Below are 72,089 nucleotides of genomic sequence, written 5' to 3'. Positions count from 1 at the left end.
AAGGATAGTTTGTTAATGTAAATATTTTCATAATTTAATGTTTTTTGCACTAAATCAAAGGCAAAAAATGGTGTTGTCATTAGTTTTAGGTTATTATAGTATTATCTTTGAGTTTGATGCCATAACTTGCACTTTGCAAATTCATCTCGAGGGCCAGATTGGAACCTTTGGCGGGCCAGTTTTGGCCCCTGGGCCGCATGTTTGACACCTGTGTTTTAGATGTTTCCCTCTTCCAGCACACCTGACGGTCGTTATCAGGCTTCTGCAGAGTTTGATGATCAGTTTATCATTTGAATCAGGAGTGTTGGAAGAGAGCTACATCTAAAACATGCAGCATAGTGGCTCTCCAGGACCAGGGCTTCCACCCCTGTTTTATACAGTCACAGAATAATGATCAGACCATCCAAAGTCATCAGAAACCATGGTTCTGCAATCCAGTCCTAACTCCTGTGTGTGTCATGTGACTAAAACAGACAGAAAAGAAAACATGGAATGAATAAAAGCACTGTTTTTGTCAGTACAATGACATAGATACTGATGGAAGAACTGAAGTGATTTTGTTTTTTATCAAGAAAACATGTTAAATGGATAGATATCAGCTCTGAAATTAAACTATGAGCTAGTTTTGTTGTTCTCATTATATTTGTCCAAACAAATGCACCTTTAGTTGGACCAGGCATTAAAATGAACAAGAAACTGAAGAAAACAAGGGGTGGGTGAAGAATTTTTTCCGCAACTGTATTCTATATCCCAAATGCACAAAAATGCACTTAACTATACAGAAGGAGACACTGTGCCCTCATGTGTACACAGTTTATTACCTCCGCCAAGGAGGTTCTGTTTTTGCCAGGGTTTGTCTGTTTGTTTGTCTGTCCGTTAGTGTGCAACATAACTCAAAAAGTTATGGACAGATTTGGATGAAATTTTCAGGGTTTGTTGGAAATGGGATAAGGAAGAAATGATTAAATTTTGGTGGTGATCAGGGGTGGGGGGGCCCACGGGGGGGCCCATTTCCAACAAACCCTGAAAATTTCATCAAAATCTGTCCATAACTTTTTGAGTTATGTTGCACACTAACGGACAGACAGACAAACAAACAAACAAACCCTGGCAAAAACATAACCTCCTTGGCGTGGGGGGGCCCACGGGGGGGGGCCACTGATCAGCCTTGGCGGAGGTCTGCGCTCTCCGAGTGCTTTTCTAGTTTTTCTTATTTTACTTTTTTTTACACTTTTTTGTCAAATCTTGTATTTAGAACTTACCAGTCACCACCTACCGGCAAAAAATTCCTTGTATGTGTTTACGTACTTGATGAATAAAGATGATTCTAATATTCTGTTATAGTTTATCCTTTATACCACTTATTTATTCTTATTCTATTTAACTTCTTTTTTTTATTATATGGCATATAAGTAGCAAGGTTCAGATATTCCCGATAGAGTATTTTTAAAAAATTTTTATTGGACTGTTGTCTCTCTGTAGTACTTTGAGATTCTGCTGAATGAAAAGTGCTTTATAAATGCAGTTTATTATTATGATTATTGTTATTATTATTATTATTATTATTATTACTACAAGGTGAGAGAAAAACCGTCTCTTTGTTCTCTGTATGTCCTGTTGTGAATCGTGTGTGTTTACTTAATGAAAAAGTGTGGATGTAGACGAAGGAAACAGAAGAAAAGAAGATGTCCGAACTGATTTTCAAGTGGGGGCTGATGCTCAGTTCATTTTCTTCTTTTATGTGACGATTACTAAGAGGTTTTTGTTTATATCTCCTGTTTAACAGATGTTGTAAAAAGCAACACCCCCTGATGTTGAGGCTTTCTTTAAATACTTATCAATAGTGGAAATTTGTATTGACAAGAGGCTGTCAGGAGGGGGCCTTTGTAGTTGTCAGTTATCTGTGGGGGGGGCCGGGCTGAGGAAGGCCCCTCGGACACCAGCCGGATCGATCGGCACGCACAACACAATTGAGAGGCTTTCTGGGTTTTGGATGTCGGTACGGGAGCATGTGGGCGAAAGGGGCCGGGGCGGGCGGGCGGAGGGGCTAAAGACCTCTTCATCGGGGGAATCGATGGGCCTGGGTGACCTTTGACCCCACGGTGACAGGGGAGAGCGGCCGGCGGGTTCTCTTAAGCCCCGGGATCCCGCTGTGAGACCTGACACTGACTATGACACACTCAGGGCTTAGAGCGACATTGACCCGACTGCAAACACACACAACAATCCCAAAGACACACACACAGAGTCGCTCTGGTTCAGAGATCGGAATTCAAGGAAAGACGAACTTTCAATCTATGCAAATACTGATATGAACTGATACCACTGGTCTACAAGTTTTTAGAAATGATTTGCTTCAGACATTAAATGTGCTAAATGTTACGTATTTTAATAAGATTAATTGGAAAATAAATGACAAAAGTGCCGGTTTGCTGATGTTTTCAGGTATATGATTAAGTGTTATTCCACATATATATTGGTTTATGTACATTTATATAATAGTTTTATAAATCTTCCACTAAATAGAAGCTGTAAAGTGAATGTATTCTAATGTGCAGACAGTGTTTTGAAGTAGATCTTGTAGCTCTGACACAAATATTCCTTTGGAGTCAAACCCATTCTCTCGTTAAATGTTGAATTTCACATTTTGACCCAAGGCTGTATCTTGGAAAGTTCCGCCAACCAGCATTTTTGACTGGATTTTTCTTGATCAGTGACTCTCATGTGGTAAAATTTCATTACTTTTATTCTGGAAGCATTTTCCTTGTAGACCAGTGTATTTTGCTGAACTGTCACCTTCCTCATGCCCTTCACACTCATTCTGTGTATTTGTCCACAGGATTTCCATCTGCATATATTACACCTATTGTACAGAGTGTAAATATTATTAATAGTGTACATTCTGACACTACGTGGACATAAAAATTTTTAAAAATGACAGGTGATAGCACAGATTTCTTAGAAGTATTTAAAAAACCCTGGGTGGAAACACTAACAAGAAAATTATCTCATCATTGTATAATGGTCTGTTGAATCTGAAGTTCCATTATACAGTCACAGGAAAAATTCTTAGACCATCAAAAGTCATGAAAAACAATGGTTCTGCAATCCAGTCCTAACTCCTGTGTGTGTCATGTGACTAAAACAGACAGAAAAGAAAACATGGAATGAATAAAAGCACTGTTTGTGTCAGTACAATGACACAGATACTGATGGAAGAACTGAAGGGATTTGGGTTTTTATCAAGAAAACATGTTAAATGGATAGATATCAGCTCTGAAATTAAACTACTATGAGCTGTTTTTGTTGTTCTCATTATATTTGTCCAAACAAATGCACCTTTAGTCGTACCAGGCATTAAAATGAACAAGAAACTGAAGAAAACAAGGGGTGGTCTGATAATTTTTTCCTCGACTGTGTGTTAAAGCAACATGGGAGAAGGAAGGAGGAACAAACAGATCTGAGGACGAATGGACAGTGATTTGGAGATTCCAGTGGAAATGTACCGGATCATAAAGTTGGGGAGAGTTTGGGTGGAAAACCTTGATATAAAATATTTTATCACACTGTGTCAGAACACACACTAGGACAGAACTCCTGCTGTGTGTTGGAGGAACTGTGGAGACCACCATGGGAGTCATTACCATCTACTGTGGGACTGTGATGCTGTGAAATAACATTCATAACACCTGACAAAACATTTTTAAATCACAAGAGAGGGAGAAGAACAACACATATCGAATTAATGTGTTGCTGACCGCCAGTTAAAAAACAAACAAACAAAAAACAGTGACCAGGAAATGGTTAACTCATGAAAGGCCGTCAGCATGGACGGACAGAACAGACATTTACAAAGTGGAGAACATAACTGCACTGGTCAGGGCACAGGTGACAATAGGCACTGAACACTGTCCTGCTGGTTTTAACTGTTTTCATTTTTTTATAGTTGATTTTATTAGTACTATTGTTTCCCCTGTTCTCATTTATTTTTAATGTGTTATGTTTTTAGGGAGATGAACACAATAAGAATTTCATTGCACAGTAGAACTACCTGTTTTGCTGTGCACATGACAATAAAAACTCTTGAATCTCTCTTGAATCTTGAACAGGTGTCAAACATGCGGCCCGGGGACCAAAACCGGCCCGCCAAAGGTTCCAATCCGGTCCACGGGATGAATGAGCAAAGTGCAAATTATGGCACCAAACTCAAAAATAATATCATAATAAATCATAAATAATGACAACACCATTTTTTCCCCCTTTCATTTAGTGCAAAAAACATTAAATTATGAAAATGTTTACATGAACAAACTATCCTTTAACAATAAAATGTGAATAACCTAAAATGTCTGAAGTGAATTCTGTGCCATTTTAACAATATTCTGCCTGTTACTGAATGTTTTGTGCCTTTGTAAAATGTAATGTACATGTAGAAATGAGAAGTCCAGGCAGAATATTGATACAATTCTAATCACATTTCTTAACAAATGTAATTTTTTTCAGGTTATTCACATCCTTTTTGTTTGGATAGTTTGTAAATGTAAGTATTGGCATAACTGAGTGTTATTTTTAGCACTAAAACAATTTGTAGTTGTGATTATTTATTGGTTTTCATGTTATTATTGTACTGGTCCGGCCCACTGCAGATTAAACTGAGCTGAATGTGGAACCAGAAAGAACAGGAGTTTGACAGCACTGGGTTAGGGTTAGGGTTATAATTAGGGTTATAATTAGGGTTAGTATTATAATTAGGGTTAGTATTATAATTAGGGTTAGGATTATAATTAGGGTGAGGGTTATAATTAGGGTTATAATTAGGGTTAGGATTATAATTAGGGTTAGTATTATAATTAGGGTTAGGGTTATAATTAGGGTGAGGGTTATAATTAGGGTTATAATTAGGGTTAGGATTATAATTAGGGTTAGGGTTATAATTAGGGTGAGGGTTATAATTAGGGTTATAATTAGGGTTAGGATTATAATTCGGGTTAGGGTTATAATTAGGGTTAGGGTTATAATTAGGGTTAGGGTTATAATTAGGGTTAGGGTTATAATTTGGGTTAGGGTTATAATTTGGGTTAGGGTTATAATTTGGGTTAGGGCTATGTGCTGGTACCTACAGTTGAGGAACAGTTCCATCTCTATGTTACTTACCTCAGTAAGTTGACAGGACCAATATTTTGGAAATATTGGTCATTTTGGAATACAGTAGTCTTCCAGTCACACTGCTACGCCCGTGATGGCTGATGGGAAGCAAAGTGCCCCAGTGCATGATGGGAAATGACATTAAAAACAGGGACGATGCATTTCCTAACTGTAGTCGCTGTATATCAGTATTAACATGAGCCGTGGTTCCCCACAGGTCTATAAATAAAAGCCTATAAATCATGAGAACTCCAAATTTTGGCCTTTGTTTTGGTGCAAAAAAAGTTAAATTAGAATTCTAATAAAACTCTATTCTGAAAATGTTCATTTACATTCACAAACAATCCTCAATTTCTTGAGAAAATAAGTGTTCTTTTAACAATATAATGCCTCAAGTTGTCTTTTCTACATGTGCATTACAGCTTAAACATCACAGTGGATCTATAAAGACACAAAACATTTAATAACAGGCACAATACTGGGACAGTTTTTCAGTTTCAGACTAAAATGAGTTTGTTCATATCTTCTGTGTAATTTCTGCACTTCACAAACTCCCCTCATGGGCCGGACTGGACCGTCTGGTGGGCCGGTTTTGGTCCACGAGCCGAATTGAACTGTGCTCTTTTTTTTTTTTTTTTTTTAACCAACGAACAGAAACGAACTGAATTATTTTTTTTCCTTTTTGATAAACTGAAATCTGAAAACCCGAAGTGGAATTTTTTGTTTAAACGGACTGAACTGTTTTTTTTGTTTTTTTTGTTACTTTAATCTTTCAAGAGACTGATAAATGGTGGAAAATCTAAGTTTGGATTTTCACTTGTTTGGTGGATTCTGTTGAGTTTGGACTTTGGGGGGGGGGCAACTGTGGGTTTGAATTTGTGTGTATTTTTTATAATGATTGTTTAATACATGGTTTTGAATTTTACATAGTTTAAAGGTGTGCTTTCTTTTCTTTGTCATTTAATGTGTGGGGTGTGGGTTTAACTAAGACTCCCATCCTTTGTGTGGTTTGAGACTCGAGCAAAAGACTGACTTAAACTGACTCAACGTCTTACATGTCAGGAGACAGACCTGGCTGGCACCCCTAAAAAAAAACAATATAATAAAATAATATAAAATAAATAAATCAAAGCTTCAAACTGTCACAGTATGTTTGACACCTCTGGTCTAGATCCAGATTTGTCCCAACTCTGCATTGGAGGAAATCTGATATTATCAAGTTTTTCAGGTGAGTGAAACTTTAAACATGTACAGCAGTAAAACAACATAAACGCAGCAGTAAAATGAGCCAAAAGTATCTGATGTTAGATTAAAACACAGACATGTTCCATTTCACCACACAATGACCACTCAGATTTTCCACACTTCAGTACATTTGTCTGATATTTACACACTTGTACTGACGCCAGCTTTACAGAACACCAGCATTTACTTCAACCACACTGTTCCCTATGAAGCTGCAATAAAACAGTTTGACCTTGTGTCTGTACAAACCTTATATACAAACTAAACACGACCGTGTATTAGAAATGATCTGCTGAAAGAATATTAGAAGAACAAGTAGAGCAGGACCAGGTGGGACCAGGTGGGACCAGGTGGGACCAGGTGGGACCAGGAGGGACCAGGTGGGACCAGGTGGGACCAGGTGGGACCAGGAGGGACCAGGTGGGACCAGGAGGGATCAGGAGGGACCAGGTGGGACCAGGTGGGACCAGGAGGGATCAGGAGGGACCAGGAGGGATCAGGAGGGACCAGGAGGGACCAGGGCTACTACATCAGTTAAAGTTAAATCCAACTTTAAAGACACTGAGACCAAAACATCTGGATTAACCCTTTCATGCATGAATTATGAGAACCTTAGTCAAGATTTTTTTTTTGGAGTGTTTTTATACCTCCTTAGGCATAAAAAAAAATTGTGTTTTTTTTTCATGGAGTTACAAAAATGTCCATGCATTTAACTTTTTAAGTAAAGAAATATGTATTTAAAATCCAATATCAGAAAGTAAAATGAAAACAATGAAATAAAAACATTTTTAAGGCTGCTAATTTGATGTTTTCTCACATTTGACCATACTCTAATGCTAGTTATTACCTCATATAATGTGCAAAAAACAACTGTTTTTGTCTAACAAATAACAACTGATTTACACTCAGACATGTCACTGCAGATCAGGTTTATCAAGAACAGCAAAGTTATAGTAATGGTATGAATTGCAGTGTATTATGGGATGTTGCATAAGTGTCCACTGTGTTGGCTGATATGGAACTAAAACAACAAAACCTATGAATATACAAGAGAACAGCTGGAGAAGAACTGACCACTGGACTGACCACAATGCATGAAAGGGTTAAACACTAAGGTTTACAGTGTCCAAGGTTCTAACAGTTTAGTTTTATGTAGCTGTGACTTTTTTTTCTCTCATTCAGTTCGTTTTAATTAGTTTTTAGAGCAGGTTTGCTAGTTTTTATTAGTTTTATTTTTTTTTTGTAAATGCTTAGTTTTAGTTTAGTTGTAGTTCAGTTGTAGTTCAGTTGTAGTTCAGTTGTAGTTCAGTTGTAGTTTAGTTGTAGTTCAGTTGTAGTTCAGTTGTAGTTCAGTTGTAGTTTAGTTGTAGTTCAGTTGTAGTTCAGTTGTAGTTCAGTTGTAGTTTAGTTGTAGTTCAGTTGTAGTTCAGTTGTAGTTCAGTGGTCTCTTTTCTCTTCTTCTCTGTGCTCCTATTCAAATCAATCCCAGACAGGACTCTGCTGCTTTAGTCTCCATGTTTCCAGGTAGAGTGGGGACCAGAAGACGACTGGAAACCACAAGTGAACACAAGTGACGGAGCAAAAAGTGTCGTATGGTGCCGCTAGCTAGAGCAAAATAAATCGCTTTCGTATTAATCTGACGTTGACAAAGACGAAAACGAAGGGAATTTTATCCATAATTTTTAGTTAGTTTTATAAACACACAATACAGTTTCAGTTAATGATCGTTTTTTCTTTTAATTATAGTTTTTATTTATTTCAGTTAACGAAAATGTTTTTTCAATTCTAGTTTTCATCATTTCGTTAGTTTTCGTTAACGATAACAACCTTGGGTGGGACCAGCGCTGCTACATCAGTTAAAGTTAAATCCAACTTTACATTCTTTTTTTTGTGTATTGTTCTTTTCGGGGGAGGTGTTCATATCAGTCTTCTTTTTGGCTTCTAACCTCTCCTGCACAATTTTGTTACTTGTTTGAATGTTGTTGTTTTTTTTCTATTGCTGTTTTATTTTGTGCAAATAAACTAACAATTAACAGACACTGAGACCAAAACATCTGGATTAAACACTAAAGTTTACCGTGTGAATGCGACCAAACCGGTTCAAATCTGAACTAAAAACATCATATCCCATGTGATGCTGTTTGTAGAATCAGCTCATATGAGTCGTTTTGAGCCACTTTGTGAACGAGGCCTCCCAGATTTAATACCGTCCAATTATTTCTGTCTAATCCTGGAGGTTCAGGCCAATAAGAGCCGCCGCAAAGATCAATATGAGGACAGATCAGTCACTTAATTGGACTGCAGACCCAGATTACAGACACAGACCAGGCAGCTGCTGGTGTCCTGAGGGTCAAGGGCGCCCACAGTGGACCAGGCAGGGGTGACGGGGTGAACCCAGACCAACACAGACCCCAGACCCCAGACCCCGGATCAGTCAGACCAACACCCTTCCAACACTATTTATTCATGTAAAGCAGCGAGACGAGGGTTTACAGGCAGCACACGTTTCTATTTAATACTTTGAAGGTCGTTTTCGACTAGATTTAAGCTCGAGTTTAGGACAAATCATCATTTTCTTGTGTATTTAAGTGCAGTTGGTGACACAATAAAACCAGCTGTGAGTCCTGACCCTAGGTTTGGGAAAAGCAGCTTTACTTTAATGAATGTTTGCACGTTTCAACAGTAATTTAAGACCGATTTCAGCTGCAGTTTTAGATCTGTGGTGATTACAGCTGCTTCATGTTCTTTGACTTTAAACCTTTTACCAAAAACTTCTTGTTGGAGCCAAAACACATTTTTGTTTGTTTATTCCTCTTTTTTTATTTTGACCTTAATTTAATAATTGTTTAGTGGGTGTGGCTGTGATGATCGCCACATGTGCACTTCATCATGGGTGTTGGAAGGTTACATAAATCTGCTGTGTGTGTGTGTGTGTGTGTGTGTGTGTGTGTGTGTGTGTGTGTGTGTGTGTGTGTGTGTGAGGACAGCCCCAAACAATTTTCTGACTGTGAGACAGAGTAAATTCAGTTGTTCGGCGCTTTCAGTGTTTTTATGTTAAGGAGCCTATTTTGTTTATTTATAGAAAGTATGTGGAACAACGACTGTGACCTATAAGGAACACTTGGACTTCATATCAGTGAATAAATGGACTGGCACATCCACAGACAAAGAAAACCAGCCGGACATTCATTCATGCACGCGTCAAAAAATACAACAGGTTGAACCAGTGGTTTTCAACCTTGGAGTTGGGACCCCACATGGGGTCGCCTGGAATTTCTAGTAATTGATAAAAATCTAAAAAAAACAACAAGTTACAAATAAAAAATCTATGGTGAGTTGACAGAGACAATCCCGATCCATAACAGACATGACAAACTGAAGCTGAAACTGCAGCACTGTGGTTCTGTTTGTGTGTCAAATGTTCACTGTGGTCAGTTTCAGATGCTGCAGCTCTTTCATAATTCATAGTTTCAGTTCTTGTTTGTTCAGTATTAATTGTCCTCCTTGTAAATCTGGACTTGATATCAGTGAATAAATGGACTGGGGTCCCGACTCCAAGATTCTGTTGGGTTTCTGTAAACTGGCTTAGAGTCTGGTTTTGACCAACTCTATGTATAAAGTGTCATGAGAGAACTTTTTTGTTGTGATCTGGTGCTATATAAATAAAATTTGATTGATTGAGTGATTTGATTGGTTTTCCCCTGTAAGTCGCTTTGGAAAAAAGCGTCTGCCAAATGCATAAACATAAACATAAATCAGAGCTGGACTGACTGGACAGATCCTGTCCAAGGAAAATCCCATTCTCCCTTTGTGCAGTAATCTACACCTGGATTTACTGCCCCTGTCCACCGTAATATACTTTATATAGACTAAATGTCTCTAAAATTAACGTTCATTTGTAACATAGTATAGCAAACTATTACAGGATCAAAAACAAATTAATTTTACCAAAAAAAAAAAGTCTCTGTTTTGAATGTTTGGGGTCACCAAAAATGTATGATGTTAAAATGGGGTCAGAAACCCAAAAAGGTTGGAACCACTGGGTTGAACCTTCCACACCATAGTAGTGACTAAAGGTGAAGCCATTACACTTCTGATTTTCTTGCCTTCAAATTCATTCATACATCAAATCCGATAATTCGTTAGGTTTTAGAATAGTTAGGTTTTGTTAGATTTCAGACTCTGAATCAGTTATGGACTCTCTTCTCTGTCCCTCTTTGGAATATTTTACAAAATGCCACTTTGTGCTCGAGTTTCAGCCTCCTGTGTTTTGAGTTACGGCACCAACAAGGCCCTTTTTCATGCCGTGAGTGAAGTGTTTCTTTGCTCTGGCTCTCGCAGAGATAATGCCGCTCTCCATCTCTCAGCATGAGGTCAGTTTTTGGAGCCCCGGCTCGCGGCTTCCCCCTCGTGACCCCCGCTAGTCAAAGGTGAGGGAGAAAGAGAGGCACTGATCGAATTTGATAATGAAGACGACCCCTCTAAGCTGCTTTTCTCCACATGTTCAAATCTCTGAAACACTCAATAAACACTAGGAAGCCCCCCTCCCTGTCACTGGAACATTGTGTAGGTATTGATCCCGGCTAACTGGCTCTTTTAATACCTGGGGTCTGCGGCCCGGCCTGGGGAAATGCATACTGACATGTGACGGGAGGAGCTTAATAGGCAAACACAGTGAAGAAAAGATGGGCCTCTCAGTTTAGCATTTCTCTCCCATTTTTTCCCAATTTACACATCTGCTGAAGAAAGGAGAATTACAGCCTCTGCACCTGCCGTTAAGGAGACATATAGACCCGGACGGACAGACTGCAAGAGGCCCGGCACTGTACCAAAAAAGAGCTGTCACACTGTCAAAAGCTATTTGTGCGCGGACACCGTTCATTTGTGAAGGCAGAAGAGCATCTTCTTTTAACTAATACCTTTTAATAGAAAAAAGATAAACAACCAAAATGAACAAATACAAAAATGAAACAGCTTACAGCTAATTTACAGCACTCACATTGTTAGAATTTTTTCCAGGCGTGTAGAAGCCAATAATGTAATAACAACCGATAACGTAATAAATTTGCCATTTTTAAAACCTAATAGGCCAATAACGTCATATCTGGCCAATAATGTAATAAAAGTCCTGAACTGATAACGTAATAGCTTTTGGCCGATAACGTTTCTCTTATTCCGTTATTGGCTCAGTTATTACATTTGCAAAGATTTTTTTTTTTTTATCAGGCCAATAACGTAATAACTAGCCAATAAGTTATAACGTTATTGGCCAAAAGTTCTTATATTATCGGTTCAGGACTTTTATTACGTTATTGGCCAGATATTACATTATTGGCCTATTAGGTTTTAAAAGTGGAAAATTTATTACATTATCAGCTGTTATTACATTATTAGCTTCTACAAGGCGTTTATGTCATCGAGACACTTTCAACATAAAACAGTGAAAAGGCTAAGCTGAGAAAGTTTACTTGTCTTCAGGCCTAATTAAAACATACCGAGTCTATTTTTTTAAATTTTTTTGTGTGTGTGTTTATAGTGGAAATACTATCACGATGTTTATTGTGGTTTGTGTTTCATGCAGAGCACATGAGGTGGGTTTCAATCGGTATGTTTTCCCCGGACTATAAATAGAGATATATTTCGACGACTACACTGAAACAGGTAGAAGCAGAGATGTGATGGGTTTGTTCACACTGCAGGTTGGGTTTTAATGCTTTTAGTTTGGCTTGAATGACAGATTCTAGCGGTTCAGAAAACACAGAAACACTGGAATCGACATTTCTATTTGATTTATAAGTTGATATGAAGTGGGAGCAAAGAATCTGAGCTGATGATAGTGATAACAAGGATTAAGGATGAATTGTGATCGCACTGAAAAGATTAGATCTGTATCTGATTTAGGAGCGCATATCAGTCAGAGTTGAAAGGATTATATTCAGTGTTATATTTGTTGTTAACACCGTCATGAAGTAAAACCAATCCGAGTCACATACGAGCAAAAAAATGTCAGATTTGGGCCGTTTTTGTCTGCAGTGTGGACGCACCTGTGCATCTGCTGCTGCTGCTGTGATCAAGTATTATAGGATTAGTCAGATTTCAGAGCCAAAAAAAATAGAAAACAAAAACTGGTAACAATCGGCGTATAAACAGAGCATCAGCTGCAGCCACGAGTGCATTTACAGAGCGATGTTAAACATACTAAGACATCAATGCACTTAAGTGTAACTAAGAACAACTAACTCGTTATTTATAATAAGTGTATGTATTCTAACACAGATGAGGTAACTCAGACTTGGGCCCTATACAACAAGAGCATATCTATAGTGCAATTCAGGCTGAAGGTGCAGCCTCGTGTGGATTTTGTATGAATCATCATCGTTCAGCAGACAATGCCCTGGGATTTTAAGTAGCTCTTCGAAAGAAAGGTTTTCTTCTTCAGTTGTTTCGAGAGACCTCAGGCCTTAAAAGACACGGCTCGAAAAAGAACAAAAAAACGTCTTAGCTAACATTATCCCGAACTGAAATACCGAGAAGCGTACGAAAACGGTGTTAATGGTTCCTATTGCTTTGAAGGGCTCCAGAGTTCTCGTGCGGCGCCGACAGGAGGCTCTTTCAGAATGTTTTTTTCCCGTCCGTGCTTCGCCGATCATCCGTCTGAGACCCTGTTGTGAGCGTCTGAAAGTCCAACTCCTGAACTGCGACGTCCGTCCCCGTCGCCGAAGCAAAGGCTGGATGTGGAAGTGACCGAAGCCCAGACCAGCGCTCAGAGGTCATCTCTTCACTTTGGCGTCCTCCTTCATCTTCCAGACCATCAGCTCCATACAGGCGGTGGCATCTTCGCTAGAGTCATGGCCCCCAACTACAAAGCAAGAAAAAAATTTGTTTTCAATGATGCCGTGACAAACCCAACCTTGGATTTTTGGAGCTTCGATGTTTTTTAACTAAAAATAAGACCAATGTATCTCACTGGTATGTTCTATCAAGAGCCAATACCGAGTTGAATGTGTGAGGTTGTCAGGTTCTGTCTCTGTCAGAGTCCAGTGGTCTGGATGCAGATCAGTCTGACAACAGAAGTGGGCGGGACTTTCACTGGAGGAGAACTCAACTCATTCAATCAAAGTCCAGATATGACTTCTATCAGTGATCAGCAGGAACTATTAGGGCTGTGTGATTTAGGCCAAAAAGAAAATCCTGATTTTTTTCCTCTAAAAACTTGATTTTTGATTTGGGCTGGTGGTGGCGTTGGAGTGGGCATGTTGTTCTCATGTGCAGCCCGAAATTCAACGCACTGCTGCCACTCTGGTGTGTAATGAAGTTTGAATGAATGAATGAAAGAATGAATGAAAGAATGAAGAGCCCAACCAATATGGGGTTTTCAGGGCTGATGCCAATACCGATATTGGGGGCTAAAAAAAGCCGATATCCAATATATCGGCCGATATCTGATATTGGCCGATTACCGATATATTGGCCGATATATGAAATAAGAACACTGATCAACACAGGATATAATAATCTGATATTAGATAATTGTGGACAGGTGGAGAAACAGTTGCATAAATCTGTGTTTATCTCACAAATATAATTGACACAACTTTCAAATGCAAACTATGCAATCACAAAAATAATTAGAGCAAAAAATATGACTGAGCACACAATTCTGTTTTCACTCACAAATGTGGATGTGTCTGCCTCACAGCACTACAACTGCACATGTGGACTAAGGACTAAACTGAGCATGTGAAGAGTGAATTAGGTGAGTCCTAAGTTGTTCCTGATTGGAGCAACTCCAAGAGTTACAACTGACCTGTGTTCCAACTGTCCCCAGTCTCCCCTACACTATTAACACCCAGGCCTGTCTGCAGAATGAAACTGTGAGGGAGACAGGAAGAGCACGGACATGTATGTGTGTGTAGGGGGGTGGATACTTCACAAGACGAAGGGGCGGGGGGGTTAATTGGCTGGCCGATTAATCAGTCGGGCTCTAAATGATTGATAAGCAAACAAACATCAAAAAACAAAAACAAAAACTAATAATAATAATAATAATAATAAAACAAATGAAATGAAATTATACATGCTCGAAAAGGACTGGAAGAAGTAAAAACTTATGTACTCCTACCCCCAATTTCTATTCCTTCTGATCATTATATAGCAATTATTATTTTGTATGAATATAATAATAATAATAATAATAATAATAATAATAATAATAATATCACACATCCTTTTACCTATATACACTAATATGATAATACCCATTTACAACTTTTCCTACCAGACATTAATACCAGATTGAGGAGCTGAAACAGTTGGGTGTGCTGCTCTATGACTGGTACTTCCTTCAGGCTGAGTTTGCAGCGAGGAATGGCTTGGTCTTCATCGGAAACTTCGAAGCTGTACCAATTCCACACGACAGACTTGTTCCTGCTATTTTTAGCCACAAACTTCTCACTCTCCTTAGCAAACACCATTTTTGTTTCTGGTGTGTGGAGACCAAAGACTGTGGAGACTGCTCTCACAGTTAGGGGGAGGAGCCTACGATGTCCCAGAGACACAAGAGAGATGAAACTGGATTTGATGATGACCCTTTTTTAAACATCATCCTACTTAAATAATCTGATTTCGATTTAAAACTGATGAATGGTGCAGCCCTAGTAACTGCACTGATATTTCTGACCATTTACATAATATAAGCCATCAAAACATGGACCATTATTAATTTATGAATGAAGAAGTGCAAAATCCTGAAGTGATTTGCCATATTTTTGTTAAACTTCAATGATTAATGTATTGGTTCTTGACAAATAAATTAATCAACAACTACTCTGATTGTAATTACCTGGTTTGAGTCATTTTTTTAAGTCAAAAAAACAGTCAAACTATTAAATTACAGGCTCCTAAATTTTAGTTATTTTCTGGTTTCTTCTCTCCTCTAATGTAATAAATCCATTATCTTGGTGGTGATCATCTTGGACTTTTGGGAAACACTTAAGGTTTAAAGATTATAAAAAAGACTTTTAACGCACCTCTGAAACCTGATTTACAAACCAATAACTCCTGACCAGAACAAATGACACAGAAGAAAGTTCCCCCAACTGGTAACACATCCACAACAGTGACCTCTGCTGGTCAGAAGGTTGAACTGCAGCCAAATAAATGCAACTTTTATCTGATTCAGTGGAAACTTAAGAGTGAAATTGGTAAAATTGATCTGGATAAGTGATTGATTATTATAAATGAACACTGAATTTGTTGTATTTATGTACTTTGAATTGTAGATGGAGGTAAACAAGGAAAAATATAGAAGGACATGTTGTTAAATGTTGTACCTTAGTCACTTTCACACCTGTATATAGTGTATATTTACTCTCATTTTCCTGTTCGTACATATGCAAAGCTTGTCTTTTTTTCTGCTTTATTAGTGTTTTCTATTTATATTATGTATTGCTGTTATCTCTTCAGACTTACTTTCCTTTTTCTGCTTGTGTTTTTGTTTGAAACTGAGCTATTGTGACCAAGTAATTTCCCTTGTGGATCAATAAAGTTAGTCTAAGTTATATTACACATATATTATAATTGATATAATTATTATGAATATAAACATCAGATACACAATAAAATGTAATAAATATTTGTACTTGACATAAAATGCTAAGGTCATAAATGGTGATGCTTATAGAAGTAACTGCAGTTTTTCTTACCGCTGTCCTGGATGATGCGTTTGAGGTGGTCGGCCATCAGGTTCTTCAAGGCACGTTTGTACGGCAAACCGAGGCGGTGAGGGAACACGATGGCTGTGTCGACGACTGAACTGTGAATGACCTGCAAATGGAGGAAAACGTGACCAAACTCAGCAAATAAACACACCCATATATGTCTTTGAAGCAGGAAATATAGAAAACGTCACCAGATTATTTGACGGGTGAAGTCAAGGGAAAGTTAACATCTGGTCAAAAAAATATAATTACAATAATCTACACCAAACTTATATTTTTGGGTAGGTAATTACTTATATTTTCAGGAAAATGTATTTTGAAATGACAAAAAATTTGTGGGGAAAAAAAAAATTTGAGGAGTTTTATGAGTGTGAATGTTTGGAAAGTGAAAAGTTTTGTGTCATTCTGGGTTCATTTTATAAACTCTCATAAATAAACTAAACTTATTCCAAATATATTGATATTTGACTAATATATTATTTATGTCATATTCTAAACATAAAGGGTTTAAAATTAATAAATGCATATATCTATGCAAAATACATTTGAATATAATGTTAATATTATTTGTATGTTGTAAATATTGTTTAAAAAATGCATATGATATTGATAATTGAAATAAAAAATGTGTAATTTGATATTTACTTTTGTTGTCCATCCGTGATGCTGAATTTTTAAAACTGTTGCTATTTAGATATGATCAAATATTTTTTCCTCAAACCACTTATTAGGTTGTACAATAGAGGATTTAAGGTTTACACTGAATACATTTGAGGATGAAAATGTCAGAGGAACTTCACTTTTGAGAACTTCATAATTCTTGCAAAAAATAGATGTTAATTTTTTGTCCATCTGTGACCCAGTAGATTTTGATATTTTTCATTTAAAAATACTTTAAACTAAATTTTGACCTTAGAGTATGTTTAAGATGGCATTTAGACCTTTACAATTATGTGTAGTATTTGTCTTAAACTTATCTGGTTCAAAAGTTATGAATCAAACAGTAGTGGCCTTGACCTCGCCCATACACAAATTACAAGGCCCTCTCTATTTCAGTCACTGACTTTTTTACTATTTACTCATTTATGCATCTTCTCCTTTGGAATTTATTTTATCGCATTCTTGGCATTTATGGAGCTTTACCTGCTTTTTGTCACATCATTTGAATTTAGACCTCCACAACTGTCAATCTTAATGCTGAATATTTTCTGCATTTTAACTCTAGTTTCGTTTGTATTCATCTGCCTTTTGTTTGGTTCATTTTTCCTCATCATAAAGCAAAAGAAAACTGAAGGCCTGCTGCAGTGATTTCAGAAACATTTTCTACAGGAGACTCAAAAGCAAAAGCGGTACAAATCTGTTAATGCCATTCTATCCGACGTCTCATCTGAAGTGTAAAAGTGTGAATGAGGCCCAGATTCAGACCCACCGTACCTTCAGAGCCAATAAGTCGCTCTCCAAACTGTGTCCTACAAGGATGGATTCAGCGCTGAACATACTGAGCAGCACAGCCTGAACGTCCCTCAGAGTGATGGTGGTGTTCTCCAAGTCCTCCTCCGTCACCCCCGAAAATCTGTCCATCACACACGAAATAAACTGTCATTTCAACGCTACATTTCATTAGAACACTGACTGTGGAAAAGGACACAACAGAACGTCTAAAATCATGGCTATTGGACAATCAAACCTGCCTCCACAGTCTCATATAAAGTCCTCTGGCACTCTGAAAATCTTCTGTTTATTTTTCAAAATGTTTCACCTCTGTAAGGAGCTTTGGCTTGAGTTAATATTAAAATAAATAAATAAATCACACCACAGAGTTAGAAGAAGGGGGGTTATAATTTAAGGAAAAATTTAAATCTAAAGGTCAGAAGCGTGCGTACAACATTGAAAAGCTTCTGTATCACAGTTAGGGGAGTTAAACTGCAGAACAGACTGAGTGCAGAACTAAAACTAATTGTCAGCATGATTGTGTTTAGAAAGAGACATAAAGAAATTATTTTCCAGAGGTACACTGATAAATAAACTTCATAAGGTACTTGTTTGTTATTTGGATATGAATTTTGCAATGTGTTGGTAAATGTGTTGTAATATGGATGAGTGACTAAATGTACGTTTCAAAATTGCTGATAAATTTAGGACAGTGTTGTTTTCAGTAAGTATGGAAACATCTGAAGGGGTAGGATTAGATCAGTTTATACTTCTTCCTACTCTTCGCTCATGTAAATTTTGAGGCTGAAGACGCTGCAGTTTTAAGTTACCGTTTTGTTTTGTTCTCATTCTCTTGATTATCATTTATTTGCATTTCTGTTTTTAAATTGTCATTTACATGATCGAAATAAAGATATCAATCAATCAATCAATCAATCAAATAATTGCAAGCACTTCAGCTAAAATCCAAGCACTTGCCAAACCTTGAAAACATTGAAATTCAAGCATTTTTAAGGATTTCAAACAGCCGTACAAAACCTGGTATAAGCACATATTGTGTTTATTAAAATGCGCTGTCCCTTTGAAAAAACAACTCTTCAAACTTCAAACATGGGACCGTTTCAGTAAAATATCCTCTCACCGTGTGTTATAATCCACGACTTTACTTTCAGGTTTGACAAACGTGTCGTAGATGACTTTCAGCTCGGAGTCAATGACCGTCACCCTCGTCAGTTCCAGACCCTGCTTTGTGTAACACTGTGCAAAGAAAAAAAGATTTCACAAAAAAATCTGAATTGTGGTTGAAGACCTGCTGTCTGAGCGTAGCCGTTATCTCTATACCCAGGCTGTTAATAACACTGTTGTTCTGTATCGTTCATCTGAAATGGGATTATCTGAATTCAGTCACTGCAGGTGTGTGTGTGTTTTAGTTTAAGGCAAAAATGTCATGTGCAGAAAGTAAGAGCCAAAATAAGGCAATATTTAGCTACACAGTAAAACCTCTGTTAAGCAGTGAATGGTTTCTATTTATGAAAATGCTCGAGGGCTTTAATACTGAAATAGTTTGGTTGTAGAAAAATGTATGGAAGTGGATCAACACGAGGTCACACACTAAATACAACCATTTCTACTTATTAAACAGATAAAATATCAATGAAGGCCTGATTATAATTCAACTCTCCTTCATATAAAGGCCTGGTACTGTCTGCAGCTGAAGTAAATAAAGACTCTAGACAAGATTGGAGGAAATACTGCATATTTAACCCTAACAATAGGGAGTTAAAGGGGTCATATTTTTTAGTCTGTGCTTCATATATTTCTGTATTTGGACCCTAATAGTTCATACAGTTTGAATTTGAACCCTCCAGGTGCTGCAAAGCTATCTTTATATTCATCTTGGCAAAAATCGAGCGGATTTCTACAACCTGTTTTAATTCCTGCTTAATGTGTTGCATCTATAACTGGTTACATCATGACATTTGCACATATAAGTTCAAGACTTCCAAAGAACATTTCTCCGAGTACGACATAATTGTTTATCAGCAGCAGCAGTTGGAGTAAAAACTGAAAATATGTCCAAACTTTGAGTCGATTACCTAAAATGTTCAGTTGTATTAACAAACACAAGCGGTTGAATGGGACAGAAAGCACAGTCAGTAACCTGGAGGGGGCGGGGTCATGTACATTTAAAGGGCCAGCGCTCAAAATCACCTTTCTGGTGTCAATACTCAGAAATAGTTTTGAAGATGGACCTGTGCAGTTGAATGAATGAAGAATTCAGAGCAAAGCAGAGCATTTACAGTTTATGGAGAACACAGGGAAATGTTTGAGAATGAAGAATTCCATTTTAAAAAAAGCAGAATATCACTCCTTTAAATACAACACAACTCCAGTCAAAACCTGGAAGGATTCAATATCTACTACCAGACCCCTCAGGTCATCTGGATCCAGTTTTTTGTCAGTTCCCAGAGTCAGAACCAGATACGGAGAAGCTGCGTTCAGCTTCTATGCTCCACATGTCTGGAACAAACCCCCAGAAAGCCTCAGATCAGCTGAAACACTCCGTTTATTTAAATCCAGGTTAAAGACCCAGCTGCATTTGAATAGAGTTCTGATTCAGAAGTTCATGTCTGCACTGTTTCTATCAAGCTTAAAGTTTTTATCTGTTTTATTTTTAATGCCTATACTTTTTATTGCTTCCCCTAGACCCTGTTGTAATGCTTTTATGTTTTATGTAAAGCACTTTGAATTGTCTTGTACATGAAATCTGCTATAGAAATAAACCTGGCTTGCCTTGTCTTACTAATATTTTACTAATGCAAAGTTGAAAAAAGGCTTCTTGCATTAACGCACAAAACCAGATTTCATAATAAAATGTGCAAAAACTTGACAATTTTTCTGCGACTCACCATCTCACAGTCGAGTGCAAACACCCCTCCGTTGCCATTTGGTGGTAGAGGTTTACTGAATGTGGTTACGTAACCATCTAAAGACTCCTTACGTCCATCCTGAACATGTTGCTGTGAGGACAAAAAAAATTCTATTCAATCCACAGAAGGTAAGAGCAATGTTTTATTCCTTTGAAGGTGCAGTTTTAATATTTCAGGACCAACACAGAGGTTTAAGCTTATGTATTCAGCTGATATTTGACATCTTAAAATTACAAAAAAGCAGAAAGAATGCTGTAAAATGACGATACCTTGGAAACCTGGCATCCTGCAGTCCCAACAGCCCCAGAGCAGCAGCTGTAGCTGGTCTCCCAACCTCCAGCAACTGAAAAGAAACCAGCAAAAGACCATTTTAAAAAAAAGTTGAAAGAAATGAACAGATTAGACAAGAAAATCAGAACATTCAGATGTATTAGTACTGTTATTAGCCTAAAACAGTGACAAACCCACCTTTATGTCGACGTAATCGACCCCAGTGATAGCTACACTCCTCTTTTCGTACGCAGTTTCCATTTACGTTGATCTTATATTCTGCTCCACACCGACAGCAGATCTTGGTGAATGCTGGAGTCAAATAACAGACATTGTTAAACTCTTACAGTTCCGTTTGAATGGGATGTTCACGGTGTTGTGCTGGTGCTCACGGTCTGTGATCATCTTCTTCTCTGGTTGGTTGTAGATGATGGCTTTTCCCGAGACCTCTGGGTTTGGTCGTGGGTATCCGTGTTCCTGGAGCTGTTCTTCTGTCATCAGGTACAATTTCATCTTCCTGTACAACGTGGCTCCTGTACGGACATAAAACCAAACCCACTGTGTAAGCATTCATGTAATAGATAGACTGAATAGACTGAATTAAATTTCAATTATTTTTAATGATTCCCTAAATCGGTTATTGTAAAAAAATGTTTACATATTGTCAGTTGTGTAAAATACTTAAAGGTAAACTGTATAAAAGACAAAACGTTATACATATTGATAGAAGACATACATCTAAGACCAAAACATGACCAATGGCCCTGTATCTCACTGGCATGTTCTATCAATAATCAATAACAAGTTGAATTTGAGGTTGTCAGGTTCAGCTGCTACATTAGTCTACATTCAGACAGCAGGTTTTAATGCACAATTTGGACTTTTTTGGTGAAATCCGATTTTTTTGTGTGCTCGTTCATATTACACATTAAATGCAACTTCTATCAGTTTTGAGTATGAATGCGACCCTGAAGTGACCCACATGCACAAGAGAGGTCATGACGTAATACGTGACCACGCAGACACGCACTGTGTTTATGGAAGTAACACTCCTGGGATGCAGAATTGTGACGTTTGTCGCATTTCAATGACGTAAAGGTCAGATAAATGTGACATGGCTGTTCATACTGAAGTCGTATTGTAAAGTATCAGATAAGTACCAGATTTAGGACCACATACGAAAGTGGCCTTGGTCAGATTTAACTAAAAATTGGATTTGTGCTGTTAAAACTGTCTTTAACAGATCGGTCACATATGGGCAAAAAAAAAAAAAACAAAACGAATTTGGGCCACATTTGCCTGCAGTCTGAACGTAGCCTTAGAGTCTTGTGGTCTTGATGCAGGAGGTCAATCAAACAATAGAAGTGAGTGGTACTTCCACTGGAGGAGAACTCAACTAATTCAATCAAAGTCCATATATGACTTACGATTAGAGTTCAGTAGTAACTATATTGATTCTCTAACTAATTACATGTTATAAGCCATAAAAATATGGACCATTATAAGGCACATTTTCAATATTTCAAAAATTCAACTGTGAACATACTTTGCACACACTGACCTAAGGACACATCATCAAAAAATTTGAAATGAATCCAACCAGTAGTTTTGGAGATGATTGCTGAAATGTAGACATTGGTGACCTTGAGTTTGACCCTTTAAGGTCAAAGGTCATCGACTCAAATGAAAGTCCATATATGACTTCCCATCAGTGCTCAATAGTAACTATACTGATATCTGTAACCATTTACATGTAATAAGCCATCAAAGTAAGGATCATTATAAATAAAGGCAAATTTTTAATATTTCAAAAATTCGTCACAAATCCAAAAATCTAAATTTCTCAAAACTGTGAACAAACTTTGCGGACATTATCCCAATGAAGCTACATATAATATTTAAAATGAATCTGACCAGTAGTTTTGTCAGAGAAGATGTTTAAAGAAATTGCTAATGACAAACACAGCGTCTGCACAATAGCATCGACCGATGAATCAAGAATAAGAGCAAAACTTTGTACGTATTGACAGATGACATACATATAAGAACAAAAGTCATGCTCCTAAATAAACAATAAAACCCAAATGTTCACTGTCTTTTGCTAAAAACTGGAGAATGGAAATGCATTTCAGCGAGTGATAACCAAATAATATTAGGTGTTCTGAGTGGATTTTCCATCAGCTGCTCAGTTGGTAGATGTTCCCTCAGACGTCTGGTCATGAGGCAGGTAGTTTTCTGTAAACATGACCTGAGGGAAGTCACGCGGCTTTTTGAACTGCGTCACTATTATTTGTTTTTATTTGTTTCTCGATGTGACTCAGCACATCCAAGACCTGTTCCAAGAAGCAGGTTGAGTGTAAACTCTGAGTTTGATAACACTGAAATGAGGGAAAGTCAGCGCTGACAACTTCATTTCCTCTTTCAATCAGACACTATGACAACAAAACGCAGATTCACGATCCACAGTCATTAGAGTTTAGCACATTCACACATTCACTTTTCAGCAGAGCACAAATGGAAAAGTGAAGCTCGCTCTGCGTTTAGAGACACAGGCTGATTTCCCTTTGATGCTGATGGAAAACAGTACATGCCGTTGTAATTAGAGCATGGAAGCAAATCACCAAATTACTGACAGAGCACGATCATAAAAAACAGGTGAGTGATGAAGTAATATTAACCCATAAAGTTCCAAACATCCACCAGCAACCAAAAGCATCTACTGAACTAAAATATTTAATGTTAAAGACTCAGTCCTATCAGTCCATCTAAATAATTGGTGTAAAATGCAATTTGTCGTCTTTTCATGGTCATCAGATATGACCCATTTGGACGTTCAGAGGCTTTGTAGTTACCATGGAAACACTGTCATCTTCTACAACATTGATTCACCAGTAAAACCCATGGAGTTGGATCAATGACAGTGGATGGACACACTGGGGTTATGTTCAGTTAATGAGAGATTTGCTGAAAAAGTTACTTTTCTTCAATTTTCTGTACTGATATAATAACCTTTGAATTAACTCAGTTTTCATGAACACTGAAATTAAATATTGGAAAATACATTGTTTATTCTTCTAAATATAATAAATATTAATATTAATATTAATAAATGGTGATAAGTCACTTAAAAGAGGTTAAATAGAAAGAAAAAATCATGTGGGAACCGCCACAGGAGTAGCACTGGGTCTTTATGAATTAAGCTTTGTAGGGATTTTCTTTAATTGTCCAAAAATGTGATCTGTATATTACGTTAAACTATAGTAAACTTTCAATGAATACACCATGAATCTGCTTAAATAATAATAAAAGAACACTATGTCTACAGATAATGATCAATAAAACATCTCTGTTCAGAAATGCAGAGTCACACTGAGGGAAAATTCAGCTACAGGATGATGTGAATCATAGTAAGCAAGTGTTGAAAATAATATAGTACACAGCATAGTAATATTAACCCTTTAAGCGTCAAAGTTGCAATATAGTGACAAGCGACATAGCTGAATGAAACAGACAGCTTTTAGAAATCTGGATATATATAAAAAAAAAAAAGGGTCAATATGTCCACTAGGCTTCACACATCTGATATATTCTACTTTAATATGACATGTTGGCTCCTGCAGCTTCATGAGTCAGCAGATGATTGTTACTTTAGGAATCATCCTGCATTTGATTCTTACTGGATTATAAAATGAATTCTAATCCATTATGTAAATCTCTGCAAAGAATGAATGAATGACCAGTGTTTAATAAGTCATTAATGTCAATAAAATAATTTTTTATCTAGATTTAGCTCTCGACTCTGTGCAGCTAAAGGTACAGGTTTCTGAGACAAATGCTCAAATAATTCCAACTCATGCCTGTATTTTTGCACATATTTCCACTGAATGAACAGCCTTTTTGTACCAGTTGCCATGGTGAATTGTTATCTCTTACATCTCTTCTCATTCACAGGACACATGCTGAACTCAAAGTTAACTGAAGTAACTGTGAATAACTCAGTTTCACCTCTCAGAGTTCAGTTACTCAGAGTTCAGGGTTAGACTCACAGTTTGTTAATGCTGCTTCTTGGAACACAGCCCTGATTTAACGAAAAGAGGTCGTCTGAGGAAACACTGGAAGGATATTCTATCAGTTTCTGTTGGCTTCCTTCAGAGGTATACGTTCTTATTATCGGGGACATCATTTTGTGAGGAAAAACAGAAAAGAAGCCAGAGCGTCTCCTCCGCTGCTGTGAGTCGGTGTAGAATTAAAGAACAGTGTCTGGAATCTCACCGGTGAGTTTCTCCTCCTGCTGTTTTCCCATCCTGTTCACAGTGAAGCTGGTTGTAGCAGCCAGGCGACCTCCCAGAACTTCTTCATGTGACTGCGCTCTTTTTTTAGCGAGTAACCCTGGCTCCTCTGTAAACAAACACACGCGAAGGGGTTACCATGACAACGGACAGAAATACTTCCCAGTATACCGTATAAAATAATTAATTACAGCCTTGTTTCCACCAAAAGAACTTTCCCAGGAAGCTCTCTGGAAGAACTTCCACCGCAGGGACCAGGGTCTAAATTAGTCGTGGGGATTGAGCAATACTCGCAGCCTTTTACTTCAGACGCTATTTTTACAATCTGCAGCTCAATGTGCAGTTTTTCATTGTGCTTTGACACGTTAAAATGAAGAAGAAAGCACGGATGGCAGATGGCACAGATGGCAGATGAACACAAAGAAACACAAAAACACAAAGAAAACTTCCATGTCAATATGTTCAAAGTTCAGATTTATGAAAAGTTATGCAATCCAATATGGCTGCCATCCTGTGACATCACAATATGCAGATTAAATGTGTACATTTACTCCCATCATAAACTTTGGGTCATACCCAATATTTTTCTCCTTTTATATTCTCCTTCAAAACTCTGCACTGCAACTCTTACTTTAATGTGTGTTTTTATATTTTTGGGTTTTATGTGTTGTTTTCTTGCTTGCTGTTTTTAATCACCTTTTACATGTTTCTTTTATAATGTTTTAAATGTGTTTCTTTTTCCCTTCTCGTTGTATTTCAGTGTCCTGTGTGAAGCACCTTGAACTGCCTTGTTGCTGAAATGTGCGGCACAAATAAACTTGCCTTGCCTTTACAGTATGACTTTATCTCTGACCATTTCCAAACCACAGCTTTTTAAAATCTTGATATCAAATTGAATATAAAAGGGAAACATTTCTGTTTAGACTGATGTAAACATACACACTTTAAAGTGTCTTGTCTTATCAGTGATGTAGTGGAATAAGCCCTCTCCCCCAACCCATTTTTCTTTCTTTCTTTATATATTTTATGTTCTTTATAAGACAAAAAATCGTGGACAAGCATTTTTTCATTTGACATGTAGAAATTGAACTGTGCCTGTAACAGAAGTTTTGTAACATGTGCTTTTCCAAATAAACAAAGAATTAAAAAAAAAAAAAAAAAAAGGAATATAAAAAGTTTCACAGTTCCTAAGGACCCCAAGTTTTTTTTTTTTTTTTTACTGGGACTGCTACTTAGGAAAAGAAGACAAATACCTCTTTAAAATTCTGGCAGATGAACCGACAAATTCCAAGCTGGTCCCACTTGTTTCTTGTTGGAATCATTCCAATGTAACACAAAAATGATCGATTTACTCATCTGTCTCAAACTCATTTTAGTTCAGGGGCCACATTCGGCTTAATTGATCACAAGTCGACCAGACTAAGGTTGCACTGATCTGATATTAGAATCAGATATCGGCCCTGATATCAGCATTTTAGCTGGATCGGGGATCGGTAAAAGTAGCCGATCTGTAAGACCAATCCTTCCCCTTTAAATGTTTGCGACATGGGCTACGTCATGCATGCCGAATGTAATTCTTTTTTTTTTTGTGATTCACTTTTTATTGTTTTTTTCTATCTTTTCACCCATTAAACATTTTACGGTAATTCAACAGGATATAGTTATAAGAAAATATATCAATAAAAATACGAAAATCAAATGGAAAAAAACAAACAAGAAAAAACAGCAACCAAAAAACCCCCAAAAACAACAAAAAAGACAAACAAACAAACAAAAAGAATTACAAAAACCATAGAGTACTGTCAGTTTTGTTATACAGGATATATTGTTACATCATAACTCTTTCCAGGTGGCAAAAGACCAAGGCCAGGACAATAAAACATTTAATGTAACACATTGTCGTATCAGAAGCTAACGTCATGACCCTGCAATGTCATTCACGACCCCCCCACCCCCACCCCCTCATCTGCTGAAAGCTGACAATTAATGGAAAACGTGTCTTAATTCTATCGGTTTTTGACTTTTGCCTGCGTGGGTTCAGTCTACAGTGTGTTTTCAGTACGGCGGTGACTTACTGGTGACAGGTGATGGACAGGAGCTGCTCTTACTGCGGAGCTTTTTCAGAGTGTTGACAGCTACGTTGAGGTAGATGTTCTTACTGCTGCTGCGCTCATACACCAGCTTCTCCTCATCAAGAGCCTGAAACAAGAAGTAAACACCTTCCAGTGTCCAAAACAAACATCTACGCCTTATGACAACAGGTTTTTACACAACTGATGACTATCAGAATGAATGGTACAGGAGATTTCAGTGAGATTTATTAGAGACATGCATTTAAAGGTGCAGGAGACTTTCGTGACCAATTTTTCATCAGATCTGTTAAACCTCAGTCATATCGTCAGTATCATGAATCTATAAGTCTTTCTGTGTTTACTCACCTGAGTCTCTTGCATCATGGTGAACAACTTCTCAGTGCCATCCACCAGAAACAAACCAAGTGTTTACAAATAGAGCCGGGAGGGAACTCGGGCATCTGAGGAATTTTGTCGTGACATGCATTGTGGGAAACGGAGGTTCGCACAGCCACCTGACAGCAGCAGCTGGAACAGACACGACGCAGAAACGGCAGGAGCTCCCTTCCCTCTATGCATATTCTTACAGCCGTTTCCACGTTTCAGCCATTTCCGTATTTCAGCTGTTTCCGCGTTTCAGCCGTTTCCATGTCGTGTTTGTTGCTTTTTCATGCCGCTGTCAGGTGGTTGTGCGAACCTCCGTTTCCCACAATGCATGTCGCGACAAAATTCCTCAGATGCCCGAGTTCCCTCCCAGTTCTGTTTGTAAACACATGGTTTGTCTCTGGTGGATGGAACTAAGAAATTGTTCACCGTGATGCAAGAGATTCAGGTGAGTAATCACAGAAAGACTTATAGATTCATGATACTGAGGATATGACTGAGGTTTGACAGATCTGATGAAAAATTGGTCACAAAAGTCTCCCGCAGCTTTAATGTTAAAAAAAAAAAACTGTGTGTAAAGGGGGAACACATCAAATGGGATAAACTCAAAACAGGTTTATTATGTATTAAGTGATATGCATTCATTCATATTATTATTACTTACATACTTATATTACTTATGTATCATTGTTATGAGTACTATTGCTGTTATCATTGTATTATATTACGCAATTGCTCCCTTATTTCACTGTTTTTTTAATTTATAATTATTGCATTGATATTTACTTGTGGTATTTCTTGTGTGTAAATTCGATGTTGTGCTGCTTTTGGAACCTCAATTTCCTGACGACTCTGCCCACAGGATCAATAAAGTTCAATCTAATCTAATCTAATTAGGCTACATTTATGTATTATAGGCATCCTTTAAACTGTTTGATGTTTAATATATTGTGCAATTACTTTAAAGTCAACCTTAATTGAGCATATATTTATAATTTTATAATTGCTTCCAAAAAGGCCATTACAAGGAACTGGCTAAAACTGATGCACCCTGTGAGGATTAGTGGCTAAAATAGAGGAAATCTAGTTTATGGAAAGACTGACTTATTACCAACGGCTCAAGGAACATATCTACATAAAGCGCTGGAGAACATGGCTGGACTATAAACAAAACAAAGTATAATTACTGCTGTCTGTCATTTCAATATTTTGTGTTCAACCACTGTCCCCTAGTTTGTGTGTTGTATTGTCTGTTGATAAAACAAATAAAAATAAAGCATAAAAAAACACCTAAAGGGTTAATTCAGGTCAAATAATTCAGTTCAAGGTTTTGGTCATACCATCTGAAAAGCAGCTCCTTCCGATCGGCAGAATTTGACACATTCATCGATGAAAGTGTTGAGGTAGCGCTGGCGGATGTTTGTGGGAACTTTGGCCCCGAACTCGGTGGGGATGATGGGTCGCTTCATGGAAGAACTCTGAAACATAGAAAGAATGTTTACAACAGTTCACAGAGCAGACAACATCCCAGAAAACGTGCAGAAAAATGTAATGTGTAATGTGTGTACCTTCATGGTGGGGGTGTGTGCCATTCTCTTATGCATGATGGTAGATGTGGTTTTGGACAAAATACCAGCTGTGGTTTGAGTCTTGACCGGTTGATGCGTCTGACTGGGGGATAATACTCGGCTTCTGTCCAGTTTCACATCTGCACACGTTCAAACGCACACAAGTTATAAACATACACTATATGGACAAAAGTATTGGGACACAGGGTTCTGGGATACAAAACAATATTGACAAATGTCATCATATAGTTTTACATTGGGATAAATATCATTGCATTGGTTAGTTTGATTTAAATTGTTACCTTTGTTTCCAAAATGCCTCAGGGATGGTTTTGACTTAATTTCTCTCGACATTGATTTTTTTTTTTTTTTAATCCATGACTATGATTTTAAATGTTCTACCTCTAAATCTGCAAAATATTTTTTATGCTCTGACAGTAAATAATAATTTTCTACCACGTCTAACCATCTACTTTCTTCACATCTCACTGAGGAAGAAAAGTCGTGTCATGTTCTACCTCTAAATTTCGACAAATATCTTTTAATATATCTCTGAGTGTAAGGAAATATTGATGTTTTTATCTCAAATCATCATGAACAGGACATCTTACAGCTGTAGCCGTGATGTGTCCCAATATTTTTGTCCCTTATAAACATCAATTAATGGGAGATCTTTCTTCCTCAGTGAGATGTCAAGAAATTATATGGTTAGTTTTGGTAGAAAATTATTATTTACAGTCAGAGCATGAAAAATATTTTTTAAATTTAGAGGTCGAGCATTTAAAATCATAGTCACGGATTAAAAAAGAAATAAAAAACTTAATGTTGAGAGAAATTAAGTAAAAGCCATCTGAGGCATTTTGGAAGCAAAGATAACTACTTAAACAACACTAACCAATGCAATGATATTTATCCCAATGTAAAACTATATTATAACATCTGTCATTATTGTTTTGTATCCCAGACCCCTGTTAGCAAAGAAACATCTGAATTCAATGAGTCCACATACTTTTGTCCATATAGTCAGGGTTTGTATACATCTTTCAAAGTCAAATTCAAGCACTTCTCAGAATAATTTAAACATTTTTCCAGCACAGTCCCTTATCACTGGGGTAAAATACATATCTACAGGAATACGTATACTCATGATTGTTTCTTGTCACTTTTTATCATATTGATGTTCTTTGTATTACACTATAAACATCTAAAATGATGATTCATAAAAGCAAAAAGTTTAGAAATCAAAGGAGAACACAAAGTTTTATCCAAAAAAAGCAAAGTCACTTGGTGTTCTTCAGGCACACTCACACAGAGACAAAGATGAAGATAAAAATGTGCCTGGAGTTGACCTGAGAACACCCGCTAATTTTCTTTTTTGACATAAAGTTTTATTTTTCAAGATGTATCACGTCTGTAAGTAGCTTTGGTTTGCCATCTAACCTGGCAGAGTTAATATTAAAATAAATAAATAAATCACATCACAGAGTTAGAATTCCAAGCACTTTCAAGCACTTAAACTAAAATTCAAGCACTTTTCAGACCTTGAAAACACAACACTGAAATTCAAGTAATTTCATGGATTACAAACCCTGTAAAGTGAATAACATGTTTGGCTGAAGCCGTTCAATCTGAGCAGACTTTCCTATATCTGTTAAGTTTAACAGTTTTCTTCCAGTATGTTATGACTTTGAAATCTAAGTGATGTTTGTTATGTTGGTCGTTTGTCCTGGACAACAGATGGAAATGAGCTTCTCTGCTAAATCTGGTGCATGCATCTTGTTCTTTGTAACTAATGCCAATACAGACTGTCCTGGAACTAAATAAATAAATACAAATACAATACAAATCAAAGTCCTGACAGCAGTGACCAGTCAGACCACAGGTGAACCTTTACACCGTTACCTGTTTTGGGTGATGATGTCTGTGAGTTGGGACGGTGTGCTATTCTCTTCTTCTCTCCAGAAAAGCCGGGGCTGGAGCTCTGAGCGACTTTGACGGACGCAGAGAGCTGAGCGGCCTGTTGCTGCGCTATCTGCATGCGCTGGTAGCAGACCTCCTGAGCCGTCAGCCTCTTGTACGGCCGCACCATGGTCTTAGGCGTCGTATCGGCCTGAGAACAGGAACAGACAACCATCAGCTCCATTAGTTGAATATTAACAGAAATCAGGTCATTCGTTGAGTACATACAGTAAACATAACTAAAACAATCAGAAATCTGTCTGTGTCATCTAACTGTCCACAGTAACAATAACACAATTTAATGTGGCTAAATTTATGACTTTGTAAGACATTTTTCAAGGCGTCTTTGGTCAAATTTCAGACCTTCCAGTCACATAAATAACAGTCCAACAGACCTCATAGTTATTATGTTGAACCAGTCTTAACTATGATTCAATCCATTTCCATTTGTCCAGGACTAATGTTTCTGCTACTGACGTTCAAACTGCTGAAGCTCTTACCTGAACCCCTCCACCCATGAACGACTGTTGGAGGCTCCACTCATTTCCATCTCCGTTAAATGATAAAATGATCAACACTAATTACAAATTGGACCAATTCTAAATAAAGATTTATGAAGAAAATACAGCAATATCATTTATTCTGTCTGTTGGATTTTTAAGATTTTAGTGTCAGATATAAGGATAATTAACCCTTTCATGCATAGTGGTCACTACAGTGGACAGCTGTTCAAAGCTGTTCTCTTGTATATTCATGGGTTTTGTTGTTTTAGTTCCATATCAGCCAACACAGTGGACACTCATGCATCATCCCATACACTGAAATTCATACCATTACTGTAACTTTGCTGTTCTAGATAAACCTGATCTGCACTAACATGTTTGAGTGTAAAAAAAAAAAAAAAAAAAAGGCAATTGTTATTAAACTGTAATTAACAGTTTTGTTTTGTTTTGTTTTTTAAACAAAAAGTTTTGTTTTTTTTTGCATATTATCTCCATGCAAGAATGTTAAAATGTGAGAAAACGTCAGATTAGCAGCATTAAAAGTGTTTTTATTTCAGAGTTTTCCCACTGTATATCAGTAAATGCATGTTTCTTTGCTTCTAAAATGAAATGCATGGTGTCCAGCTGAGTGGACATTTTTGTAACTCCATGAAAAATAGGTTCATAAAAAAATCAATCAAATTGTTTGTTTTTTTTCCATGCCTAAAGATGAATAAAAACACTCAGGAAAAAAATCTTGATTAAGGTTCTCATAATTCATGCATGAAAGGGTTAAAGTTTTAATTTAGGACAGTCACATTTAAGATTTTTGAGACTTTGTAAGAATTTGCAGACACCCTGAGTAAATCTTTTACACGATTATTAGCAATAATGATGTAATACTAGTAGTACAAAGTGTGCATCTTTCATAAAAAGGTAAACACTGTTCATTTCAGATCAAATGACAAACACAGACCCAGTCATCATAATCTAAACAGTGAAAAGCATAGAGTTATTCAGAAAGGCCACCTGCATTACAGTAAAGGTCTGATGATCACATAAACATGTCTGGTGGTTTCTGAATCTGTGTCAGCTGACAACATCCTGTCAGATCAGATGGTCTCTGCTGTAACCTGCATGACTGGAAACCCCCTACAGTACTTTCACAGTGTGTTTTTACCCTTTACTTCCTTGAGTTTGCTGTGTGACCATCCTACCGTATCACCTGTACTGAACTAAAACACCACAGTGATGCCATGTTTTTCTTTCATTAGTTTTCCTGATTTGACTCAGTGAACGTTTACAAGAAGCAGCAGTGAGTTTCAAAGCCACTTCTCAGACAAAGGGTTTATAGATTCTTACACTTATCTGATGAAAAACCTGCAAACATGTGTTGTTTATCTCTTGTTCATTAACTCAGGCTTAATTTGTTTTTCTTGAGCTGAATAAAAGTGAATTTCCCTCTGGGGATCAATAAAGATAATAGGAGATGTATATCTTAATGAGAGTGTAGGTTAAGAACTGCTCAAACCATCTGTACTTATTAAGAGTGTGTTTGTTAAAGAAGTGATATTTTGCTTTTTTTTTGTTAAATGGAATTATGCATTTTCAAACATTTCCCTGTGGTCTCCATAAACTGTAAATGCTCTGCTTGGGTCTGAGTTCTTCATTAATTCAACTCCACAGATCCATCTTCAAAAATATTTCTGACTAATGACACCAGAAAGGCTGTTTGGAGCGCTGGCCCTTTAAATGCAAATGAGCCACTTCATGCCCCGCCCCCTCCAGGTTGTTGGCTGTGCTGCTCTGTCCTGTTCAACCAACAACTGAACATTTTAGGTAACTGACTCAAAGTTTGGACATATTTTCAGTTTTTACTACCACCGCTGCTGCTGATAAACAATTATGTCGTACTCAGAGAAATGTTCGTCAGAAATCTGGACCTTATATGTGCAAATGTCGTGACGTAACTAGATATAGATGTAACAAATCAAGAGGGAATTAAAATAGGTTGTAGAAATCCACTCAATTTTTTCCCAAATGAATATAAATATAGCTTTGCAGCACCTGGAGGGTTCAAACTCAAACTTTTTGAACTATTAGGGTCCAAATACACAAATAAATGAACCACAGACCAATAAAAGTGTGTTTAGCTAAATATGAGCCCTTTAAAGAATGATCTAAACAGGGTATAACATGCAGATATACAGTGATGGAGTGCATTTGTGATATGCTGCATTAAGAATCACTCTTAAATCCCTAAACTCTGCCAAGTACTGTCCCATTCTCCAAACCCATATTGCATAAATGTGCAGTAAAACTGCAGGTAAACATTTGCATGATCACTCACATCTTTAGACGGTGAAGTCTTTACAGGAAACAGTCAAACTCCAGTCCAAAGTGAGTTTGTGTTGCTTCTGTTTGGATTTTAAAGGCCAAAATGCAGGACAAACAGATTGAGGAATTCCTTTGTCCCTGCTGCGACTGGGTTTTTAAACAATTCAATATGGTATTTATGTTATTTGTTATTGTTCTGTTAGTTCTGAATATTGGTTGCACTTCCTGAGTGTTGGCTGCACACAATCTGGGATACTAAAGATTTCTTGAGAAGTCATGAAACCTTGTCTTGAACTTTAAAGCTAGAGACAATGTCAATGCACCAACTGTACAGGCACAGTGGAATCTGCATGTTCTCCGGCTTCCTCCCAGCGTCCACAGATATGCACTGAATAAACTGCCCATATGGTTGTTCATCTGTAGATGTCAGCCTGTGATGACCTGAACACACATCCAGGATAACACCCTCCCCTTTGCTCACTGGTAGCTGGGACAGGCTCCAACATCACTGCAACCCTCTCAAGGACTTAGCAGTTCAGAAAATGAACAAAAGCATTGCTCTTAAAAGTAAACTTGATGAGGTATGAGGAAGTTCACAAAGCTGGTTAGATCATCACCACAGTACTCCTTTGTCAAAGCTGAAGTCATTCCATATAACTCATGAGACATGTGCCTCGTGTCTGGCCCATGTATGTTTACATTGTTATAGTTCCAAATTTTTTATACTACTCACACACAAACATATATATATATATATATATATATATATATATATATATATATATATATATATATATATATATTTTTTTTTTTTTTTTTTTTTTTTTTTTTTTTTTACCTTGTTGTACAGTACATGCCTAATTTGCACATATTTGTATTGCACTCTTTTATATATTTTTTTAAGATATGTCTGTATTTTATTGCATTGTTATTAGTTGGAAGTGCACCATCACTGGCAGAGACCAATTTCATTGCACAACCTGTGTAATGACAATAAAGCCTATTCTATTCTATTCTATTCTATTGCCAACTCATCCCTTTCCTCAGTCATTTTCAGGCTGTAATCGAGCTGAATTAGTCTACTTGACCCAGCATGTCACTGTGATGGGACTCTTACAACATCAGAATGTCAACTTTGATATCATATATTCAGCAACTCTAATCTGATAAGAACAATCTGAGAGAAAGAAGTAGAGCAAAGGTGACAAACTCACATTTCCTTTGGCAACAAAATGGGAGACTCTCTTCTTTTGACCAGGAAAGAGAGTGGTTAAAGTGCTCTCTGTGCCTTTCTCTTCATCAGAATCTCTAGAAGGCTGACAGGATGAAACATGGCATATCGATTAAATTTATAAGTAGAATTCCCAAAATGTGACTTGAATAATGCATATCTGTAATGGACTCCAGTACCTGTTTAGTTTGCCTTCCTTTGTCTTCCCTCTTCACATCCTTGGATTCATTGAAGATCCGCAAACACTCCTCCATGGGATCTGAGTCAAAGTCCAGATCATCCTGGAAACTAGAGAGGTCAATATCGATGCTTTCGACTTCATCCCTGACCGTCCTGCCGACACAGTCAGCCTCGTCCTCGGAGGAGGACGGCGTCAGCTCTGACGCCTTCCTCTTGTTCAGGCGTCGCCTGCTCAGAGCGTCAGCAGATTTCCTCACCAGCGCTTCCTCCGGCTCGTCGTCGTCATCCGCCTCCATCGGTTCGGCCTCGTCTGGACTCTCGTCTCCGAACAGATCAGCGTGACTCAGACTTCGCCGTTTATCCTCGGGTCTTTTTGTCGAGCTCATGCTTTGCTTCACCTTGTCTTTACTACTCGCTGATGACCCTTTACTGTTACTACTAGAACCGCTTTTACATATTTTCTTCATGTCTTTGTCTCTTTTACTACTATCAAGTTTACCATTTTTGTGATGGCCATCCTTGTGCTTGTTGTATTCCTTCTCCTTGTCATAAATCTTGGGTTTCTTGCTTTGTCTCGCTCCATTTTCTGTGTCTTTATCTCGTTTGTTTGAGTCACTTTTCAGTTTTTCTACAGTTTTGATTTTACCATCACTTCTCTTCTCTTCCCTCAGAACTTTATCACTTGTCTTCACCTTTACTGTACTCTTCTTATCGTCTCTCTTTCCATGGCTCTTGTTCTCTTTCTTTGCAGAGTCCTGGTGTGAGCTCTTTATTGACCCTTTATTCTTATCAGTGCTGCTACTGCTTTTACTACTAGATGTTTTATTTGATTGTTTTTCAACTTTATGTACTTTCTCAGACTTGCCACTTTTCTCATGACTGGATTGACTACCAGACTTCTTTTTCTCTAGCTTATCTTTATACTGAATATCTACCTGGATGTCTGAATCCATTGTCAAGTCATCAAAATCCTCTTTATTCCTCTGTGTCAGTGCATGTTGGATGCTTTCTGTCCTTCCTTTTTTCTCCTTCCCTACAGCGTCTCCAGTTGACCCACTGTTGCCTTTTTTCAGCTGCAGATTGCTAAGTGAGGTGGGTCGATACTCAGTCCCAGAGCTCTCCCCATCAGAGTCTGAGAAAGTGTACTTCTTTGTGTCCACACTTGTTACTTGTGGCTTTTTCACATCAACAGCGTACTCCTCATCTGACATACGAGCCCCTGGCACTACGGGTGCCTTGTTCGTGTCTGTCTTAACACTTTGTGCACTTTCATCTCTCTTGGATTTCCCTGTAATTCCTGCTGAGAAGTTGGAGAGGGGATCATACTCCATGTCTGTAGAGGGTTTAGAGTTGTCTACAGTGTATTTACATTTAGAGGAGGATGTGCTGTTGGAATACTTCGGACTGGGAGGCGGAGATGGGAGCTGATGCATCTGTGTCTTAACTCCAGACTTTCTCATTGCAGTAGGAACATATTCCATAGAGCTGTTGCCTTTCACATCTGAGTCCAACGTGTACTTGCTGCAGCCAGGGCTAGGATCATACCCCCCTGAAGTCATCTGGTAACTCCCAGGATCATAGGCCGAATGCGAAGCCGGCGGTGCCTGACTTTTACCAGAATCAGACGGAGCCAATTTGGAATTGTCACTGGGATCGTACGGTTCATCACCAATCCGCGAGAGCTTCCGCTTCTCCCTTTCCACCTCACTGCGAACCTCCTCAATGGCTCTGTTGACGAGCTCCAAAGCACCGCTGATGTCGCCTGAAGCATTCGGTTTGCCATTATGCTGCTCCTGTGGCCTCACAACCTCTGGATTGAAAGGATCATAACCTTGTTCTGCAGGGATGGAAAACAAAGATGCTTATGAAATCTATACAAAATAACTCAGGTCCATGTATAATTTCCAGATACAAATGACCTTCACAGTCTTTCTTAGTTGTCACTAGGGGTGTAACAGTACAGAAAAATTTTGGTTCAGTACAGGGGTCTTCGGTTCAATATGTTTCGGTACAGTGAAGGAGAACAATTTCATTTTTAAAAAAAATGTAACCGATCTTCACGAAACAATGCTGACACATGGCTCATTTTGTTGACTTGTCTCTCTCCATTGACATAAATGACAGGGAATCTGAAATGTTCCCAAAGAGACCTTAAAGAAGACAGAGGGTCTTCCAACTCTGGCTTTGTGCCTGTGATGCTGCTCTGAGCTGCCATACTGGTTCACATTCAGCATGTGTATGGTGTATGTACTGCTCAGACGTCCATCTAGGACATCAAAAATATTGCACATGGGTTCAGCTTGCGGCCACCCAGCTCATACTGTATGCATTGAAACAGTTCGGTACAAACAAGCGCACCGTTACACCCCTAGTTGTCACAAATACATTGTAGAGCTTATTTCATAATTGCCCCAAAAGAGGAGGCAAGGGGTATTGTTTAAATACAAAGTTGTTTTAGTCAGTTCTTTTCTAACAATTAGGGGTCATTTTGGGTTCACTCTTTCCCAGGAGTACATGGACATCAGGAGATTGAATCATCAACTCAACAATAAGTGGAAACTGAGTCATTATTTCACATAAACCCTTGTATTATTTATTTCATCATTAATCTACACAACGCTCTGGGTGTAATAATCATAGAATTTTCTGTGCAAATTTTAAAGGAAAGACTGTTGACTTTTACACCTTTTATCCAAACGTACATCTAATACTGTCTACTTCTTTCTCTTTAGTGATTAGTTTCATCTGAGGACTTTTCTTCTGGGACGACTCTGTGTTTTGGCATGTTCTTTGGTTTCCAGCGCTGTCGTGTTACTTATCATTGGCTCTCGTCTTATGAATATGGCTTTGTTTCCTTGTATCAGATCACACAGTTGTACAGCTCAGTTTTACAGCATCAGCAGTGATTCAACCACTCACATTTATTTGCATAGCTCAGCTAACCTTACCCAAAATTTACATTTGTTTTGGTTTCTTTTCTGTGTTCAACACACTGACAACTAAAGCCCGGTTTACATATAGTTTCTAAATATAAATGCCCTTCACAGTCTTATTTGTCACAACTATATTGTAGAGATAATTACATAATTTATAAAGTTCTTCAATGCAAGTCTGTTTTAGTCAGGTCTTTTCTAACAACTGGGAGTCACTTTAGGTTCAGTCTTGCCCAGGAGAGCATCAACACCTGGGAATTGAATCATCAGCTCAACAATAAGGAACCAATAATAAGATATTCAGTATAAATAAACCGACTATTTCATATGTCTCTATGCATTATTTATTTGACCATTAGATCAGATCACTCTGGGTTTTATCCTAATAGCATTTCCTATGTAAATGTTAAGAGAAAATCTATTGATTTTCACACATTTTACCCAAATATACTACCAACACTGTGTACTTTTTTCTCTTTAGTGACCAGTTTTATCTATTTTGTGGGAGTACACTGTGTTTTGGTTTGTTCTTTGGTTTCCAGTGCTGTCTTAACTCATGTAACTTAAAACTGGCTGTCTTCTCATGGTATACCTTTGTTTCATTGTGTCATATCATACTGTTACACATATTAGCTAAAGCTCAGTTTGGTGTAATTCAAGCATTGGCATTTATCTGCAAATCTCAGCTAATGGAGCCCAAATTTTACATGGGTTTTGGTTTCTTTTCCGTTTTCAACACACTATGAAAACTACAGCCCGGTTCACGGAGGGGCTCACTGCCTCCTCTGCCGGCTCAGACATTTTACAACAGTATTCTAGTGGATTATGGACGTGATAAAAGTAATATGATGCACCTTTCTGTGCAGAGTGGACGTCTCTTTGCTTTTTCCCGTCCGCCGGTGCCCCGTAGGACAGCCGTCTCTGCTGGCTGTGCCTGAAGTGACAGTACGGTCTGTTACACCCATTTCTGCCGCCTTTGCCCTCGCTGTAGTCCGTGTAAAACGGGCAGTCAATCCCTCGGAAGAAGCCGGTGGATCTTAGCATTATCTCCAGATGTTCCTCTCATGCCCGCACGGACCCGCTTGGCTTTACAATCCGCGTAATTTAGTCGTACTGCAAAAGCTTGTAAGAGCGACGAAACAATAACAACGTCCCTACGGCGCCATGTTGGATTGTTCGGGGAACTGAAATCTCGCGTTAACTCGGTAGTGTCGCGCTGTTCTACGTCATAGAGGAGAGCTAACGGTATATTAGCCATTTGATTTGTAAACAGAAGAAGATGTGGAGTTTTGTCACAGTAGTTTATAGAGTTATTCAGAGTAGAGAGAAGATAGTTAAGGTTCAACATAGGTTTAGAATTGTCGCTTAAAACACACAATACTTTATCGACCAACTAAAGTGAAAGATAAAGTCGCGGAAACGCTTCAATCTGAATGCTATGCTAACGTCTAGAACTAGCTTTAACTTCTTGCATAAGTTTTTTAAATAAGCTGAATGCTCTTTTTTTTTTTTAGTATTTATTGCTCCTTGCGAAAGAGGCCAAACTGCCAAGAAATGACTCAAGTTTCAACATTTTATTCCACAGGAATCCAGAGCAAGTTTGCCTGAAAGGGGAAAGATGTCTGCACCAAATGGTCATGAAGGCAAGCAAAGTTTGAAGCTTTTTAATGGCAGATGTTTAGGACACACCAGGTCTTTGTAGGTGGAAAAAAAAGGAAAAGGAGGGAAAAACCAACCACATCCACACGGCAACACCCATCTGTAAAGGACATAGGCAACATGCGTGCAGGTTTCTGAACCCCAGAAACCTAAAGCTCACATTGGGGATCAGTTGGTGTTGCACATTCATCATGACAACACATTTTAAGGATGAGTAACTTTAGCATGTTAACTCGCCTTCAGCCTGAAACATGAGCATCTGTGTAGGCTATTCACAGTAACAGGAGCCAAAACAGCTTGTAGATTTCCAAGAATCTTCATACTTGCTCACATTAAAGGCTATGCATTCCATGAAGAGCCTATCCTGTACCACACTGAACAGTTGGGTGTTTTATTTCTATCAGCCAGCCTCTGTTTCAATGTTGACATTTTTAAACGCTTTGAAAGCCATGACCCTTGGCAAATGTTCTTCCAAAATGTCTGTTGATACCTATCTCCAGCTGCCTCTTAAACTAGAGTCAACACGTGCTCAGGATTTTAATGTCCTCTCTTCAGACATGTAGTCCAGTTATCTCAAATTATCATCATCGTTCACAAATGGCATTTCAACATGATCACTGAACAGTGAAACTCAGGTAAAAGCTAAGGGTCCAAGGGTAATCCTGTTAATCCACATCAACAATACTGGCACTGAAATGTTCATTGGTGCAATACAACGATTTCAGTTTCATTCAGATTCATGTTATTGTCCCAAAGGGAAATTTGTTTTGCTCCAAATAACAAACCATACGTACACTGACACATATACACATTCATGACAAATAGAAAAACAGTCTGTGCAATATATACTGTCTATAACAAAAGAGCATGACCTTGCTGGAACAGTACTACACTCCTCAGTACAGTACAGTGCAGATCAGTGGATAACAATAAAAGGACTGATGTGTACCTACGTGCACCTACTTTATTCATAATACTTAATACATAATAGTTTTAAAATGCTTTACAAATAAAGTTGGATTGGATAATACAACTCATAAAACAACACTGAATAAAAGAGAATTTAAGCAAGTCATCTAAAAGGCAAACATTTACCAACGTATATTAAATAAACAGATACACAATAAAATAAGACAAATCATTGCCTAAAATGTCAGTATTGTACCTCTTACCCTACTACTTTTATTTGAGTTTTCGTTTTTACATTAAAACAAAATGTGCTCATTTCAAGAGTTCCCAAACTCAGGTCACTACCCTAGAATCTCATTTGATAAAAAATATATCAAGAATTGCCATAAAGTCTACATTTTACTGACTTCACTTCCAAAAAAATGAAGGATCCAATGCTGTTGTTGAATCTTTTTCATCATCTTGTGTCATTTTAGTGTCGTCTGTGTCTTTTACATGACATCTTGGTCATCTTGTTCAATAAATTTCATCCTATTTTGTCTGCTGTTCCATTTTCCTCAGACTGCATCTTTTTCTTTTTTTTTTATCTTTGTACATCATTCACTGTAGTTTTTGTCTTGTTACATTATTTATTATTTAACAGATTTTGTCTTTTACAACTGAGGTTTCCCCTCTCTTCGTTTCACATGGCCTTGTTGAGGGCAATTTTTATAGACCACTCTGCTCGACTAACCCTCCTACATTTTAATTAGAAACATAAATTCTAATATCATCTGCCTGTTGTACTCTGACAGTTGGCAACCCAATTAAAACAGCTGGGATAGGTTTTGTGTCCTGAACCTGAGTTTGGGAAAAGCAGGCTTAAATATCACAGTACAGTCGCCCATTATAATCCTAATATACCCAGAGGTATGAAAATGTCTAATTTTATATACAACATAAAGATGTCCTTCCCTTTATGGATTATCAGTTATAAAAGCAGAATAGTGTAATAAAAAGAGTTATAGTAAATATCTTGACGCTAATATCTTTGTATTTTTAGGACTGTTACTCGTTGTATTTCTCCTTTTATTGCTGTAAAGGATTTCTTTTTCCATTCAATAATGTGTAAAGACCCCCGAGACACATGAGGTTATTATGTAGCTGCTAAATCTCTAAATCTCTTCATGCATAAAAATTAGTCACCTGATCCTTCACCATCTAAAAATCAAACCTCATGACTTCACATCCCATGATCAGCGGATCATCCAGGGTCCATTTGTCCCTCATTATGTAACGTTTCTATGATTCAATCGGAAACTTACCTTCTGTTCTTATGCTTTATGCAATAGTTCATCATAACTAAATAGGTTACAGGGTCAGTCCATCAGATTAAATCTCGATGTGATGCATCTGGAAACTGTCTCCACTAGAGGGAGACAGATGTTTGCAGTTCTCACAGCTCGTCCCTGTCGATGCTACAGAAAATTCACCGCTATTGCATCATTACATTTTCTCCGCCTTCATGACGTTTGTAATGCTGGAATAGATGTTATGCAAGGCTTTCCTGTTGTTTTGGCTCTGTGTTGAGAACCTCGTGCTTTCTTTTGTCTTAAAGTGCATAACCTTGAAAATTAAACAGAATTGTTCACTTTAAGAAATATGACATAAAACAATTTAATGGGACCAGAGAGGGGTGTAGTCTGTATAAAAGGTTATTATTCACAGGGTTATTATACTGTTCAAACACATTCTGTTCTCTGATGACTGAATGTTTATGGCTTGGATATGATGTTTTATTTTTTCTATTATATGTTTTATTGCTCTTTTTATTTATTTCCTTGCACTTAAAAATCAGTTTATGCACCTGTAACATCTCAATGCAGACATATATGTATGTATATATATATATACATATGTAAGGTATACAGCCTACCTTAAATAGTCATGACCATACACTGTATAAAAGGTTATTATTACATTGTGGAGGGGGTCAGCAAGTACATGCAGCTCTCTGACAACCTAATGGTGCTGTTTCTGTTTCTGATGTGGTTTTGTTTATTATTAGTATCCATGCTTTTTTTATGCTCTTGCACATTTCTACTTAAAGATCAGTCTACATAGTGTAAAATGTTAATATACTGTAAATAGATATTACCATAGACTCTATTAAAGGTTGTATGATGAAGGTTATTACATTAAAATGGGTCAGCGAGTGCACACACTTCACTTAAGATGTACTGTTTATGGTTCTGATGTTTGATTTTTTTTATTTTTTTTTATCAGCATCTCATCATTTAAGATCAAGTCCAAACCCAGATGCTATAGAGCGTTAACATTTGCATTGGCACTAAAGCTGATTTGACTAAACAGCAGCAAATCCTGACTTGCAGAATTGTTGAAATGCTAAACTGTTATTTATTGATTTCAGCAGAAGTGATCGTGTATCTCCAGGGAAATCGTGAGGTGGCAGAGAGAGGCAGCTCTTGCAGCAGGTTGCATCAGTCTTGTTCCAGCAGGCCCGTCTGTCTGTCTGTCTGTCTGTGGAGCGTGAGTGCCACCACAGCAGCCGCTCCCAGCCTGACGAACGCAAGGTGAAACTGCTGTCACATTTTAGTCAGTGTGAGCTCATATTTACCAACAGCCAAGGACACATGTGACAGTCTGCTCAGGTATCAGGGAGTGTTCCTGATAACAGATCTGCATGGCAGCGTCAGATGAAACAACCTCGGCCTTGGACAAAAGATAAGAAATGCTAGTTAATATGAAACTACTGATACAGGAGGGAAGGGCACAAGAGGAAAAGTACAGTATTTAATTAATCTTTTATATCATCATTAGCAGTCATGCTTTTACTGATGTGAATCACAGACCGCAGAGATAAAACTCAGGGACTTTGGAATAAAAATAGAAGTAGTAACTCAGTAAAAGGTAAAAACAAACCAAAAAAATAATATAGCATTGTTTTGTTTGTAACAGCTGCTTGAAAACCTGATTAAATGACACAAGTAAAATAAAGGCAAAGACAGTACGCCGTATGTGGTTCAAAGCATTTTATTGCATTTTTTTTTTTTTAGAAAAACAATACAAAATTCTGTAGCAACTGTCATAAATGTTGCCTTGAGTGAACTGCAATCATTCACATGGTACAGTAAAGTGCTTATTTTAAATCAAAATATTTTTTGTATTTATTAAAGGATGTTATTTATTCCAAATGTCGTCCATTGAACACAATGGAACTGGGGTATTTCAGACAGTGTTGGGTGACAACTCTCCAAACAGTCAGATGGTGTGAGGACTGTTATCAAAGTAGACAGAATTGACATAACCCCACATGTCCATGAAATTAACTTTATGAAACATCGGATCAATGTTTGCTGGATTGTAAATGCTTTGCCTGTGGGCTACATTCAACTCGTGGGGGAGGTTAAACTGTCCATCTGAATGAATGACTTGAATTTTAACACTTCCTTACTTCAGTATGACAGACAATATAAAAACTGAGAGGCTTCGGATCTCATTTTGTCCCCTTTCCCCAGTAAAAGGCAGTCGAAAACTACTGCCATCCGACAAAAGTAGAAATGGTCATGACCAAGAAAACTCTTACACCATTCAGGATATTACAGAGTATGGCCAAAGTCTGTGCGTTTCTGAGAATCCAACCCTATCAAAAAGTAGGGACTAACCTGTCTGATGCTCAAAAGGGAGAAAAAGGCAGAATACTGAACTGTATAGGTATTTTCAAAACCCCACGGATTGCCTTGATCTTCAGCTTAATGCTTTTAGATTACCGATAGCAAAGTAGTTTCCCAAATGGAGAAGAAACAGCTGCATACACAAATTCAAGTAAGTCTTATTATAAGACATAAAACCCATAACGATGCATCTGTAGAAAAGTACTTTAGAACTATTACAGTGTCCTATTATCAGCATAATGGGTCCTCTGCTACCAAGGGATCCATTTCCAGAGTACCGTCACTGCAGTGCTGGCAACAGGACATGGACAATCAGAAGTTCCTCACTTCTCACTGCTAGGTGATGGATCACTCAAACAGTCCAATAAGACCTGAACCCTCTTTGGTGAAATGGCTACAGTGTTGTGAGACCTCATCACCAGTCCATTACCTGTCAGTTTCAGAATGAGTTTTAGCTTAAAATGAACAAAAAAAAAAAGAAGAAAAGATTATTGCCAACTCTTACACATAAAAAAATAAAACTTAGAAACTTGCCTTCCCTGGGCATGAATGCTCCAGATCAACTAAATGAACTTTCTGTCACCTCCTCATACACCACATACTCTGAACTTTTAAAAAACACGAAACATAAAAAAAATTAATTAGGAAAACATCCGGCGTTTCACCTGAACTGAACAGCACCTGCATGAAAAATCACCATATAGAAAATAAAAGCTTATTAACAGCCATAACCAGGAAAAAAAAATAAATCAGTGTGGCACGTTGACATGGAGTTTTCAAACATGAAAAACAAAGTAAACTTATACAGCTACACGTCCATGGAAGACTTTTTTTTTTCTCATTTTGTGGAATGTTTTTCCTTTTTTTTTTATGTTTCTTTTTCTATTTTGAGAAATTTCACCTGCTTCTTATTTGTAATAATTCTCAGGAATTCTTTGTCTTTTGAAAGGGTTGTGTCTCATTACACAGGACAATGAAACCCTGGAACAAAAAAAAAAAAAAAAAAAAAAAAAAAAAGGTCCAAATGCACAAAAGGAAAAAAAACAAAAACAGGTTACAATGGCCAAGATGTGCTTCTTTTCCAACCCCTATAACAGGGATTCTAACTTTTACTGCCAAAATGTCAAATCTAACAAAGAATTTTAATGGAAAAAAAAAAATATGAAAAATGTCAAGTTCTGGTTGTGGTGAGGGGACGTCATGGGCTCTTTACAATGAAAGTAACACTGACCCAGTTTTAGCCATTTAACATAACTAGCCTTACCCACAAACCAGCTGTGCTTAAGAACGGGCTCTGAAGCATTACTTTGAGGCGGCCATGCTTCATCTAGGTTCAGTTCAATACTATCAGATTTGATTGATGGTCTCCAACACTGAATGGTGTTGCCACTAATAATTCGATGTATGTCTGTTAAACAAATTGCATGAACTTGTGCAACAATGAGACATGGCTGATCAGGTACAGGGAAAAAAAAAACAAACAACATTCTCTGCTCTAAAAGCATTTAAGTGCATGGCCACCAAAGCTGGAAGAGTGGGTTTCATCACCAACCATTTTACAGAAGAGGCTCAGTTGTGAGGAATTTCTTGAAAGAAAAAAAAAAACAAAAAACAAAAATAAGGAGTCCCCAGCAATACAATAGACCGCACCAGGCACAGACAGCATTGGCTTACAGCCCTTCCGACCCCTTCGACTGAATCCCATTCCAAACAGAACTGCCTTCATTGTGGCATATTGCATAAGCTTGTACGTATCTGCAGATGGGCCATTCATGCATGTACATACAGGCAAAGAGAACATTCCAGATAACTTAATTCACAGTGGATCCAGTTGTAACGTGGGAGCAGCACATCAGGTTGTCCTTTGGTGTCTGAGCTTAGTTTCGAAGATAAGTGTTCTGACTTCTTCTGAACTGAGTTGTATGAAGAACAACAACAACAAAAAAAAAAAAAAGAAAAAAAAAAGAGCATAACTTAGAAAACACCTCTCTCTCCCAAATCATTAACTGGCCCTCCCCCCCAAAAAACCTGGACGTGCACATGTGTTTGCTATATGCAGGCCGTGGGCTGATGTGCTTCAGAAGTGCTGCAGAAGGGCAGAAGGCATTTAGAGGAAGAGCTGCAAGCAGCGTCTCCCTTTACAGCGAGGCAAGAGCCTGAATGGCAGAGGAACCAAGGCCAGCTAGAGTCAGAGAGAGGGGCCAGAAATGGGGAGGGAGAGTATAAGGGCAGCCTTAGATCTGGACTTTAATCTAACGGGAGGTCAGAGGTCAGGGTTGACAAAGTTCAGGCACAGTCTCCCACAATAACCAGAGGGGCCAGTAGCTGTCGGAGCTCTGCAGCAGAGACGGGCCCTCCTTTGGGTTGGCTGTTTCGCTGCCTGCGTCTCGCCAGCTTGGAGTTGGAAGGAGGGGAGAGACGCATAGAAGAGCCGGTGGCAGTGACAACGAAGGGAACCTCCTGTTGCTGCTGTTCTTCCATGCCGTCCTGTTCAGCCAGCTGCCGGTTCACAGCCATGGCCTTGTCAGCAAAGAATGTCAGATCCCTGGCATTGCTGGTTCTGAAGGACAAGACAGAAGTAGTCAGTCAAACAGTAAACAAATTACAGATAAGGAGCAGATATTTTAGGGTTTAGTCAGAAAATTCAACTCCATTCCTTCTCACCTTTGATGTAAGATGGATGTTGGCAAAGTGTCAGATGCACCCTGAATAAAAAAAAAAAACACATTCACTCATTAGAACCAAAGCCTTATAAGAACATATTTGGACAATACACAAATGATTGAGCGCTTTCACACTTACCCCCTGCACCCAGGGGTGCTGCAGCACCTGGCTGGCACTCATTCTTTTTTTGGCATCCCGAACCAGAAGTCTGGATATTAGGTCTTTGGCACTTGAGGAGATGTGAGCCCAGTCTTTTTCTGGAAACTCATATTTTCCTTCCTGGATACTCTCAAACAAAGTGTTCTGGAAAAAAAACATAAAATGATGTAACTTTACATAAAATGACAGAGACAGAAAAGAGCACAGTAAAAAGTTCAATGTGAGGGTAGAAAGGACTGAATGAAGGTGGCCAGTTCTTACCTGGCAGGTGTGGCAGGGTTCCCCCAGTTCCCAGCCACAGTCACCACCACAGCGGCCAACAAATGGTGGGTAGCCACTCAACATGATGTACAGGATGACTCCAAGGCTCCACAGGTCACAGCGCTTGTCATAAATTGTAGCCTCCTCACTGAAGGCCTCAACCACCTCAGGTGCCATGTATTCTGCAGAGCCACACTAAAAAAAAACAAAACAAACAAGAATGTCAGCCTGAGGGACTACAAGAAACAAGATGTTGGCACTGAAAAAGAAAAAAAACTGCAGCAGAAAAAGAGTGAAGGGGAAGAAAACAACATTCATTTATCTGTCCACATTCCTGGGTTCAGCTGATACCTCGTGGTTCAGACTGGGGCCTTGTTGGGCTGTATGGTGGGAGGGCAGCCATGTGTGATAGTCACATGCTTCACTATAGTGATGGATTCATTTAAAATGCACGACGCAGCTTTTCTAAGTAAGAACACTCTGTACAAATGCGTATCAAGGGTAGAAAAAGGGAGGGCTGGCCTATAATGAGACTGGTTATCGTGGGGCAGTGAGTCACTGCTTTGACCACCCAGCTTTAGAAGAACCAGGCAGGACAGCTTGAGGGCATGGGCAGGTTCAGCTCTGACGATGCCTTGTTATGTAGCTAAGAGAGAATTTAGGCCAAACACTGAGCAGGGAAAGAGGATTGGCTGTCCTACAGAGCCACAGACTGGGCTCAACCTTCAGTGGTTACATAACTTCTAACGCAAACACCAAATGCTGTCTTAATACTTGAGGTACAGAAAAGAAGTGGGTCGTTGGTGCAGCAGGACAGATTTAGGAGGATAAAAGATGTAGCATGTGTTTCACATAAAGACATCTTATGCCAAGAGCTGTACCATGTCCAAGATGTTCTCTATTCTGAGGACCTGTTCTGATATTCTCCGTTTGTTTACAAAACCTTTGACCTTGACTCTGGAAAAGCCCCTGGCCTACATCCTTTGCTCCATCTGTGTATAAGTGGGTTTAGGTTGAGCAGGCATCCATTGTGTCCTGGTGCCATACACCAGCTGTCTCTCAACTCCACCTCCATCCTGCTGCACCCTTATGTAACGAAATTTGCTGCACAGGAATCTCATCTCAGACAAAGCTGCTTCTGTCGGAGAGAAAACCCAACCCCCACGTCTCTACCAACATCATCAAGTCTGGGGCACAGACAAGCCCCCAGGATCCAGGCTAAATGCAATAGCCATAACTGAGACAAAGGAGGGGTTTCCCTACTAAAGGTGTCCTGATGGCTTCGCCTTCAAAAACCAAACTCAAATCTAATCTCATTTCAGACTGACACTCAAAGTCAGGTTTGGTTAAAGATACCACAACTGCAACTGCCAGTGCAAAGAAATGAAATGAGAGTCATGGTTCTCTTGTGTAGCCTGTAATCTCAACTTGCACTTATTCTTCCTCTTCACAGTGCACTTGCATTACTTGCAGCTGCCTTAAACCTCAGATTGCTGCATTCCAGGAAGTGTTACCGCAGGATTTTTTTGAAATCGTAATGTGGGGCTTTCCTGAAGTCATGTGACTAGTCAGACCATAATGACACCACTGTTGACACCTCCGTTGTTTGTAAACAACTGGATTATCTGAAGAGGCTTATGAGACAAAGGTCCGCTTCTTCGTTCTGCAGTTACACCTGCATTTGCAACGGGAACAAACCGTGCCATCCAAGCCGGCTGCATGTCACTTTCCAACTGCTCTACATAAACACTGACATTTGAACAGTCGGATTCATGTCATACTAAGCAGACGGGCAAATATTCATGCACATCTGACTAATCTAAAAATAGCTTTTCCTAGAGAGGTCCCTCTGCCTTTACCTGTATTCCTGCACTTGAGAGAATATACACACTGACAGTTAACTTCTGTTTTGCCTCAGGATAAATTATACATATTGACAGGCTATCAAACAAAAATTCAAAAAACATTACACTAAAACAATGCCACAAGCACTGCAGGAATGAGAATGATAGGGCACTGGTGAGATAAAAATCAGAACATTGTTCCTGTGATCAGGGCAATGAAAACAAGCTAGAGCGCATGAGCAGACAGGGGTATTTGTCCCACCCAACTACCCTCCCCCTCCCACTGCTCTAGCCAATCACATCTCAGTTGCTAGGTATAGGAGGGGGAAGACTAAAATTTCTAGAACAAGCCTTATGCACAGCTTTTGTGTAAAGAACATAAAGAAAGCGCAGAGCAGCACAAGCGAGGCTGGGGCCGGTGGGTGGAGACAAAACAAAGCGGCTGGATGTTTTTCACTCAGCCTCTTCATCACATACCACAGAGAAACGGGAAATGAAAAAGAGTTTGTGTTGTGCTTTCATTGTAACGCTTTCATACCGCAGGACATAGCCTTGGAAAAGTCACAATGTGCTCCCTCTGGTCTTATTACATTCCAAGGCTATCACATTGTGTCCTATCCTCAGGCGCCAACTGTATCTTCTCAACTGTTGGCATTTGATAAAGTAAATCAAATGTTACAAAAAAAAAAAAAAAAAAAAAGAAAAGGAGACCCTCAAATCTTTATTTTAAAGTGACAGGCACTTTTTTAATATCCTGATTAACAAGTGGACCCACAGCACAACAAATACAGTCATGTTAAAATCGCTGCAGACTAAACACATGAGGCCTCTCAACCCTAAAGCATGGCTCGCTCTTCAAATAGTGCAGGGATGGGTTCTCCATCCACGAGTTCTGCTACAGGAAGATGAAGTTACCAGTGTAGAAACCCCCTACCCAATGCCACATTCCTACAGGCTAAACTGCAATCCTTCACCTGCTCGGCTCTGTCAATGCAAACCACCAGACAACCAGCAGACAGTGTGTGTTGACACTAGTTGAGAGGCTGCCAGTTCAGGATTACCATTCCTCTTTGAGGTTGCAAGAGTCCAGCTTTTTTGGGCGCAGCACAAACGTACTGGTCTGAGCTATGACGACAGCAGGGGTGGGTTAAACAATCATGACCCCAAAACTCATGGCCGTGAATATTTACAACTGATAAGCAGCAGGATGTCATTAAACATTCTGACATTAAACAGAGGGTTATCTATCCAAGTTTTGCTTATTCCATAGAATGATACGGGAATATATGAGCTGCTTGAGTAGAGATTATCAGGAAGCAATGCCTAATCATTTCAGAGAACTGCCCACTACTGAACTACCTTAACCTCAAAACACAGCACAGTCTCTTCCAATCAGCAGGCTGTCCTGTAGCTAACACCACCAAGGATTATCCAATCGGCAAGCAGCCAGCTGCACTTGATAAAGACACCGTTTTACAAGGGACTGACAACACCCAGCTTATCAACAAGGAGACAAGACAACAACTGATTTAAATAGCTACACTCACAAACTGTCAGCACTTATTTTCCATCAGTGTGGCACTTCTGTTCTGTAAAATAAACTAGCGCAATAAGCAGATGGAACTTACTGGAGTGAGAAGCTCAGGGGTGGAGATGGGTGAGCTGTCACTGTTTAGTTTGATCCCACTGCCCAAGTCAAAGTCACAGATCTTGACTGGGGAAATCTGGAAAAAAAAAGGAGATAACAATATTGCTTAATTAATTTCAATATATATTTGTTATGCAAGGCTTACATTTGGCCAATTGTGTTTAAATGTGTGCAGAAAACTCACCTTGTCTGCACTCTCACAAAGAATATTTTCAGGTTTCAGGTCTCTATGTGCCATTCCTGGAAATGAAAATGCAAGAAATTATTCACTTTCCACTGTCGATGGGTCTGACAATAGTGACAATAGACAATAACATCTGCCAGTTTAGGTGAGACAGTTTACCGATTCACTATCACATGTTGTAAATTGTACATAAAATAATTCATTGCAAAACAATGCAAATATATTCAGTGCATCCCTGAGGGAAGTTGTGTGCCTGCAATAAAATCTACTCTGTCACTGAACATCTAACAGTTTGTGCTTCACGGTCCAAGAAAAATACTTAAAGGTGTCTTAAAACAGCAAACTTACCCTTGTTATGCAGGAAATCTAAAGCGCTTGCAATGTCCTGCACGACAACACTGGCTTCCTGCTCACTGAAGTGCAGTCTCTTGTGAATGTGTGCCAAGATGGACCCTTAAATGGGGAAAAAAATAAGAGGTGTTGACATAATAGAATAAACTCCTTCCTGCACAAGCAACGCAAGTCTGAATACATGCGCTGGAGGAATGTTTAAAAATAAACATGGGATTAGATGCAGACATCCTGCGGCGACTATAATTCACATACCTCCTCTGAGCTTTTCAAACACCAGGTAGAATTTGTCTTCCTCCTCAAAGAACTCCACCAGTTCCAGGATGTTACTTTGGAAATAGAAAAAAAAACACCATGAATATAAGTGTGAAATGTAGCAGTGTGAGATCTGGCATTATGTAGGTCATCTAATCTCGTGTTCCTCAGGTGACCATATGTCAGCGGACAGAAGGACTTTACCTGTGACCCTGGCACTGGTAGAGCATCTCAACCTCACGGAAGACACGGCTGCGGCTGTGTCCTGGTCTTTTCTCAATGATCTGGAAGAGAAGAGCACTACCGTTAAACCAGAAATTAATTAAAAATAGGGACTCAAGCCTGAGGCACTCAGGCACAGCAGAACAGATTCTGAAAATAACGAGAAAACTCTGAGCCCATGTGTGAGATTTCATATTTGGGTGCAGATCGCCGCCCTCACACACTGAACCACATCACCACCCCACCCATGCCTGTGTTTACCGTGGACCACAAACAATCTCACAGATTATACATTACATTTATGGTGCCCAGTGTCTGGCTCCCTTCCAGACCAGACATGCATTTTTCCCACTTGCTAACGTTTATCCCACCCTCTGACACAGATGCAAAGATAGTTTAACCTACTTTCAATCCTGCCTGCCAAAACAGAGGCAGATCAGAATATAAATGAAGTCACAGCATCACTATATTTAGTACTTCTTGTGACCCACTTTTTCTATCTGAAGTGCTCTTTAGCATTCAAAGTGTTTCTTTTAAGTAACCATGAGCAGAGCCAAAATTGTTTACGATAATGACAGAAAAATGGTGTCTAAATATAACCAGCTGCCTGGAACTAACCACTGAGGGGCCACCAGCTGCATGATGCCCTGCCAATAGACACAGAAACATAGACTGCTGACACCGAGGCAAAAGGCCTGAATTTTCTAGCCCTGGTTGGTTATTGTCTGCTTGGGAGGCTGTGCATGTTTCTCTTCCTGGTAGCTGGATTACAGCTGCTATTGAAGCTCAGTGGGGCCAGAGTTGCAGTGTGTGTCTAGGATTAATGCACAGACAAGAGGACTGTGAGCAGCCCAAAGCCTCTGCACTAGTCCAGTCTGAGTCAGCAAGACAAACAACCACCAATCAGCTAACTTTCTCCTGGTCATAACACAAAAATCCCAACCCCATAATAATGTGCAGACTTAAAAAAACAACCATCAAAACACTGCTCATCACAAAAGGGTGGACAGTTGTTTCAGAAGTGTTGGATTGATGGTCGATCATCAATGATCTGAGCAACACTGCAAACAAGGTTCTAATGGTCTCAAACATCAGCCCCAAGGAGAGGGGGGTGGTTGGGACGTTTCAGATAGGCATGCACTGCTCTGAACACTGCTGGGGCTTTTGTTGCAATAGTAACACAAGGAGCCCACACATGAGACTCACCCCTGTCTGGAGGGGGAGGGGAGAGACAGGACATCTGGCAGGAGCAGTCTGAGCACCCCTGCGACTCCCAATAACTGCCTACTGTTCATGTCTCCTCCCCTGAAACTGCCCAGACTCGAGGGATCAACCACTCCATCACGGGGTAAACAATATTAACTGAGGCACTGCACCATGACAGAATCGGTGCTCTGAACACTCTGAAATATTTATTAATTTGTAACAGACACTTGCTCCCAGGGGAAACCAGCCTTTAAATCAGAAAGTGATTATCGAGTTGAAAAAATAAAAACAAAGTGTAAATGATGAAAGAGAAAATCCTCTCTACATCACAACAATTCATAAAAAACAAACTCCACTTCTACTTTTCCATGTCAGCAAAAACACATTTCACAATATTTTTGTTCCCTCAAATGAGGAAATGAAAATTTTATAAACTAAGCAAAAAAGGAAGTTCCTTATATTCAGGGCATGTACTAACAAGTCCACACCCCATGTGGAAAGGACAAAAAAGTACAGCTGAACTGAGCGAGAAGGAGAACAAAGCAGTGTAAACACCCTGGGTCACAACCCTCACCCAGCCACTCCTCCTTCCTCTCTGTGGGTTTTGTTTTGGCACAGTAACCAGTACACAATGTTCTCCGCAAGAGCGTCCTCTGTAGGCAATAGGAGTAAAGAGAAGGGGTGGGTAGATCCCTCCCAGTGCTCTGATAGGCTGACAAACTATAAAAACAGAGGGGGAAGTCTGTTAACAGCCGCTAGTGTTGCACACTAGAAAAAGAAAAAAAAAGAAAGGCGAAAAAAAAACCCAGCACAGCAGTAACACAATAATGAGCCTGCAGACCCACTTTAGAGAACGGAAGAAGTACCAAGAGGAAAGTAGCAGTAACCTCTGCCTGAGGGTGTGAACTTCTCAAAAGATTTCTTTGAGAGTGACCAATAAAAAGCCGCACCATAAATGCATCACATAACCTTGTTTACCCATTGCTATTCAACAGTATGTAAAGGCACCATGTTCTTCCAAGCAGAAGGAAATTTATTATGCAGTCCACATCTTGGAGTTAATGACGAAGCATCCTAGAAATTTTACATCTCCCTAGTGATCATCCATGTTACTTAACACTGGTAGCATGCAAGTGTTATGTAGCAATGATGGCATTCGCAGACTCTTGAGAGAAGAGGATGGAGTTGGCAAAATCCAAGGAACTTCTGCATTACAGTCACACAAATAGATCAGAGCCATTTAATAAGTGTAACAACATCTTACCTTGACAGCATACTCCTTATTGGTGATGAGGTTGATGCATGTTTGCACCCTGGCATAAGCGCCTTCTCCTAGCACCTCTTCCTGTAATCTGTAGACATCTGTAAAACAGTTACACAATGTAAATATCAACTGCATGACCACAGGTTTCATAAGTTATTACAAAAATATTACAGTGAGTTTAATGAAAGTATCACAATGATGAAAGCTTTTACCCTCGAATCGGCCAGAGAAACTGTCAGTTGCCCGGCAACGCTTTTTCTTCTTGTTTCTCTTCTTGGCATCAGGGATGTCAATAGGCTGACTGGAAGGCATATCTGTGAAAATAGGAGTGCCTTCATTATTGTGTGCACAGGAGAAAAACAGTTTTGAGAGGGAAAAATATTCAAGGCTGTGATAATGTTTTGCTGACAGGGACTGAAGAAAGCATCATAAATTAATTAACTAGGTCACTCTTGGTGCAACCTAAGAATTATGGCTTAGATTGACATTTCTCCTACAGATAAGTTACTATTGAAGATAAGACACTTACCATGTCTTGGGGAGGAATCAAAATTAAATGTTGAATCAATAAGATGGGATCCATTTTTAGTGAAGTCATCTGACTCAAAGGGATTTTGGCCCTGGAGGAGAGGAAAACACACACAAGTGCTCGTAAGCATGTATGCTATCTTATCAATGAACTGTTTGTCTGTCAATGTCAATGGTTAGCTATGACTGATAAGAGCCTGCGTTATCTCCCTTGAAACCATAAAGTGCAAGGAGGAGCTGACCAGTATAGTGATCTTGGTCAGCCATGAATATTAAAAGCCCATATGCCATCCAATTCAGATGTATCCTTCAAAGACTGTCCATCCTCAATAATCCCATGCAAAGATGTGAATGCTGCGTGTGCAGTTTTTCTGGAAGTTCTCCTCAAACTCTTATGAGCTGTACTTTGACACGTGCTGCTGGTGCACACAAAGTGTTGTCAGCTATAAGATGTACAGAGCAACAGATGTGTTTATATATAGCCAGGCTAAGTCTTCTCCCACATACGCTGACAAGTGTGATTTGACTGAAGACTGGTTTTAAAAAGGCCTGACAAGGGGCTCTGCGTTTCCCTTTAACTCACCTTGAAAGAGCGGTGGAAGCCAGTGACTTCGGTGATCTTGTTTTGCACCATTTTCTTCGATTTGGGGGTTGATTTTTGGAGGATGTGCGGCGGCGGCAGTGGTTTGAGGTTATCAATTTGCAATTCTCTGGAAACGAAAAGACGTTTCAGAGACAGTTGCAAGCGATCACACTGCGCAGGTTGGTCAACTTGCTGCGGCGCTTTAAACGGGAGCCCTGCGGACAACAACACAAACCACACCGCAGCGTTACAAACAACATCAGCCACCGCAAAACACCTCCGACTCTCTCTACATCATGAGAAATATTAACTCGCCATCTCACGTCCAGCTTTTAGCCTTAGGCAAATATCGCTGGTTTGTAGAAGATAAGCTAATCCCTGTCACATGCGCGTGAACTGATACAAACAATCTGTGTTCCTGCAACACCTCCAGTTAACCAGAGCACCACCCATGCTTAGCTCAACAAACATGTTAGTTGGTGTTACATTCATGTGAAGAGGACAAAAAAAAACTATTTACATTAAGACAGTTTAGCTAAGATTAGCATATGTCGGGAAACCACCCCTTCATTCAACTGAACGTTGACAACGGCCGCTACAGTAGCATATAAGCTAACATTCATTTAGCTAGGGTTAGCATGCACATAGAGCAAGTTATACATAAACATAGAGATAAAACCACGTCTATGAAGCATTTACACATTTACGAAGATGAAATAAGAACCGAAAAGCCTTCGAGTGTAGGTTTTATTTTGATAAATTTAAAGTATGACGCGACAAAGAGAGCAGGCGTTAACAACCTAACTTAAAGAAAACGGTCAAATTCACCCGTTTGGCTGCTACAACCGCTATTTTAGTCAATTTCATGTACTCACCCCGTTGTGAAATTTTACAACTCCAGGGTTAGCGTCGGTGTTTGACCCACTGCTTCAGCTGCCGCAGAGGACGGTCCGAGGGGGGGGGACGCCGGATAGTAAGTGCGTGGAAGGTGGCTGGAGACGGAGAGCGGAGGAGCTTTTATAACCTCCAGGCTGACTCCGCCCCCTGTCTTGCATCAACAGACTGGACTGATCACGTGTTTTCTAGAAAAGGACGCTATGGCTGCGTACCGTTTCGTTCGATTGACAATGTGCTTCTCGACTTCATCGGAAAATAAGTACGAACGTGTGGCGAAAAACACGAATTAATCAATAATTTAGCAACACGCATTATTAAAATACACTTATTTATGTTAAAATGAAAATCTTACTGCATTTTAATACTCCAACCAGGAAGCAAGACCACTAGGGTGCATAAAATGGAACGGGGCCATTGAGTTGTGGTTTGTTTATGAGGCCCCCACGGCGGCGGGATGGAGGAATGAAATGGCGAGTACGTGCATATCGGCACAGTCAGCACCCACGGCTGTTTTGATGAGAAAGATGTTAATATCTCAATGGAGGTGGAAGGGAATAAGCAGTCAGACCAGATCCACCAGTGTGCATCATGACGGCACTGAAAGCACATGCATTACTGCAGCTGGTGTCACTGGGGCTGTATTATAAATAGAAGCCAGAGCATGAAAACATACACCAGCTTCATGTTAGAGTTACAAATGAGTTCACGCATGGATGCATACATACATATAAACGGCAGGCCCTTCCCTTTGTGTCTGTCAGAAATGGAAAAGTCTACATGTATAATGGCCTAAACCTTGTTCTCACTCTCAGTGATGAATGAGCCTGACTTAGCCAGATGGATGTTCAATGAAATCCCCTTCTGAGTCACTGCATGCAGACTGTCACAGAGGGAATGACACGGCTACAGCTGCTGAGATTTTCACCGTCTTATCAAATTCACCAGCACATAAAATCTGATGCAATGACAAACCAACTGGCATCAGTTAAGGTTAAGGTTACCGTTATCAAAAGGAAGAAAGCTTAACTAAAAGTGACATTTTCAGCAGTTACTTTCAGTGAGATTAAATTAAAATAAGATATTCCTTTATTAGTACCACAAGGGGAAATTCTAATAAATAAATAAATAAAATTTATAATTTTAGTCTAAAATAGCTACAAGTAGGCCTGTCTTGTAAGTCAAAGTTGATGGTAATTATACTTAACAGTCATTCCTATAAACAGATGACACAGAAGATGAGTGTGTTAACATCTGTCAAATGAATTATTGTATATCTTGTATGAAAATCTTCGTTATTTACCTAGTGGGAACTATACAAGCACCCCACACTGCTCAGCATAATAATTATAGCAACATAAGACTAAAGAAAAGCGTAATGACGAAGTAACAAAAAACAAATCTAGTTTACGGCAATTTAGTGACCATGTAGAGGTTTAAAGCTCAGAGTAAATTCAAAGGTTACCACAATAAAACTTATGAAAAACTGACATTTCCAGCAGTTAATTTTGGAGAGACTAGATTAAAGAGAATGCATTTTCATTCTATGATAGCTACAAGTAGGTCTATCTTGTGACTCTGATTTCATGGTAATTATACTTACAGTCATTCCTTTAAACAGATGACACATAAGAGTGAGTGTTGCATCTAAATGCAGACTATACCATGGATCATTTCTAACGAGACAAAACTTGGGGCACGTTTGATCAGGAGGCCGTTCAGACCAGGGTGAAGACACTGTCTCATGGTCGTGATAATGAAAGAAATCCAGGATCTTTGGAATTGCAACGCAGAAATGTGCACTCTATAACCCATCTGCTAATTGTGAAATGCCTAAGTAATACTCCCATACACGTGACATGTTTATTATTTCCAGGGATTAAAGACAAGGTATGCCGTCAGGGGTGTGTTAGGATGTCTGTCTTATCATCTATTAATGTGCTTATAGTGCATGCATCCATTTGAGATAAGATAAACAAATTACTAAGATACACAATAACTGCATCATGCCATTTTAATTTGTTAGTGTCATGATTTTACTACGCTAACTGATTATTTTTCAACTAAACATGGTGAATTTGTACTAATATGTCTCAGAGTTCAGCATTTATTTCCTCATATTCAATGGGCCATTTTAATATTGGACCATTAAACCATTGTTTTTGCTGAGTTTCCTGAGCATTCAGCGTGCCCCTTTTCCTTTATTTATTTTGATATTTCTGTTTTCACTGTCGTGCTGCAAAACCACTTGCCCTCCAGGGATAAATAAAGTCAACACTGTACATGCTAGATTAATTAACATGTTTTTTTTGTTCTCAGAGTGTACATACATTCATCAATTTGTTATACTGTCTATTATTGACTCTGTCTAATCCCTGCTCAGCTCTGTGTTGCTTTCATGTATTATTATAAAGTACACCTCGGTTGAATCCATGTAAGGTTTGTTTTCAGGACTCAACTCTCTTGTGACGCCTTTCCTCCCGCCTTTCACCTTCTGCCCCTCAAACATAAGCCCAGTGGTAGCAAACATTACGCAAGCCGCTGGCTGGCCATTCCTGCCAAGAAGCACATGTTGTAGTCCCAGTTTTAGTAGGAAAACAAGATCACACATCAGTGCAGTGTGGGAGGTGGAGCCGTGTGTTACTACAGGTCAAAGGAAGAGGGATGGGCCACCATAAACGAGTTCAGGTGACATGAGCCCCCGTTTCTGCAGTGAATGGCACTCAAAGAGGAGACATTCACGAGGGAAGGGGCTCTTTTTTTAGGCAGAGGTTATTCCAGTCTGAAATATCACATAACATGAGGTGTGTCTCTGTTGTTGTCTGTCATTCGATATGACAATAAGGAGGAGTAAACCTGACAGGTCTTTAGAAAATCTGATGACGTCTAGAGGTTTAAAGGTGTAAGTATCGATGCCATTGGATGAAATAAATGTCTAATTATTGTACATTTTGTATGAAAACTTGTGTTATATACCTCATAAAAACTTCACAGGCACTCCACATGTATGCAAACAACATAAAAATAAAGAAAAAACAAAATGATTGGTTTAGGTTTGTTCAGTCCTTACCCATAATACAGAAAATACAAACAGTGAGGCTGATTTTAAGTCAACGACTGTGAATTCTGAAGACTGGACAGACTTAGGCCGAAGCTGAGGCAGTGTTTTTCAACCTTGGGGTCGGGACCCCATGAGGGGGTCGCCTGGAATTCAGATGAGGTCGTCTGAAATTTCTAGTAATTGATTAAAAAAAAAAAAAAAAAGAAAAAAACTTACTACAAAATAAATATATAGTGAGTTGACAGAGACAATCACAATATATAAAAGACATGACAAACTGAAGCTGAAACTGCAGCACTGTGGTTCTGTTTCTGTGTCAAATGTTCATTGTGGTCAGTTTCAGATGCTGCAGCTCTTTCATAATTCATAGTTTGAGTTCTTGTTTGTTCAGTATTAATTGTCCTCCTTGTAAATCACAGCTGGACTGACTGGACAGATCCTGACCCTTTGTGCAGTAATCTACACCTGGATTTACTGCCTCTGTCCACAATAATAGACATTATATAGACTAAAATTAACGTTTATTTGCAACATAGTATAGCAAACTATTACATGATCAAAAACAAATTAATTTTAGCTAAAAAAAAAAAAAAAAAAAAGTCTCCCTTTTGAATGTCTGGGGTCGCCAGAAATTTGTGATGTTAAAATGGGGTTAGGAACCAAAAAAGGTTGGAACCACTGGGTTAAAGGCTCATAAAGGCCTGCCTACATTCAAATCAAAATCTGTTTTATTCCACCAATCAAACATCAAAAATCATTCCAGCTTGTGTCCCCCGAAAATATCTTTACAAACCAATATTTTGAAAACCATTAATGAATGACACATATTTAAATGTATATTTATGTCAAATGATGAAGAAACAAAAAGACAGAAATGCTCTCAATGCACATCGGAAAGATGTTTAACCCTTAAAGCCCCAGAACTATTTTTACACTATCCTCCAAATGAATTGTTCTCTAAATTTAACCAGATCGTTCAGTGAAAAGCAGATATTTTGATATTTTTGTTTACTGACTGTAGATGTTCATAAAAGCTCGGAGTAAGATGAAAGGGTATTATATCAAAAATGAAAAAAAAACCCTACATCTACAACCACTGTCATCAGTCCAACTCCATGGGTTTAACTGGTGAACCAATGTTGCAGAAGATGACAGTGTTTCCCTGCTCACTGTTAACTATTTCCACAGAATTAGTGGTTAAAAATGATTCAACCTTTTAGATCAGCTGATGGTTTTGGTCACCACTGACTGGTTCGATCCTTCAGGGTTAAAGCAGCAGGATGTGTCGCACACACACATTCCCATACTATCTAAAGTAAACAGTACAGTATACACTCTATATGCACGTGTGCACGTGAATGACTATACCTGTGAAAATATTCATAAAGAACACATGCTTGCCATGTCAAACAGCCCAATGCCAACAGACATGCATGCAGGAAGCAGCCTGCAGCCTTACACCATTAGGATGAGTTGCATATTTGACTGTATTGTGAGGTCACAGTACCCGGGCTGGGGTTCTTAGAAATATTCCCCGAGCATATTTCTTAGAACGACTGTACTGTACTGTTGCCTCCGCAGAGAGAGAGAGAGAGAGAGAGAGAGAAAAGCCTCAAACATAACCTCTCCCATCAATGTTTAAAGACGCTACAGGAGAGGGACAACCTGCTGGATGGAAGCCAAGGTAACACAAGTACTTATTCTGGATCATTGGAGTGACTCCATGTTCTGAAAGCAACACCTCAGAACAAGCTGCCAAGGACTTTGAAATACTGCCTTTTTTGGCGCAGCTTTGTTCAATCTCTGGAAAACCTCACATATTCCTTAACTGAACCTTGCCCACGTTGCATAACGAAGCAGAACAATTCACGTATAATCATGTTTTTGAATTCTAAGAAAGTCGTCTGTGATTGAGTAACATACCCAACAAATGGAATCGGCTTTTATTCAGCACAGTTGAAATGCCACTCATGTCCAAGGTCATAAAAGCTTGGCTGTAATTACCATTTTCATTTAATTAATTATAATCTCCTGTAATTAAACATCATGAAGTGTTCTATTCATCCTGAGCTCGGAGGACAAACCTGTTCATCGTACCTGTCATTCATCTGCTTTTATTGACTATAGACTGTGTGTCACATGTTATTGTGAAAACCCCAGTGACATTTCCACAGGTAAACCATCCATACCTGTACGACTGCAGTCATACGATAAGGGCACAATGCATACCTCCACCAAGGCCCCACAGTTCTCTAAACACTCTGTATCTGACAATGACGCATGTGTTTTAACTGGATGTCCTTCAGAACGTCATGCCTCATGAATTTTCATGAAAATCGTGCTGTTGTTTTTTTGTGTGATCACAAACAGACAAACAAACTGACAAACTGGAAATGAAAACAGAACCTCAGTGGCCGAGGTAAGAAGGAAACAGAGCTATATCTGCTCAGATTTACTGATGCAAAAAAAAGCAAACAGACACTGTGTCACACAGATCTTTAGTGTATTTAATGGTGAATCTGTATGAAAATGAAAGCTTAGTTTCACAGTTTAACAGTTAATGAACCACTTGAAATGTCAGAAATTAGAACAGAGCACAAGGTGATGGTTACAAACTCAGTCTATAATCTATATTCTTCCTATTTAAAGTCAGGTAAAGCCAAAAATGACAGTAAATTCTGAAATTAGGGAAAACTGAATAAGCAGATGCATGCTGTTGGAGTTAAATCACAATATTTTCATCTTTTAACAATAGAAGACTCCATCTAAAAAGGTTGAATATCTGGCTTTAACTTTATTTCTTTGCCTTTGTAAAGAATTCATCATCTTTCTTAAACGTTTCTCTGTCTTTTTCAGCTGAAGCTCCTTCAACAGCCGCTGGTAACTGAAAGCATCTGCTGATCTAAAAGGTTTAATAATGTTTTAACTGCTAATCCTATAAATACATATGAATAATTGGTGTAAAATACAGTTTGTCGTCTTGTCATGGTCATCAGATATGAGCCATTTGGAGTCTGAGAGGTTTTCTGTTCAGTTAATTTAGTTCAATTTAAAAACGTTTTTGTGAGCAGCATGACTGCATTAAATATGAGATAAAGCAAAAAAACAAACAAAAAACAAACAAAACAGAATATAACAGTCTATATAATAAATAACATGAGGAACAACTATGTACGATAATAACATGTGAATGTGTGAATACCATAGGTGGATAAGTGGATAAAGTACAGACATTCTGTCATCCTGTTTAAAGTAAAACTGACTTTTGTGCTGAAAAAGTCCGTTTTACTTCAGTTTTGATATAATAACCTTTGTATTTACTCGAAGCTTTTGTGAACATCTATATGATCAGTGAATTAAATATAGGAAAATACCTGATAACATGTTAATGAATGATGATGAATCACTTAAAAAAGGTTAAATGTAGAGAAAAAAAGACTTGGGAATTGTGTCAGAAATAGTTTTTGTTGTTTACTTGTTCAATCCCCATTACTTCTCTTTGTCAGTTGATGCAACGTTGCATGAGGCAACCAGTTCCAAAACCATGAAACCGTTAAGGGTGTGTGCTCATTCAACATTTGCTGAGTCACATTATCTCCCAAACCCTCTGTCTGCGTGCAAATAATGACCATGTACCCGCTAAACAACGAGCTGTGTAAACTCTGTCAGAGTTGGACGTGCTGACTGCTGCAGCCTGGAATTCTTCCGCTGGTCCTTGGCGCCTCTCCAGTTCCTTCTCCTCATGTCTTCAAAGTGCAGGGCCCTGTAGAACTGTCTGGTACATTCCACAGGAGAAAAACACACCAGGAGGGAGGGGGGAGGGAGGGGGAGGGAGGGGGAGGGAGGGGGGAGGGCTCATCACACACGTAACACACATAACCCACGCCAGAATCCAGCTCAGTGTTATTACAGGAAGTGAGTCCAGTGAATGAAGGCAGAGCGAGGAGGGAGGGTCCTGTAAGAGGATCAGGTTTCAGCCGCGCACTGAGGTCACCTGAGAGGTGGATGTTATTGGGGCAGAAGGTTACGTCATGGAGGTTTGAGTAGAAGAACAATGAACATGTCCACATGTCAGGATGGTCCACCTTATGGGATTATTCTCACTTTTAGGTTCATGCACATTTTATGCAGAAACAACATGAGTCACAGTCGTTGGAAAATTACCAGGTTTTCTTCCAGTACTGTATGTTAGGAGGTAGTTCTACTGCACTTTATACTTGGACTGTATACTTGTACTTTATACTTGTACTTTATACTTGTACTTTATATTTGGACTGTATACTTGTACTTTATACTTGTACTTTATACTTGGACTGTATACTTGTACTTTATACTTGGACTGTATACTTGTACTTTATACTTGTACTTTATACTTGGACTGTATACTTGTACTTTATACTTGGACTTTATACTTGGACTGTATACTTGTACTTTATACTTGTACTTTATACTTGGACTGTATACTTGTACTTTATACTTGGACTGTATACTTGTACTTTATACTTGGACTGTATACTTGTACTTTATACTTGTACTTTATACTTGGACTGTATACTTGTACTTTATACTTGTACTTTATACTTGGACTGTATACTTGTACTTTATACTTGGACTGTATACTTGTACTTTATACTTGTACTTTATACTTGGACTGTATACTTGTACTTTATACTTGTACTTTATACTTGGACTGTATACTTGTACTTTATACTTGTACTTTATATTTGGACTGTATACTTGTACTTTATACTTGTACTGTATACTTGGACTGTATACTTGTACTTTATACTTGTACTGTATACTTGTACCTTATACTTGGACTGTATACTTGTACCTTATACTTGGACTGTATACTTGTACTTTATATTTGGACTGTATTTACTCTACAGCTGGAATGACTTTAAATATGAGGGTCCTACTAAATGGATTAAATGACAGGCTTTAAAAGACTGTAAAATAGAATATCATCTTCATCATTATCAGGGCAAGGTAGGTTTATTTCTGTAGGTTTATTTCTATAGGTTTATTTCTGTAGGTTTATTTCTGTAGGTTTATTTCTGTAGGTTTATTTCTGTAGGTTTATTTCTATAGGTTTATTTCTGTAGGTTTATTTCTGTAGGTTTATTTCTATAGGTTTAGTTCTATAGGTTTATTTCTGTAGGTTTATTTATGTAGGTTTATTTCTGTAGGTTTATTTCTATAGGTTTAGTTCTATAGGTTTATTTCTGTAGGTTTATTTCTGTAGGTTTATTTCTGTAGGTTTATTTATGTAGGTTTATTTCTATAGGTTTATTTATGTAGGTTTATTTATGCAGGTTTATTTCTATAGGTTTATTTATGTAGGTTTATTTCTATAGGTTTAGTTCTATAGGTTTATTTCTGTAGGTTTATTTATGCAGGTTTATTTCTATAGGTTTATTTCTGTAGGTTTATTTATGCAGGTTTATTTCTATAGGTTTATTTATGTAGGTTTATTTCTATAGGTTTATTTATGTAGGTTTATTTATGTAGGTTTAGTTCTATAGGTTTATTTATGTAGGTTTATTTCTATAGGTTTATTTATGTAGGTTTATTTATGCAGGTTTATTTCTATAGGTTTATTTATGTAGGTTTATTTCTATAGGTTTATTTATGTAGGTTTATTTATGCAGGTTTATTTCTATAGGTTTATTTATGTAGGTTTATTTCTATAGGTTTATTTCTGTAGGTTTATTTATGCAGGTTTATTTCTATAGGTTTATTTATGTAGGTTTATTTATGTAGGTTTATTTATGTAGGTTTAGTTCTATAGGTTTATTTATGTAGGTTTATTTCTATAGGTTTATTTATGTAGGTTTATTTATGCAGGTTTATTTCTATAGGTTTATTTATGTAGGTTTATTTATGCAGGTTTATTTCTATAGGTTTATTTATGTAGGTTTATTTCTATAGGTTTATTTATGCAGGTTTATTTCTATAGGTTTATTTATGTAGGTTTATTTCTATAGGTTTATTTATGTAGGTTTATTTATGTAGGTTTAGTTCTATAGGTTTATTTATGTAGGTTTATTTCTATAGGTTTATTTATGTAGGTTTAGTTCTATAGGTTTATTTCTATAGGTTTATTTATGTAGGTTTATTTTTATAGGTTTATTTATGTAGGTTTATTTCTATAGGTTTATTTATGTAGGTTTAGTTCTATAGGTTTATTTATGTAGGTTTATTTTTATAGGTTTATTTATGTAGGTTTATTTCTATAGGTTTATTTATGTAGGTTTATTTTTATAGGTTTATTTATGTAGGTTTAGTTCTATAGGTTTATTTATGTAGGTTTATTTCTATAGGTTTATTTATGTAGGTTTATTTATGTAGGTTTAGTTCTATAGGTTTATTTCTATAGGTTTATTTATGTAGGTTTATTTTTATAGGTTTATTTATGTAGGTTTATTTCTATAGGTTTATTTATGTAGGTTTATTTCTATAGGTTTATTTATGTAGGTTTAGTTCTATAGGTTTATTTATGTAGGTTTAGTTCTATAGGTTTATTTCTATAGGTTTATTTATGTAGGTTTATTTTTATAGGTTTATTTATGTAGGTTTATTTTTATAGGTTTATTTCTATAGGTTTATTTATGTAGGTTTAGTTCTATAGGTTTATTTATGTAGGTTTATTTCTATAGCACATTTCATGTACAAGACAATTCAAAGTGCTTTACATAAAACTTTAAAAGCAGTACAGCATGGAAGCTATAAAAAGTATAGGCATGAGAAAAACAAACCAAAAAAAAAATCAGAAAAACTGATAAAACTGATAAACAGATAAAAACTTTTAGCTTCAAAGGAACAGTGCAGATCTGAACTGATGAATCTAAACTCTACTCAAATGCAGCTGAGAACAGGTGGGTCTGGAGCCTGGGTTTAGATAAACAGAGTGTCATCATCATCATCATCATCATCATCATCACCACCTAGTTCTTCATCATCGTCATCTTCACCTTCATCATAATCATTATCTTCTTCCTCCTAGTCACTGTCTTCTTCATCATCATCATCTTCATCATCATCATCATCATCATTATTTTCTTCTTTCTCATCATCATCTTAATTATTATCACCTACTTCTTCATCATCGTCTTTTTCTTCATCTTCATCATTAACCATTATCATCTTCTTCTTCCTCATCATCAGCATCTTCATCATCATCATGATCACCTTCTCTTCTTTTTCTTCATCATCCTCTTCATCATCATTGTTATTTTCTTCTTTCTCAACACCATCTTCACCTTCATCGTCATCATCATCATCTTCTTCTTCTTCTTCTTCTTCTTCATCATAATCACCATATTCCTTATTCTAATCATTGTCTTCTTCATCATCAGCATCTTCTTCATCATTGCAGTCTAGTTCTTCATCATCATCATCGTCATCATTGTCATCTTCCTCTCTCTCATCACCATCTTCATTATCATCACCTAATTCTTCATCATTACTATCATCATCTTCATCCTCCTTCTCCTCCCCATCATCATCATGTTCTTCTTCTTCTTACACTATATTCTTATTATATATATTACTAATAGTATTACTATTACACGTATATTCCATAAAGACTCAAACAGCCACTGACGACCAAGACCATCCACTGATCTAAACTGTTTAATACCTGTTGATCCACTAATTCTATTATTGCAGGCAATTAATTGGTGTAAAATACAGTTTTTCATCTTTTCATGGTCATCAGATATGACCCATTTGGACGTTCAAAGGCTCCGTAGTTACCATGGAAACACTGTCATCTTCTACAACACTGATTCACCAGTAAAACCCGTGGAGTTGGATCAGTGACAGTGGATGGACACACTGGGTTTATGTTCAGTTAATGACAGATTTTACTGAAAAAGTCACTTTTTCTTCAGTTTTCCCTGGTTCTGATAGAACAGCCTTTGAATTTACTCTGAGCTTTTATGAACATCTACATGATCAGCAAATGAAATATAGGAAAATAAATGATTTACACCGAAAAAAACAAACAAAATAAAAAGGATGATATTACAAAAAATGGTGATAAAACACTTAAGAAAGATTAAATATAGTGAAGAAATCATTTGGGAATTGCCACAAAAGTAGCACTGAGTCTTCATGGGTTAAACATTTGAAATTACCTGTTCTCTCCTTATTTTTTTTTTTTTTAAACAGTATTGTGTCATGGTTGAACTCTCAGACACTCCATATATTTACTTAAATCATCTGCAAACTTTCACTTGCACTTAAACCTAAGCCTGAAAATCTAGGGAAAAACCCAGAGCAATAAACAGGTGATTTATCCTGGTTAACATGTCAGAGCAGAGGGTGTTTATAGTGTTTTACAGCAGTCACTCATGGCCAAAGGTATCTACCGCTACACAATAACATGCCTTACTTTATTTCAGACATAAAAACATAGTAACTCCCATGAACAGTTTATCAATTACCTAAAAAAAATGAGAACATTTTTTATCTGGAGGATTTCACTGATGGCATTGACAGCCGTTAACCCATTAGGACATGAAAAAATGCAAAATACAGAGGATAATATGGTGATGAATCAATTAGGAAAAGTAGAAATAGAGAAAAATGTATTTGGGAACTTCCACAGAAGTAGCACTGGGTCTTTCCGGGTTAAAATATGTAACATTTAGCACATTTAATCTCTGAGGCAGATAATGTAAAAAAAATTGCAGACCAGTCTAAGTAAAAAATTTTTGCAGCTGTGTAGAAAATATTAGAAAAGTGTGCTATTTTCATATAATTTGTTTGACTTTATTCAAATTCCAGGCTAAAAACATCTGTTCAAGTTGCTGTTATTCATGTAAAATCAGGACAAATCTGACCCAGTTTTTAGAGTTTAAAGATTAAACCGGACCAACATTTGTCTTCTGTCGTCTGATTGAAGGCGGTGTCCTGTCCTCTCACATTTCAGTCGTGAATGCGTCATTAACTGCTTCAGCAAATAGTGATTTTAAACTAAATGTCTGACATGGTTAAATTTCAACTATTCGGGTCGTCTCATGTTTCTGAAAATTAAAGATGAAAGAAAAAGTCTACAAATCTACGTCCGTCTCGTGCAACAGATTTTTCATTCTTCCTCCATTAATCATGAAAGTTCTAATTATGAAGTAGATAAACTCCTCCAACAGTAGCTGTCGTTGGATACTCTATATGGACAAAAGTATTGGGACACATTGAATTAAGGTGTTTCTTTTCTAACAGGTCTGGGATACAAAACTATATGGACAAAAGTATTGGGACACATCACATCTACAGCTGTAACACGTCCCGTTCTTGCTGACTTGAGATAAAAACATCAATATTTCCTTAAAGTTTAATGGGAGATTTTTCTTCCTCGGTGAGATGTGAAGAAAGTAGATGGTTAGCTGTGGTAGAGAATTCTTATTTACAGTCAGAGAATGAAAAATGTGTTAGAAATTTAGCCGTAGAACATTTAAAATCATCAGTCATGGATAAAAAACAAAACAAAACAAAAACAAAATCAATGATGAGAGAAATTAAGTAAAAACCATCTCTGAAGCATTTTGGTAGCAAAGATAATTTAAACCAAACTACCAAATATTTATCCCAATATAAAACTATTAGTATGTTGTTCCCCACAGGTTCTAGATATGATCATTTTAATGCTGGGGAGAGCTGACTTTTGGGAAAAGATGTTTTAGGATATTAAGATACTTTATAAGTACTGACATAAAAATTGTTTGGTTAATCATTCTTTAAAATTTAAATGACAATTAATAGATTAATACTGATATCTAGGGACTGAAGTTAGTAAATGTGTGTATTTTTTTAGGTTATGTATGCATTTTTATATTTTGTGTGTGTAATTAACCTTACTTTTCTTTTCTTTTCTTATCTTTATACTGTCACTGTGTTCTTTGGTATCCCATAACACATTCTTATATTTGGGCTCATTGTTGGTATTCTTGCTCTGATATTCCATTCCAGTAATATTGTATAACCTGAAATACCTGTGTTGGACTTAATTTGTTAAGTGGGAATGAAAATGAAAATAAAAATTCAATCGCAAGTAAAAAAAAAAAAAAAAAAAGTTAGTAAATGCATCATTCCTGTTTGTAACTTCATTTCCCATCATGCAGCGTGGTACTGTGCTTCCTGTCAAACCTCACAGGCATAGCAACATAGGATATTTTATTCCAAAATTACTAATATCTTTAAAAAAAATATTGGTCCTATCAATTTACCATTTTCACCAGTCTGTTCCTCGACTAAAAATACAGAAATATGACAAACTACAGCAGTCAGCTGTGTATGGATTTTGTCCCCCCCCCCCCCCCCCCCCCACACACACACACACACACACACACACACACACACACACACCACTTCCCCTTTTATAAAATAGATAAAATTATGTCATTTGTCATTGTTTTGTGTCCCAGACCTGTTAGAAAAGAAACACTTGAATTCAACATGTCCAAATACTTTTGTCCATATAGTTATAATAACACAACATCAAGACTAAATCTGGTATTTTTATTTCAATGATGTAATCTCATTTTTCTGGGAATACGTTTCCTCGACTCTGATTTTTCCTGCAGGCCTTTTGTTTATAAAGGCTTGTTTTTCGACATTACTGGAACTTTGACTAAATTAAAGGCTCTGAGTCCACCTTCTGTGAGCTGAGTCAGACATAATGAGCCCCAGGTCGTCCAGCAGAACCAGTACACGGATGGTAGTACTTTGGGTTCCGTCATCATCATGGACACTTGTAATTATGCTTCATTTTTGTTTCTTATTCTTTACATCAGAGCTGTCAAACTCATTTTAGTTCAGTTCCACATTCAGCCCAGTATGATCTGCAGTGGGCCGAACCAGTCCAATAATAACTGAAAAAAGTCTAATTACATCATAATAATGTTTACATCGACAGTGTTTCCTTAAAACTCTGAATAACATGAACAACTTTAAATGTCTTAAGAAAAACAAGTGCAATTTTACCAATATTCTGCCTCAGTTTATCAGTTTATCATTTACACACGTACATTACAACTTACAATTACAAATATACAAAACATTTAGTAACAGGCAGAATATTATTTTGGTAAAATTGCATTTACTTCTGTTAAGACACTTTGGGTTGTTCATATTTGTTCAGGTTAGTCACAGTTTTTGTAAGAGGATAGTTTGTTGATATAAACATTTTCATGTAATTGTACATTTTTACACAAACAAAGAAAAAATCTGCAGTTTTCATTATTTATACATTATTATAATATTTTACTGGTCTGACCCAGTTGAGATGAAATTGTTCTGTCTGTGGAACCTGATTTAACCTGTTTAACCCTGACCATATTTTCAGAGGAAAAACGCCTAAACAGACAAACCCAAAGTAAATGAAGAATTCCTTCACAATAATAAGGTTCATATGGATGTTGTTGTGTCTGTGGACATTTACAGACCTCACAGAATCTGTTCCTATTGTCTAAAATATTGTATCTATTACTCTGCCTGAGTAAATTGTAACAAACTAAAAGAGAAATTAGAATTTTTTTATCCTCGCCTGTTTTTTTGGGTTTTTTTGGCTGGATTGACAATGATATGCATAAATTAATTGTTTGTGTCGGAGATTTTTAATAGCGTATATTTCACCCCACAAAGATTAAAAATCATGTTTGAACATTAAAGTTTGCACTAAAATACACTTTTGACGTACTTTTATTAATGTTAGGGTCTAAACTTTGAGCAAAAGTTGAAAAAAAACATCCATTGTCCTGATTTATTAGATTTTTATAGTAGATGAATATTAACCCTTTCATGCACAGTGGTCACTCCAGTGGTCACTCCAGTGGACAGTTGTTCTCCAGCTGTTCTCTGTATATTCATGGGTTTGGTTGTTTTAGTTCCATATCAGCCAACACAGTGGACACTTCTGCACCATCCCATAATAACACACTGACATTCGGACCATTACTGTCACTGTGCTGTTCTTGATAAACCTGACAAAAAGTTGTTTTTTTTTGCATATTATCTTCATGAAGTGAGTAATTACTAGCATTAGAATATGTTCAAATGTGAGAAGACATCAGGTTAGCAGCATTAAAAATGTTTTTATTTCATTGTTTTCATATCACTTTCTGATACTGGGTTTTGAACATGCATTTCTTTACTTCAAAAATTAAATGCATGGCTATTTTTGTAAGGCCCATAGAAAAAAAAACCCTCAATTACATTGTTTTTTTCATGGCTAAGGAGGAATAAAAACACTCAAAAAATAAATCTTGACTCAGGTTCTCACAATTCATGCATGAAAGGGTTAATATCATTTTTTAGGCCTGCGGGTGGGCCGATAGGGCTAAAGGGGTTAAAATGATTTTTACTCCACTCATCGTTAATATCTTCGGTGTAATTTTTGCATTTCACAAATTCATCCCATGGGCCAGATTTGGCCCCCGGACCGCATGTTTGACACCTGTGGTTTACATCATCAGAACCATCCTGCCTGCCTGTAGGTCCAGTATTATTGTTGAGCCTGTTAATGAGTGCTGTGGAGGTCTGCA

At 38.0% G+C, this 72,089-nt stretch overlaps 2 protein-coding genes across 2 annotated transcripts; both read right to left on the bottom strand.

Annotated features, from left to right (window-relative positions):
• Positions 1–11,891: 11,891 nt before the first annotated feature.
• On the bottom strand, positions 11,892–39,359 carry rexo1 (REX1, RNA exonuclease 1 homolog). The gene is made up of 16 exons (XM_030132487.1): positions 39,030–39,359; positions 35,242–37,079; positions 35,046–35,147; positions 30,956–31,163; positions 29,054–29,193; positions 28,826–28,963; positions 27,105–27,228; positions 25,013–25,138; positions 21,133–21,273; positions 20,939–21,052; positions 20,740–20,813; positions 20,450–20,560; positions 18,682–18,797; positions 17,544–17,682; positions 16,095–16,215; positions 11,892–13,249 (listed from the first exon to the last, which is right to left on the bottom strand). Exons 1-16 carry the CDS (start codon positions 39,217–39,219, stop codon positions 13,161–13,163), a joined length of 3,771 nt encoding a protein of 1,256 aa, XP_029988347.1. The 5' UTR covers positions 39,220–39,359; the 3' UTR covers positions 11,892–13,160.
• Positions 39,360–46,375: 7,016 nt separating this feature from the next.
• On the bottom strand, positions 46,376–56,588 carry mknk2b (MAPK interacting serine/threonine kinase 2b). The gene is made up of 14 exons (XM_030131457.1): positions 56,462–56,588; positions 55,587–55,801; positions 55,005–55,095; positions 54,688–54,789; positions 54,476–54,573; positions 51,988–52,067; positions 51,784–51,857; positions 51,526–51,630; positions 51,178–51,233; positions 50,974–51,069; positions 47,502–47,696; positions 47,220–47,384; positions 47,082–47,122; positions 46,376–46,977 (listed from the first exon to the last, which is right to left on the bottom strand). The coding sequence occupies exons 2-14, from the start codon at positions 55,635–55,637 to the stop codon at positions 46,704–46,706; spliced, it is 1,428 nt and encodes a 475-aa protein (XP_029987317.1). The 5' UTR covers positions 55,638–55,801; positions 56,462–56,588; the 3' UTR covers positions 46,376–46,703.
• Between the last annotated feature and the right edge of the window lie 15,501 nt (positions 56,589–72,089).

This window comes from Sphaeramia orbicularis, chromosome 4 (assembly GCF_902148855.1).
Source record: "Sphaeramia orbicularis chromosome 4, fSphaOr1.1, whole genome shotgun sequence".
NCBI lineage: Eukaryota > Metazoa > Chordata > Actinopteri > Kurtiformes > Apogonidae > Sphaeramia > Sphaeramia orbicularis.
The sequence above is the reverse complement of the archived record's forward strand: the minus strand, read 5'-3'. Positions and strand labels throughout refer to the sequence as shown.

What these genes read in the sequence shown, in the direction of transcription:
- rexo1 (XM_030132487.1), bottom strand. Translation starts at nt 39,219, where the DNA reads ATGCTAAGATCCACCGGCTTCTTCCGAGGGATTGACTGCCCGTTTTAC. An exon ending in AAGGAGCTGCTTTTCAGATG is followed by an intron (nt 27,229 to 28,825) that starts GTATGACCAAAA and finishes TTCTTGTTTCAG; the next exon opens with GCTCTTGATGAGGAGAAGCT. An exon ending in CAGGATGCCAGGTTTCCAAG is followed by an intron (nt 20,561 to 20,739) that starts GTATCGTCATTT and finishes TTGTCCTCACAG; the next exon opens with CAACATGTTCAGGATGGACG.
- mknk2b (XM_030131457.1), bottom strand. Translation starts at nt 55,637, where the DNA reads ATGGTGCAAAACAAGATCACCGAAGTCACTGGCTTCCACCGCTCTTTC. An exon ending in GTTTGAAAAGCTCAGAGGAG is followed by an intron (nt 51,631 to 51,783) that starts GTATGTGAATTA and finishes TCCCCATTTAAG; the next exon opens with GGTCCATCTTGGCACACATT. An exon ending in AGCACCCCTGGGTGCAGGGG is followed by an intron (nt 47,123 to 47,219) that starts GTAAGTGTGAAA and finishes TTTTTTATTCAG; the next exon opens with GGTGCATCTGACACTTTGCC.